General features: G+C 28.5%; 4 protein-coding genes across 8 annotated transcripts; 2 read left to right on the top strand and 2 right to left on the bottom strand.

Annotated features, from left to right (window-relative positions):
- Positions 1–12,977: 12,977 nt before the first annotated feature.
- LOC111290250 (small ribosomal subunit protein eS1-like) lies at positions 12,978–13,513 on the bottom strand. Its single transcript, XM_089768810.1, has 2 exons — positions 13,327–13,513; positions 12,978–13,204 (listed from the first exon to the last, which is right to left on the bottom strand). Exons 1-2 carry the CDS (start codon positions 13,505–13,507, stop codon positions 13,110–13,112), a joined length of 276 nt encoding a protein of 91 aa, XP_089624936.1. The 5' UTR covers positions 13,508–13,513; the 3' UTR covers positions 12,978–13,109.
- Positions 13,514–16,784: 3,271 nt separating this feature from the next.
- LOC111290923 (D111/G-patch domain-containing protein) lies at positions 16,785–20,815 on the top strand. Of its 5 annotated transcripts, none has more exons than XM_089768304.1 (10): positions 16,785–17,040; positions 17,268–17,382; positions 17,511–17,658; positions 17,899–17,956; positions 18,048–18,169; positions 18,284–18,376; positions 18,540–18,812; positions 18,989–19,212; positions 19,782–19,985; positions 20,277–20,815. In XM_089768304.1, the coding sequence occupies exons 1-10, from the start codon at positions 16,952–16,954 to the stop codon at positions 20,379–20,381; spliced, it is 1,431 nt and encodes a 476-aa protein (XP_089624430.1). In that variant the 5' UTR covers positions 16,785–16,951; the 3' UTR covers positions 20,382–20,815. The 5 variants fall into 5 exon arrangements, with proteins under 5 accessions (XP_089624430.1, XP_089624429.1, XP_089624428.1 ...); XM_089768303.1 differs by having other exon boundaries at positions 19,779–19,985; XM_089768302.1 differs by having other exon boundaries at positions 18,251–18,376; positions 19,779–19,985.
- A 17,370-nt stretch (positions 20,816–38,185) lies between these two features.
- Positions 38,186–44,900, bottom strand: LOC111290789 (FKBP12-interacting protein of 37 kDa). The gene is made up of 14 exons (XM_022882262.2): positions 44,742–44,900; positions 44,599–44,650; positions 44,429–44,490; positions 44,086–44,153; positions 43,921–43,957; positions 43,289–43,376; positions 43,059–43,123; positions 42,881–42,958; positions 42,120–42,167; positions 41,099–41,152; positions 40,394–40,555; positions 40,042–40,111; positions 39,815–39,870; positions 38,186–38,623 (listed from the first exon to the last, which is right to left on the bottom strand). Exons 1-14 carry the CDS (start codon positions 44,766–44,768, stop codon positions 38,450–38,452), a joined length of 1,041 nt encoding a protein of 346 aa, XP_022737997.1. The 5' UTR covers positions 44,769–44,900; the 3' UTR covers positions 38,186–38,449.
- Positions 44,901–61,727: 16,827 nt separating this feature from the next.
- Positions 61,728–65,333, top strand: LOC111289924 (NAD(P)-binding Rossmann-fold superfamily protein). Its single transcript, XM_022881287.2, has 8 exons — positions 61,728–61,956; positions 62,646–62,877; positions 63,178–63,257; positions 63,981–64,134; positions 64,259–64,337; positions 64,537–64,624; positions 64,744–64,790; positions 64,924–65,333. Exons 1-8 carry the CDS (start codon positions 61,743–61,745, stop codon positions 65,107–65,109), a joined length of 1,080 nt encoding a protein of 359 aa, XP_022737022.1. The 5' UTR covers positions 61,728–61,742; the 3' UTR covers positions 65,110–65,333.
- Positions 65,334–72,089: the final 6,756 nt, after the last annotated feature.

Here is a 72,089-nt window from a genome sequence, read left to right as displayed (position 1 = left end):
TTACACCTCTTGGTGAAATTACTCACATGCTTCAATGAAATGGCCTATTGCCCCATTATGATACTTACAACTAGTACCAGCTATATATGCTCCATGATAGCTATGTAAATTTACTAGTTGTATCATGTCAGCTCTCTGTAAAACATCAAACAGTTGGCTAAGAGGTGTCTTAATATCTGTCACTTCTTTTTTCAAATGATGCTCCTGTTCTTCACTTAGAGCATTCACATTATGGTTCGACAAAGGATTGCCACTAACATTCGGTGCAGTCACTCTTCTCATATCAAAGCAAATCATTCCATCCTTGATCAACTGTTACACTTTGTGTTTCAAGATGGTGTAATTTTTGATAGAATGGTCAGTAATCCCATAATGGTAGTCACAGTGGGCTGTAGGATCGTACCATTTGGGGTAAGATGGCTTGAAGGGTTCCAATTTACTAAGAGTAATCAAATGACTGTTGTAAAGCTCCTTATATAATTCTGTATAAGTCATTAGAATTAGGTCAAATACAGGTTTCTCATGGGTAGTTCGTTGCTTCCGTGAACCACCAATGGGGTTAGTTAGATAATTTTGAAATCTTGGGGTAGGCTGAGTGTTTGGACTGTACATGATGTTTTGAGGCCTATGAGGGGTTTCATATGTTTGGGGGTATGGTGACTGTACAAATGGTTGATATGGGTAAGGAGAAGTATTATTTACAGTAGGGTAATATGATAGGTATCCTGGTGGTAAGTAGGGTTGATAGCCCCTAAATTGCTGTTTATCAAAGCTCACGACCTGAGCTTCAGTTTCTTTTTTCTTTGAGATTCTCTTACTAGATGCTTCATTTCCTTTCAGCTTACCATTCTTGATGGCACTCTCAATAATTTCTTCTGAGATTATCATATCAGTAAAGTTTTTTATTGCATTCTCTATCATCTTTTCATAATAGAGAGGTTTCAAAGTACTAACAAATAGCATTGTGATCTCTTTCTCAGTCAGTGGAGGTTGTACCTGAGAAGCTATATCCCTCCATCTCTGGGTGTATTCTTTAAAAGACTTATTTGCCTCTTTTTTCAGATTTTGTAAAGATAAACGATCAGGAGTCAAATTGATAATGTGTCGATATTGACCGATGAAATCATGAGCCATATCGCTCCAAGAGCGAATGCGGGTCTTGTCCAACTGAACATACCATTTGGCAGCGGAGCCAGTAAGGTTATCTTGGAAAATATGCATCAAGAGTTTTTCATCATGAGCATAAGCTGTTATCTTCTTACAATACATGGTGATGTGGGTTTGGGGTACTTCGTACCATTATTTTGGTACTTTAAACTTATGAGGAATGACCACATCAAGGACTATGCAAAGCCCAGTAGCATCAACTGAACCATAAAAACTAAATCTTTCTACAGCCCATAGCTTTTGTTTTAGTATACTAATCTTGGAGCTTTCTTGAGTTTCCACTCTTATCTTTTCTTTCTTTTTCTCTTTCAAATCATCTAGATTAAGAATTGGTTCTATTGCCTTTTCAATAAAAACAAGATTTACATAACTACTATAATGTCCTGGGTTGAAAGCTTATGGTATTTCAGGATATGTTGGATATGTGAAGTGTTACGGTGGAATCTCTTGAGCAGACTGGGCTTGAGGTGGGCCAAAACTTGAAGGATACAAAGGATCAGCCACTTCTTACAATGAGGGAACTTGTTGGCTTGTATTTTCTTTAACTTCTTTTTTCTTATTTAACTTATTGAGAGCATCTAAAATTTTGCTCAACTTACTTTCCATCTTCTCCTGTGCTTTTTCTATCTTTTCAAATCTGTGAGAATTTTTTTGCTTCATTTATCTAGCTCTGATCTTGTGTTGTATCAATGGGCAGGGTTCTCGTTAGATGGAGCTATCCTTGAACCTTGAGTACCATGTCTTAGAATTAGTAAATTTGTATGACTATCATATGGTTACTTTATGAATGAGAATGCAATGAATGAAAAATACATGTATGCAAAGAACATTTACCTCAAAAATGTTATTCAACTAAAAGATTTCATTTATTCCAAAAAACTTTTATCTACAATAAGTTTATCATCCTAGAATTATAACCATAAAATTGTTTGATCTGTTCATATTGGGCCTTGGCTTCCTCAATGAAGTTCAACAGACGCTGTCCATGTTCTCCTACTAGGGTCACTACTCGTTTCAATGCCTCTGTCTCTTCCACCATCTCTTTTGCCTTGCATACACCTTTATAGATTTGGGTCGTTAGGTGCTCAATGTATTTTTGTTTTTCTAAGTTCTCTCTCTTACTATACCAGACTTGGTATGATAATTCTCTATGTTCTCTAACCAATGCAGCAATGTGGTCTCCTTGTTCATTTAACTTTTGCCTTAACCTGCTTAAGTAACTATTTAGCATGTTATTCTCTGTCTGTACTTTGGTACTTTCTTCTTTCAATTCAGCATACTCTTGCTTTAATCTTGTATTTTTCTCAGTCAGCTCAACAATGGTTATCTCTTTGGCCTTTTTTCTCACACATAACCTTTTATGCTCTTGGTGTAGCTTTGCTAGGTCTTCAATAGCTGTATCACGTTCTCTAGCAATCTTGTGAACTTTAACTTCATGACTTTCAACTCTATTTTTCCATTGATCTTTTTTTTCTTGAAGCTTCTGGATTTTTTGCTTTAACTTACCCTTTTCATACTCAAATTCTTTTGTTGCAAGCTCTAATTCTGATAGTGTCTCTTTGAGTTTTTTTTCTGTTGGTGGTTGAGAGATTTCATAAGTGAATACCATTTCTTGTCTTCTTTTTATTCTCCAAACCAAGTATCCAGGAGTGACTTTATTAGTAAACAGTTTAGGACTCACTCTTCGGGGATTTTTCCATACTTTAATCATCTCATTCATCCTCTGAAATGCTTTAGGCTCATTGTAAGAGAAATATAACTGATGAAGCCTATAAGTCATAGGAATGAATTGTTCTCTCTTAAATTACCTTCTCACTAGGAGTGGTGAATAATTTGTCGCTCTTCATAAACCCAGAAGTGAGACCACTGTATTATCCCCACATTGATACAACATAGGCTCACGATTTATCCATGGGGCCAACCATCTCGCCTTGGCATTGGTCAACCTTTGTAGGAAAGCTATCCATTTTTTTTTAGACTTTCATTCTGACCATCCACTTTCGTAGAATTTCTTGATCGGATATAGATATAAAACTTCGAGAAAGCACCAGTTCCCTGTTTAAAATGGCTTTTCATCCATAAGTGCAATAACTATATGCAACCTATAAAACGCCCTCAATTTCGATAACAATAACTCAAAGATCTGATAGTCTCTGCTAATATTATCATTGAAGGATTACAGTCATTGATCATACTCTCGAAGAAGTCCACCACCGTTATCTCAATATAACCCAAAACCTTTGAGAAGATCACCATTCCGTATACAGCCAAGGCAAATATATCTAACTCCCGTTCTTCATTGGCATGTTGCACTAGAAACTCATGAAAGAACTTCCAGGGTAAGCAAACCTGTTCTTATTTCTTCTTTGTATGAGAATCCATAACTTTCTTGTCTATCCCCATGAGTTGAGCCAGACCTTTACAAAATCTTGACTTGTGTTTTTTAACATATATCTTGTCAGAAGCCTTGAGGTGCAAACCTAGTAAAATAGAATATTCTTCAATAGTGGAAGTTATATCAGCTTCATTAAAGATGAAACACTTATATGCAAGATCTCAGAATTATACTGCAGCTCTGATTAGTTGATCATCCACTGCTACTGCTAGAGGGTGTGCTATATGACCGTGTCTTTGGCAAAATTACTCTTGTCTTAACAGGCTCATCTTTTTTCAGATATCAATCAAATCCTCTAGATTATTCTGTTTGAAAAGGATAGACGTTTCTTGAGACAGAGTAGAATCATACCTAATTAGCAAGCAGTCTCTCATCTTCAATTAAATCTTTTCTGACTAGGCCCTTACTTCGTTGGGCGTCTCACAAGGTGCTAATATGGATGAAGAGCAAACTAGTCGTTCATTGGAATCCATGAAAAAATTTATTGAAGATCATTTTTTAAGCAAATGTTTTTTATGCAACTGTATGATATGAGCACGAACTAATGCAGAAGAAAGGGAAAAAAGATTAGTACACCCAAAAAAAGAAATAAATAAATAACTAAGTAAATTTAAACATCACATAGAAAAAGAAGAATGAACCCTATGCTTCTGGTCAAATCTAAAAGGGAAGAATAGTGGCTCTATCTATAGGTTAGGCACTTCTAAGGTTCACTATATGTGGTTTAAGGTCAAAGTCTAAAGGTTCCCAAATTGCTCCTTACATCCTTGTCCATCACAGACTAGTAAGATACCCTAATCCTCACCCATTACAGGCTATAAGCGAAAAAGGTTCAATTTGAGTGGGAGTATTTCGCTAGCCACTACGGAGGCATTAGACCTCACGAAAGCAATAGGTACTTTACTTCCTCCTAGAGGGACGGAGCTCGGGTATAGAGCTCATGTTATGCACATGTATATGAATGGCATAATTAATAAAATAAATAAACATGAATGAATAATAACACATATATACAAAAATGTTCAATTTTATTAGGCTTTTGGATAACACAAATTTATTTGTTGGCCTGACTCTCAGTTTCTCCAGTGGAGTCGCCAAGCTGTCATAACGTCTAGATCCGGGGATCTATCGCTAGACATTGACTTTTAGGAGTCGCCACCAATCTTTTTTATTTAGGTATGATTAGCCACCTAAGGAATCTGTCCTTTCAGAAAATACCTAAATTTAAGGGTCCCTAAAAGAATAGGTTCGAGTCTACTAACCAGAACAAGATTCGAAAGTTTGATTACGTGTGAGGAAGGTTATAGCACCCTCACAACGCCCATCAAAAGATGGTACCAGCTTAAATTTATGTTATCCAATGAACCTTAAAATTTTACCAAGTAATTAATTATTGAAAATTATTCTCAATTGACTTTAATACTTTTAGCAAAAAATTAAAAAAATTTCCTCACCTCAAGAGTATGCAAGAAAACTACTGTTTCATTTACAGAGACTCCATTGTCGGATTATTTAACATTAAAAAAAATTCAAAAGAAATAAAAGAGGAAAAAATGATCGCTTTTGTACAAGAAAAAATTGATACTTTCAACTTTTCCTAAAAAAAAATCCTTTTTTTTTTGAAATTTTATCTTTAAGGAAAATTGATACTTTCAACTTTTCACTAAAAATATTTTTTTGAAACTTTAATTTCGAGAAAAATTGATACTTTCAACTTTTCCTTAAAAAAACCTTTTTTGAAAATTTATTCTTAAGGAAAATTGATACTTTCAACTTTTCCCTAAAAATATATATATTTTTTGAATTCTTAATTTCGAGAAAAATTGATACTTTCAACTTTTCCTCAAAAATGTTTTTTTATTTTTTTTAATCTTATTTAAAGAAAATGAAATAAATAAAATAAATAAAATAAATAAATAAAATAAATAAAATAAAAATAAATAAAAAATAGAAAAAAATATTAAACAATCATAATATAATAATAATAAATAAATAAATAAAATAAAATAAAATAATAAAATAATAAAAAAAAGAAAAAAAAAAACCTGAAGCGGCTCGGCTTGGCTTGAGGAAGAAAAATGACTCGGAGCAGCGGCTCAGAGGTGTCGGCTCGGCTTGGCTAATGGCTCGGAGGGGCTAGTCACGCGTAGATCGAAAAGTGGGTCGACGCTCGGGTCGGGTCGGATCTTGACAAAACGCATGAATCCTCTGGGTTACTTAACGCAGAAACGATGTTGTTTTGGAAGGGTATATAAGGTTGATTTCTTCATTTTTTTAGTAGAACCCTTCTTCTCTTCTCTCTCTTCCCTTCTTTCTTCTCTTTTTTTTCTCTAGAATCCGAAGAACTTCAGTTGAATATTGATCGGATTCTGAAAATTTTCATCGAAATTTGGGTTTTCGTCGGAAGTTAATCGAAAAACTGATTCATTTTTGGAAATGTTACCGAAAACTGAGAAGTTGGTCAAAAACTTCAAACTTGACCGGAATAGTCACCGAAAAATTCAACCTTCGTCGAAAAATTCAATCGAAATATGGAATTTTCTAGAAATTCCCAGAAAAAAATCGCAAAAATTCTTCAAAAATTCTTGTTGATTCCTAGAGCTGTTCTAAAAGCCCAAGAACCTTTTTCAACTTTCAAACCTCTTCTGTCTGCTTTTTTTTTTCAGTCAATAACTCTTTTTCTCTCTGTTTTCTGTGTGTTTTTCCTTTGATCTTGATGGTCCTTTTATAGGGATTGATTGGATCGGATTCAATCATTGAATCCAATATGGATTCTGATTGAATCCCAATCCAATCTTCAGCTGAATAAATAAAAAAAATAAAAAATCAAATAAAAATATTAATAAAAATAAATTAGATAAACCAAAAAATTAACAGATAAATTAAAATTAAATAATAGATAAATTATAACATATAATCAGATAAATATATATAAATATTAACAGAAAAAAAATAAGGATATATATATATATTAATAAATAGTAGTAATAAATAAATAAATAATAAATACATAAGATAAAAATAAAAGAAAAATATATATAAAAAAACAATAACAATAATAAAAATGTAAATGTAAATAAAATAAAAATAAAACAAAAAAAGAAAATGGGCTTACCCATTTGGACCAGGCCCAATTGATCCGGGCCTGGACCAAATTGGGTGTCTATAACAAGCATAAGATAATTTAAATTAAATTTTAACAATATCATGAAAGAAAAATCCTTTAATTTTAAAATAAATAAATAAATGTTTTGTTTATGAAATTTTCTCTTAAATTTTTTGTTGTAATACATACCCTCATATGTTATAATTTTAGGTAATTTCTACAAAAAGGATTGACTTAGCTTTTGCCTAGGATTGGCTCTTTATGGCTTATTATATGCTTAGTTTGAATTGACACGCATCTAAAGGTTCATAAATTATATCTTTTTTCTTTTTTTTTGTCTTTGTCAGATTAGTAAGGCGCTTCAATTCTCAACCATTACAAGCTAGGAACAAAAAAAATTTAATTTGAGTGAAAGTATTTCACCTGTCATTGCAGAAGTTATCACCTTTTGAGAGTATAGATACTTTACTTCCTCTTATAAGGGATAAGCTCGGGTATAAAGCTCATGTATGAAATGCAATGTGTCATCATGAGTGTGAGAGAAAATAACACCGCAATCTCTATCTTAAATGCCCCACAATTTATTGAGAATAATATATATAGAAATATAAAATAAATAATGAACAAATGACATAGTTAAAATGGAATGTAAGTGATTTTATTATTATTATTATTATTTAAGAAATAAAATCTAAATTAAAGAAATTAAAGTTAAATACCAATTAAAATCATTAAATCAAAATTAAGGATAATACATAATTAACTTTTGGCTTGACTCTAAAAAAAATGTGTCTCAGTGGAGTCGTTAAATTGTTATAACAGTTTTAGGGACCACTGGATGAATTAAAAAAAAAAAAAAAGTCGTCATTAATATTTTTTTGGCCAGATTTGATTGGTCACCTATTAAAACTTCTATTTTTAATAAAATCTTAAAATTAAGTAACGTTTATTAAAAAGATAATTTTTGAGTTTACAAAAACAGTTTGGGTTTAAAAGTGCAATTATCTGTGGATAAGGATTAGCACCACATGACGCTCGTTTTGAAAACGGTATCAATTAATTATATCTTATCGTTTAATCTTGACACAAAGGTCTCAATTTTGGAATTTAAAAAATTATTTCTTTAACTTCTTTTTTTTTTCATAATTTGGTTTTTTTTATTCTTTTTCTACAAAATTTCTCTTTTTTAATTTTTTAAATATTATTGCATTTTTATTTGGAAAAAATAAATTTGAACATTATTATTAAAAAACTCTTAAAATGTTTTAGTATATTTATAACATTAAAAGAAATTTTCTCATTTAGAGATTTTTTATAAATCATTACCCGAATTTTCTTAAAATCTCATCCTAAGAGGCTCGCATTTTGTTTTTTAATTATAAAGTGATTTACATGTAATGCAAATGATGAAAAATAACATTCATGCATTGGTGTGCCTACTTTATTTGTGTATTCATATTATATTATATTATATTTTCATTTATTATTTTTTTATAAATCGTTTGTCATTTTTTAGAAAAAAATTTATTTATTAATTTTCTCCTTTTTTCACATTTTTCACATCTTTTAATAAAAGAAAAAAGATTTTTTTTATTGAACACTTTTATATGAATACTCAAATACACTAGTAGTATTTAAACAAATCTTTTTACCTATAGAATTCATAGGAATCATTACAGGAATTTTCTTATAATCTTATAATCAGATTTAAATTTTCTACTCCTCATTTTTTATTTATTAGGAACATTTTTTAAAAACAAATACATTAAACTTTATCATCATTTCTTAAGAATCTAATTTTTATTTCTATTAGCACTATTTATTTAACTAAATATTTATTATAGGGATCTAGGATTTTAAACATGCATAACTAAGAAATAAATAACTTGGAAAAAATTAAAAAATAATTGAAAAATAATATATATAAAAAATAAAATAAAGAAATAAAAGAAATACTTAAACCAATCAATTTGGTAGTGGTACAATTTGATTTAGTTGACTCACTGGCGATTCAAAAGGTTTGACGGTAGTTTAGTTTGGTTCAGTTCAGTGTCAGTTTATAATAATTTATTCTGATTTTTAGAATGATTTAATCAAACCGGTTAATGGATGCCAACAGAAGTCAAATCGAGTAGAGTGCACGGACCCTTGAATCTTTGTCGAGTTCATGCATGGATCCTTAGGTAAATTTTTTTTCTATAAACAAAAATTTTTTTAAAACATTTCAAGCCCACTTCTAAAAATAAAATGTTCTTCTCTTTTAAAAACACAAAAGTCAGCCAACTCAAACCCATAAATCAACTGGTCACCTTTCAACCCCAAATTTTTACCTTAGACTCGTCCTAACCTTTTAAATATCATTTTGGTCTTTTTTTTTTTTTTTTTTTTTTTTTTTCAGAAACAACACGTAGAAGCTTAGATATGACTTTAAAGATTCGGCTAAAGTTTTGTTTTGCTGATTCTCGCTTCTCTAATGGCCCTTATATTTTACTATGTTGTTTCTCTCTTCAAAGCTTTTCTACTCTCTAAAAATTTAGCTTAAAAACTATCATAAACATCCAAACCTGAAATCTCAGTTTTGATGTTTTTTTTTTTTTGTTTTATTCGGTTGCTATTCCCCAAAAGGGAATGTGTTTTTTTTTTTGTTTATTTCTTTAGTGGCTTTTGGTGGTTGATAATGGTTTTTATAAGTGGGTTGTTGTTTGATGGTGGAGATTTGGTCTTTTAGGGTCACAATAGGATGAGTTTTTGTTTGCTATAGGTAGTTTTAGCTTGAGATAATGTTTTGTTTTTTCAAGTGGTTGATAGTGATTGGTTTGGTTTGAAGCAAGGGTGGTGTAATAGTAATGGTGAAGGGAATTTTTTTTTGTTTTTTTGGTTGAGTCTTTTTTGTGAAAATTGGCCCCCCTTCTCTATTGATTTTTAGATCATTTTTATAAGTGTTGTAAGATCGTTGGAAGGACTAGGGAGAGAATGGAGTTTTGGGTATGAAGGTGGGTTGATGGCAGCTAAATTTCAACTATAAAAGATGGTAGTAGGAGTTGAGAAATGCAAGTTAGGGTGGCATTGGGGTGGCTGGACAGCTCATGGTGCTGTTCATGGCACTTGCTGCCCCTGTCTAGTTTGATTATAATTTTTTTTTTCAATTTCAGATTAATTAAAATTTAAAAAGTTTGGGCCTCAATGCAATTTGGATTTACTTTGGACTTTCATCTCTAACCCACCTCCGAATTGGAGTGGACATTGTTTTGATTCAACCTAATATGAAATAAACAAGTTAAATATAATTAAAATGCTCAAATAGACTTGAATTAGACACGTTAAAATCACAAATATAACTCGAGACTCATTTTAATTTATGCGGATAAAAATTGATGTTTAGACTTACTTGATGGGAATTTAGCGTTGATAGATTTGTTTGAGTATAAATGGTTGAGAACTAAAGCTTCATGCTTGATTTCCTTACTAGATTGCAGATAATGGTTTGAGATAGTTTTTCATCATGAGTATTTTGTGAGTTCAAAGATTTGGTTAAACATGTTTGCTTATTTTATATTTTTGATGTTAGAATGATGCATGAATTTAATGTCTCTAGGAAAATAAATGATTAAGCATCGATACACCAAAATTAAAGCGGATTTTTTTCTAAATTGATTTTGATAGACCATTCTAATTTTGTGTTTTTTTCCATGGAATTTTTGCTTAACGATTGTAAAACTGTTTAAACAGCTAAAAAATGAAAACTATAAAACTATCTATCAAGCAGTTTTGTTATGATTGTCTTATATATATATATATACATATATATATATATATATATAACCTTCTGGCTAAGATCTTGTATTCAATTTTTATCTCTAATGCAATTGGTTTCTGTTGAATTTGGCTATGAGCAAACCCCCTAGAAGAATCTGTAAAGAAATCCTTGGATTTTTGTTGTAACAAGTACTAGAGCTAGTAAAAGTTTAAGGGTTATATGATTTAACGAGTTGGATAACAAAATGTGCTCACACTTTGGAAAAGGACAACTTCAGTGACAAAAAATAACAGATTCTCCTTTTTGCCAAGGCAGATTATGGTGCATTTGACAGTTTCAGCAACAAATTTCCAATCCAGTGTACTATGTTCATAGATTTTGCATTTTTTTAGATAAAAGTTTTTTATTTTACTTATTATATGAAAGCAAATTTGATTGGCCTGGTGTATATTGAGTTTGCTGGATTGGTTGGAAGTTTTGTAGATGACATAATCATTTTTGGGCTAATGCGTGCTATAAATATTCAAACAAATGGATGTGACTCTAAATCAAGTTATTTCGTTTAATTATCATCCTAATAGATTTTTCGCTATTTGTTGAACTTTTGAATTTATAGGAAGTATTTTCCTTTTTGCAACTGTAGTATATCAGTTTTTATAAATTATTTATTTACTTTGATGATAATTATTACTATATATATAGGTGATATAATTGGTTATTGTATCTTTTAAAAATATTATTATTGTAAATATCAAGTTCATAGGTTCTTAGGGATGGAAACGGATCATTTTGTTCATCTTGACGTTGATATAACTTCATAAAATTTACATTCGACTTTGAAATCAAAATATTATTTTTCAAATCTAATTTGACCTTATTTGCATATTTATAATATTGTAATCGACCTGACTTGAAATTAATTTAATAATTTTAAGTTAATATAATATTTAAAAAATATTATTTTTTAAATATAAAATATATCTTAATTATATATAAATATAATATTTTTGTTAATTTAATTTTTTAAATAAAATGTTAAATAATAATTTTATTAATATAATACATATTTAAATATAAAATTAAATAAATAATAAAAAAAATATTTTTATATATATCAGCCTAAAATCCTACTCTAATATAACCCCAATTTAAAAAGAAAAAATCCAATCTAACCCAAAACTCAATTTAAAAAAAAAAACCTTATAGAGTTGTCGAGAATGTTGCAAATAATCGAAAAATATGACTAAAATTTATTATCGATGACTTAAAATGTTGTGGCCACTGCAAGCCATATAATCTTAAAATTAATGATATCTTCTGTATATATAATTTATAGTATCAACTAATTTCTTATATTAATAAAATTTAGAATAAATTATATAAAATCATCTTATGATTTGAAGTAGATTTAAAGTAATTCTGAGATTTAATATATCACTTAATTATCCTATTATTTATTTTATTAGTTTTGTCCAAAACCGTCACTTTTTTCCGTTATTTTAAAATATTTTTATTCTTTTGCTTTTTTTTTTTTCCTTTTTCTTCTCCAACAATGCACTTTTTGTTGAAAGCTTTCCAAACAATGTTAAGTCCACCGTTTGCAGATCTTTGAGCACCTTCCTCTGATATTTCCAGGTACCATTTCACCTTTTCTTAGACTAGTAGGGCGATCCTTATACTAAGATTCGTTCAAGTGGTTAAGTCTTCACCATTTTGCATGCTGCCATTTGGTTACAGTGGGAAGCTTGCAGGATCTTTTTCCCATTCTGTTAGGTCATCTCCTTAGTTATGCACCACCCAAGAATATGGCTCATCATCCGATTCTTCCTCATGTCAGCCCAAGTTCGATTCACATCTTCAAGCAATTCCAGAAGATGAAACTCCTGAGGTGTTGAAACATAAATGCTTACCTCTTGTTCGGAAACCAAGCTTTCCATACTGTAAAAGGGTTTCACCTCTCACATCATAGTGCAGTTCATCCGCCGCATGGGGTAGTAGGAAGTTGATACTGAGATCTGTCCCTCTTCCATCATTCTCTCCACCATGAAAGTTGTGACTTTCCAGAAGAACACTTGTAAAAGTTATCGTTTTCTTCATGGTGCTTGTTCAGCAATGTACTTCCACTCTGCGTAGTGCTTAAGACTCTCTAGCTCTGGAACTTTGAAATTTCGTACCTTCAGAATAGGTTCTGTTTATTAAAGTGGAATCCTTGTAATACTATCTTTGTATTTCTTCTTGTCTCCATAAATTGTAGCCAACAATCATAATGATTTTATTGTTTGAGTGTAATATTTATTATGGTATGTTGCTTAAATTTTATCCTGAAAAATTGGTTAAAGTTTCTGCAGAATTTTTAAGTATCTTGGTATAGACAAAAAGATTGACAACTAATTCAGTGTAAAATGCGCATGTACCACTTTCCAACAGTTAAATGGGGGAGGCAAACCAAAAATATAATGAGGTTTCAGTGTTGCATTAAGGATAATATAAGAACAAAAAGCCCCCTTCTAGTCAAAATCATAAAAAAAAATTTTGCCAAATACAAACTTTCTAGGTTTTGTCGCCAAGCTAGTTCTTCCCATCAATCATAATAATGAAATATAGGGGCAAATCTTTCAGATACTGTATACTTAACCAAGCTAAAAATGGAAGTATACCACTATACTAATAAAACAAAGCTCTCTTCAGGCTCCAACAACCTTACTTTCCCCCTCTGCCATTGTCTCGTCAATTGGCCTCTCCAACATCACACTAAAATCCTCTGAATAATCACCGTAAACTTGCAAATATTAACGTTGCATCAAAAAAGAGTTAATGAATCCTACTCATGACGCCAAGAATTTAAAACCAAAATTTGCACATGATACAACCGTTGAAGCCAAGTTTACAAAAAACCAGAACATACTTCCATCAACTTACCAAGATCAAACTTGGGAGCCTTCAGGATCTTGACGTTACGAATGAAAACATTCTGTAGGGGATAGATGCTTGAGGTAGCCTTCTCAATCTTTCTGCCAATCACCTCAGGGATGAACTTTGCATCGGGTTCTTTCAGATCACAGGATGATGCCTGGTTAACCATAATCTCCCTCACCTACCAGCGAATCTGACAAAAGAACAGCTAGTACGAAATATTGAAGTTATGTGAAACTACTGCTTAATTAAACAAGTCCAGAATGAGAAATTTGAACCTGACGGATCTGACTGGACTGAGCATAACAGGTTCGCTTGACTGGATCTGATTGGACTGAGTAAAAGAAAAAAGAGTGAATTGTTGGAAAAAAAAGAGAAAAAAGAAATAACAAAAGAAAAAATTTACGGTTTTAAATAAAAAAATCATAAAATAACTAAATATCACAATTTAAATTTCAAAAACCACTTTAAATCCGCCTTAAATTACAAAATGAGTTATGTAATTTATCCTAAAATTTAATATGAATGTTGAGTATTACTAGTATAGATGATAGCTTATAAATGGTGAGTATTATTAGAATGGATGTAGTATATCTTCAAGTAAAATGCATTGATCATCCACGATTTTTTAAAATATTTCAATTTTGTTTTTATTGGTGATTTTAAAACATAATTTTTAAATTCATAATATTTTTAAAATGTCAAATATTTCATTTCATACTTTATTGTAAAAATTTAACAAAATATAACACGTAAAATGTAAATATTTAAATTTAAATTCAAAAATTAAATAATCACATTAAATAATCACGTTTCTGATTTTATTAAGTTCACACATGAATGTTTACAAAATGATTGAATGACTAATTTTGTTATATTTTAACATTATGGAGGATATTTGAAATATTTTTAAAAGGTAATAAATCCAAAATTTAAATTTTAAAAATAAAAAATCATCAATATGTAATGTAATTTTCTCTATATCTTTTCTTTTGAAAAGTGAAGGCCTTATTAATGCAAAATTAAAAAAAAAAAGTTAATAGCACTTCTAATCCTTAGAATTTAGCATGAATTATATTTTGGTTCTTAATTTTTAAAAAATTTTAATTAGATTTTTAATTATCTAAAGTTATTTTACTATAATCCTTTCATTTATTAAACTGTTTAAATTGACTATAAATATCAGTGAACACCATTTGATGATGTTAATTGACACTCAAATGATAAGGAAGGACTAAAATAAAATTCTCTCAAAGTTTAGAGACAAAACATAAAATTATCTTAAAATTTTATATATTTTATATATTTTTTATAAAAATATTAAATTCAAAATCATATTTTTATATTTTTTGTTGTAATATAACTTATTAGTAAGATTTTTTTTTAAAAAATAGCAAATAGATATTCAAAATTTAAAATTAAGTTGAAAATTTCAAATTCTTTTTTTTAGAAAAGTCAATACATTTAAAAAAAAAATTTTCTATTAAAAATATTATTTTACTCATAAATCATAAGAAAAAAAATATTATTTTCTATCTAAAAATATTTATTTTCTTAAAATATTAAATATCGTTTATTTTTACTTTTTAAATATATTTTAAAAAATATTTTATAAAAAAATAAAAATGTTTTAAATTATATTTTTTATTTTATACAAATATAAAGATTTTAACAAAAAAAAGGTTCAAGTTAGATTTTTTGGATAGAAAATAAATTTTTAAATAGATTAATAAATTTATTTTTTGAAATAATATGAAATTTTTTACATAATATTTTAAAATGATATGAAGTTTTTATTTAATTTTTTAAATCAATATAGGATTTTTTACTTAATGTTTTTAAATTGATATGTAATTTAAAAAAAAATATTTTCAAACTTTTAACTTAATTTTAATTTTTTAAAATTCTATTTTCTATTAAAAATATTATTTTATTTATAAATCATATCTTTAAAAAATAAAAAAATTTATAAATTATAATATTTAAAAAAATATTTGAAATATATAAAAATAAAATTTTCTTTAATTATTTTTATTTTTTTATTTTTATTTTTTGTAACATACATTTGAAAAAAGAAAGTAAAAATATATTTTTGATAGAAAATAATATTTTTTATTATAATTTATGAGTAAAATAATATTTTTAATAGAAAATAATTTTTTTGTTTTAAGATGATTTTGATTTTTTTTAAAAAAATGAAATTTTAACTTAATTTTAATTTTTAAAAATCTATTTGTTATTCAAAACAAAAATATAACTAATAAATTATGTTATGACAAAAAATATAAAAATATAATTTTAAATTTAATATTTTATAAAATATATATAATATATAAAATTTTAAGATAGTTTCATTTTTAATTTCTAAATTTTGAAATAATTCTATTTTGGTCTTTTTTCTGTCATGGGAGTGCTAGCTAACGGTATTACATGGTGCCAGCTAGCATTTATTGTCATTTAGATGGATTTATAAACGAAATAATCAAAATATGACAATTTTTCGTAATTGAAAATCTGATAACTTTTTAAATATTAAAAATTAAAATAAAATTTGAGTCAAATTTAGATATTAAATGTGCTATTAACTTAAAAAAAAAAAAGAATTCTATTTACACCAAAATTTTTACTTTATACACCCCATTGCTAAATACACGTCAAATTCAAATTTAAATTTCTTATTTCTACTAAATATACCTTATCCTTCAATAATTGACTTTCCCTTTAAACCCTAAACATTTTTTCTTTTTTTTCTCCTTTTCTCTATTTAATCTTAAACCCAAATTAACCTTAAATCCATCAAATTAACCCAAAAATTATTTTTTTTGTCTTTCATTGATTAAAAGTAAGATTTAAAATTTTATTTCATTTTATTTGATTTAAATGCATATGAAAATAAGTTAGAGTTTAAGAAATGAATTTCATAGAATTCAACCTTTTCGAAATGGATTTTTAAGAATCTTTAACATTTTCAAAAATCCATTTATAAGAAACCTCATTTTCGAAAATACAATATAAATTTTGAAAATTCATTTTCAAAAATAGATTTTCAAAAATTATATTGTATTCTTGGAATGGGTTTTCGAAAACATTAAAAAAAATCAAATTCGATTGGGTATATGAAAAAAAATGATGAAAAAAGAAGAAAAAAGAAGAAAAGGAAAAGAAGAGGAAGGTAAAATTATAATTTATTAAAAAATAAATTTGATATTTGTTATCTAGATAATTTTGAAAAAAAATTGACGGGGTGTAAAGAAAATTTTGGATGATATGTTTAGAAGCCCAAAAAAAAAATCCCTAGCTGCTCTAACATAAGAGAGGAGATTGGCCGGAAAATAGAAGAGAAGGGACGGTGGGCTCAGTCCATAAAGTTGAGTGGCTGGCATTGAACCCAGGCTTTGTGGGTCCACTTATTCAAAAGCCCACAATAATTATGAAATTTTTACAGATTCTTGCGGAAACGCGCAAAAAAAAAAAAAAAAAACTCATCTTCTTTATTTGGGGGTGGCTGAGACTAGCAATAAAATCCGTGAATTTTGATGCTTTGTATAAACTAAATTTCTTTAGCATTCCTTTCTACAAACAACTTGGAAAGGACAAACAAAGTGGTAAAAGAATGGCGGAGGAACCAGATTCCACTGAGTTGCAGAACAGCGATTGCTCTTTTGTGTGGGATCCTCATACTCGTCTCTACTTCCATGCCAGGTTTCCCCCTTCCCTTTTTTTTTTTTTCTAATTTTTTACCATCTTTTTTTTTTTTTTATATTACTACTACTTTTTTTTTTCTATTAATATATTACTCGTATTCATCCTTCCGAATATCTTGCTGATTGGAATGAAATTAATTTTAGATTTTTTCTGCATAATTTTATCCAAATTGCACTTTGCTACATTTTTTTTTCTCTCTCAAGAATCTGTTCTATTTGTTGCAGTAGTGGATTTTACCATGACACTGATGCTGGTTGGTACTATAGCAGTAGAGATGGCCTTTATTACACATTTGAGAATGGAGATTATGTGCTTTTGGACCTCCACAAGGACAACGTGGTTAGCTCTTCCCTTCTTTTCCTACTTTCTTTGACCCTCTTCTTTCTTCTCTACTTCGATCAGCTTGATTGATCCTAAGTTCGCAATGCTATCTGCTTTAGATTAGTGATTGTGAAATGCTTTCGCAGGAAGGAACCGTGGCTGATAATTCTGTTCTAAATGAGCCTTGTGCCAATGTGCCTTATAACGGTCAGGAGTATTGCTCTTCATCTCAGGGTAATGAAGTTGATGCTCGTGATACTGCAATAAATGTTACTGATGAATCTACTATTGCATGTAAGTTTGTTTACTCAATATTATGCAGTGGAATGGTTGTAGGAGAGTTGAGTAAACTTTGCCGCAGAGGGACTGTACAAGTTCTTCTTTGAGCAGAGCAATTTATGAATCTTGCTCAAATATTTATTGTTATAAATTTCATCTCGAGAATACGTTTTACTTTTGTAAATAATGTTCTATTTATAGGATTTTCTTTCACTCCAGTGTTTTAAATCAATTTACTGGACTTCTAATTACCAGATCAGATAGAGGACACCAGTACTCAAGTGCCTGAAAATCCGCCACCACCATCAGAATGGTATGCTGCTTCTGACATTTTGCATCCTATATTTTGATGCTACCAGTTGGTTGAGTATGTATTTTCTTACTAAAGTTTCATATATATTCAGGTTAGAAGACACACTCATCGACCTTTATCTCTCTGGTTATAACTTTGTTGTCAATTCTGATGCTAATGCAACTATTTCGTTGGAAACAGACAACAGCGAGAACATTAATTTTCCTTCCGATGGTCTGTCACAACTTTGTTTGTTTAATTTTTGTAAAAGTTTGCTTTCTTCGAAAGATGAATTAAAAAGTTTGTTATGTTCAGAAGATGATCTAATGGTGTTTTGTCGAGGGGCAGGAATTGATGAAATGTATGAGATGGAAGAGGGTGAATGGATTCCAGAGGAAAACCATGGTTTAGCTGATTCAAGTGAATTTGTCCCATATGAAGGTCTTGTGACTATGTTGCTATTGTTAATCGTTTGACTGATATCCTATTTATTTGAAACAATCAACATCTGCTTCAGTTTTGCCTACAAAATTGACCACTTGAGGGATCCTTGTGGGACCAATTTCACAAGTCTAAATCAACACACTGGAAAATTTTTGTTTAGGTGATACATGGGATGAAAAAAACTGGCGAGCACAATATGGTCAAGTCACGCAATCCAGGGAAGAGCCCGTGCCAGAATTCCCAGTCGTGGATTTATGGGATTGGATTATGGTGATGACACCAAGGAAGGATGGAAAAGGCCAGGTGGCTAGACTGATAGGTCGGCTGGTAAAGCGTTCTGCTAAGGTTCATCCCTCCGTGCCTTCTGGTGGCGGTCTATTTAAAACTGCTCCTATATGTGAGGCACATCTTGATCTGGTACGAGTTAGAACAGGTTTGCATTTGCCTCTTTTATAGAAGAACTTTTGCTAAACAAGCAAAGGGTGATTGTTGGTTTTGATTAAAAAGGAAGTAAGGAAAATATATGGTTTTCTTTTACAACTCTCTGTTTGCAATTTACTGTTAATGATTCTAATTTGTAAGGTTATCCCCCTCCATTAATTGTTACAGGACAAGTGTACAAATTGCGAAGTCCAAGTCCAAGGTACTTAGCTTCCTTGTCAAAATATGATTCTTCTCATCCAACAAAAGACTGGGGCTTCCCTGATTTATCTGTCATTAAGAAAGCTTCCCTCCAGTTTAAATCAAGGCAAAAGCATAAATCAGAAGCAACTGGAGAGAAAGGCTTAAAAGATTTATCTATATCGTCAGATCAGCCCTTTGCATCTGTGAAGGTAGTGTTTGCTTTCAAGAAGTTAAACTCCCAAGTTCTTTTGCCGTAGTTATGTACGTGAAGTATACCATTAACAGCAAGAAGCACTTAGGAAGTATAAAAATCTATGAATAGTGACAAGAATTAGTGACCCCATTGAAGTAGAAGAGAGTATGATGACACCAAGTAAACATTGAAAAGTTTCATGGGAAAATATCTAACACTTCATAAGTAGGCCCTTTTGTTTAATCAGGCCTGTTGAAAATTCATAACTTTTTTATTCAAAATACCCTTTATGTTGCCAAGGGAATTGCCTTTGGTAATCAAACACTAACATCTTTGCGTCCAAATTGGAGGGTTCAGTTCATCTACTCATTCCCCAACTTAACTGTCCATTTCTTTCTTGTTTCACTGTGTCACAAAAAAAAAAAAAATTTCTTTCTAAAAGAAAAATCCTATTTAGACTGGAGGTAATTTTTGTTAGTATCTTAGAACTCAAGTATATTGGTTGCCATTTTTACACAGTTTGTAGGCTATGCTTATTCCTTTCGCAATCTTCCTTTTCCCTTGTCTTTTGATACAATTTAGCAGAGAAGCCATGTCTATCGGGATAGAGCTGCTGAGAGAAGAACTTTGCATGGTGGCTTTGGTCTGGGTCCAGGGCAAAAAAATGAGGCAATTGGTCATGATAGTGATCCTATCTGTATAGAAGATGCCAAAACTGAAGCCTTGAACATGTCATTTGGGGCCGGTAGTTATGCCAGACGAATTCTAGAAGGCATGGGCTGGAAGGAGGTGAGTTGCAATCTTATTAAGGTTTCATATTATATTTGTTGTGTTATTTAAATCACAAACACTTATATCTACAATAGATCTAAGGAGTGTGAAACCCTATGTCCTAAATAATTTTTATCAGTATGACTCTGCCACCCATTACTTATGTTGATTGGGTGAAAGGGTTATCTTTTAAAAGTAAACCTTAGAGAAAACTGTTTCTTCAATCATTTTACACTGTGGTCATGCACTCATGTATATAAAGCCATATAACCACCATTTTCCACTCTTTCACATTTAAATTGTATGCAGGGGGAGGCACTTGGTAGCACCACAAAGGGCTTGACAGAACCATTACAGCCGATCGGGAACATTGGTAATGCTGGACTGGGATGGCCTCAAAGAAGGCGCTGCTAGGATTGCTAGCCACCATCAACTTTCTGAAATTTGAATATTCTTTTTCGGCTTGTGCCTTTGGTGGTAGATATGATAATTTATCGTAATTCTTGTGGGGACAATAAAAGCACCATCACCAAAAGCTACGAAAATGGAAGAACATCATAGTGGTGTTTGTGGTTTAAATTCCTCTATGCTGTTTTCTTTTGGGTACATAAATTCCTCTATCTTCTTTAAGGTAAGAAAAAACAAGACTATAATTAATCCTCTACTTTTTAAAATTTATATCCGTCTTGCAATAGTTTGCAGGCTATCAGTGGCTATCCGTCTTTTGTTACACTTTTGTAACTTTTTGGATATTATAGAATTTGGGATAAATTTCCGGCTTTTCTTTTGTTTGTAGATTATCATAGGCCAAGTAATGGTAATTTTTCCGTCTTGATTGGATGGTGTCATGTGTTTATCTTCCATTTAAATACAACTTTTTTGTTTGCTTTTCTTTTTTTTTGGCGTAAATTAAAACAAAAATAATGTGGTTTGAGGGGAAAATGCTTTTTGAGATTTAAAATTTGATATTTAACTATCTTATCTTATATTTCCGTTAGCACCCAAATTATTTTTGTTAATTTTTGCACTAATACCATTAATTTTTTTTCTTTTGTTTATAAGTCTTTTTCCCTTCTTTTTCTTCAGGTATTTGGCTTTTGTTTTTTACAGGCATGTTCTGATCAATCTTTATATCTTTTTTCTTTGTTAAAAGAGGCTTACGCCCATGTAAAACAATCTCTTAAACAAGTTCTTTTGCGAATAATGTCATGTTTATATGAGTGGTTAATACAAGGTCTACAAAAATAAAAGAGCTTTTGTGCATGTCAAAAGTAAGGGAAGAAATCTATTCAAAGGAATGCATCAAAAAATGATGCCGGTATTTAAAGGCTACCCCGGCATGATATGGTTTAACCTATAAAAACCCTGTCAGCACGATCCAAATTGTTATATGGGCTGGGCAGGTTGTCTTTGGCATAATTTTTAAGGTAAATTACATAAATATATTTTGAGATTTAACGCGATTTGAATTTATCTCTTGAGATATAAAAAGTGATATTTAATTATTTTATAATTTATTTTATTATATTTTAATCCAAAAATATTACTTTTTTTATTTTTTTTATGAATTTTATTTTCGATTCATCTTTTTTCTTTAAAATTAGATGAATTCTCTTTTTAAACAATTAAATCCAAAACCGTCGAAAAACTCTTCTCCACAAACCCAGAAAAGCAATATCAAATCAAGACCTAAAATTTTGATTTTGCTCTTGGATGTATGGTGTTATATGGCTGTGTTGATTATTCTTAATTGAGACTTCAATTTTTTTATTTATTTGTTTGTATGCAAATTTTAAGTTATGTCTTTTTGAGAATAAAAATTTTGTTTTTAGGAATTGTATCAAGCATCAAACAAATAAAACTACCAGCAAACCCAAAAACCTAAAAACTCAGAAAAAAAACTCAACATCCACTAGAAAAACATGTAAAATCCAAAAATAACCTAAATTACTCACACATAATAAACTCACAAAATAACCACAAATCCACATAATAGCCACAACTTATCAACAATGATTTTTTTTCTATGAGTTTGATTTGAATTTTTTGAGAATTTTTGAATTTTTAAAACTGAGATGAAAAGAGGAAAAGGTAGAAGATCAACTGGTGACACATACCAAAATAATATACTTTTCTAACATTTGATCCCCCACTTGCTGAATATTGTAAAGAATTCATGTTTCTAATCCAATTTTTTTTTTTTGAAAAGTTTGAATATGAGAAAAAGCAAACAAAAAAACTTTGAAAAAAAAGTTAGGGTTTATTGATTAGGTGTTAATGGCGTTAATGAAAACTAACGGAATATTACGGATACTTAGCTCAGGATTGTTAAATGTCACTTTTTAAACCTCAGGAAGCAAACTCAAATCACGTTAAACTTTATGGTATATTTATGTAATTTATCCTAATTTTTATTATAATGGACGATTAAGTTAAAATTATTTGACCCATTAATTGATAGATCATAATGGATCATAAGTTAACTAGTAACATAAATTAGTACAATAATACCCATTTTTTTTCTCTCATTTGATTTTTGTTCATCATGTTTTTATTTTTCAATTGATTAATGAGTAACAAATAATGATTTTATTATTTTTTTTCGCATGGAAAAGGTTATATACACAAAACATATACACTTAAATTTACACTTAATTGATTTTTTCTCACATCATCTTTTCTAACTTTTTTTAAACATAGCTTTTCTAAATAATAAAAGTCATGTTATTTTTTTATTTATAAAAATACCATAATAAAATAGTTGTGTAGTTATGTGTCTATATATATATATATATCATTATCTTTTCCACATGATATATTCATTAAAGGTAACATTAGAAAGAAGCAGGCAAGGGCCGCGGCTTTTTCAAAATTTTTTTACCTTTTATGTTATATAAGGATCAATCCCACCTAATTACCATTTTGATCCTTTATTTCTCTTTAAAATTATTGTTTGTTTCCTCTTTTATTAATTTTTTGCTTTTACTTTGACATTCATTGATATTTTTTTTAAAGTTATGAAATCCCACATTATTTGACCTAAAACCCATTATATCTCAAAAACTCTCTTAACCAAAACAAAAAATGAAACTCTTTTAACTAAAAGATTAAAAAACTTTAGTCGAATCATGTGGACATAAGCATTTTAAGTCTGATCACATAAATTAAGTGTTTATTTTTTATATATTTTTTTTGTAATTATAACACTAAAATAATAAATACATAAAAAATTAACAGTTGAAGAAAACATTATATATGAGAAAACAAAAAAAAAAATACTACTAGATCGATCATAGTCTAATTTTCTAATACAACCCATAACATACCCGAACCATGGATCGTGTTGCACTAAAGATTCAAAATCTGAGTCATATTAGAGACGGGACATATTATAACTGAGTTGGACCAACATGGCTTGATTTGAACCAAATCCAATCCTAAGACATGTCCATCTAACCCAACCCACCTATTTGCCAACTCTAGTTGTATTAAAATATCTTGATGAGACAATTCTTTCAAACTCATTAATAAGGCAACATAAAAACTTTATCAAACACAAATGACATGTTTCCATAGTGGGTGTAAATATCTAAATTTCATCAAATTAGTTTTCAAACTAATTACTAGCAATAATATTATGATATCATATTCTGTCATAACTTTTGATATTTGTGAAAGGAATTCAAAATTGGCTCTTAAATAGTTGTTTAATCCATAACATAAATTCAAAGAATCTTCTAAGGATTATTTGTTTGATACTTGTCCAATTTAAAAAATGACTATTTTGTTCCTTTAATAAAACAAAAGGAAAGAGAGAAAGAAGTAAGTAGGCCTCCTGCTTTAGGCCTTATTCAAATGTCATTCAACTTAATCAGTCAAATTCAAGTCCAAAAAATTATACATGAAAAAAAATACTATTAGGTCAAGCCTAGTCTAGCTTTTTAGAACCACATATCATATCAGACTAAGGGGTTTAAAAATCTAGATCATGTCATACATAAGAAGTGTCAGGTTGATCTTAACCACCAATTTGCCAATTGTAGCTGTATTAAAATATCTTGATAAGATATGCTTTTTTTGAACTCATTAGTAAGATAAAATTAAGGCGATATTTGGTTTGAGAAAATTCATAAATTTTCTTTCAAAAATTTGATGGTAGGTATTTGATTTTCATGTTTCATTCAAGATAATCCGATTATAGGAGAAAGTGATAGATTCCTAACAGTATCCAAAGTTCCAAAATCAGAAACTTATCTTTTCCTATGGTATTCTAGGATTCCAAAAATTTGACTTAAAAAAATTATGAAATAATTATTACCCTTTTGAAAAGCATGTTTAGAAATGACTGAACATCAGTTATAGATTTTTGTACGAATTTTTTTTTTATATTGCAAACAAGGAGTTTGGCATAAAGAAACGCCTTAAATAATCTTTTTCTGTTTTTATAAATGGATTATATAATGTATTTTTATACAAACGCCTTAAATAATCTTTTTATATTTTTATAAAAAGATTATTTATATAAAATGATTATTTAATGCATTTTTATATAAAAAACGCCTTAAATAATCCTTTTATATTTTTGTAAATAAATTATTTAAAGTGTTTCTATATAGAAAATGCCTTAAATAATACCTTTATAATATAAAATGATTATTATTTAAAGAATTTTTTGTATAGAAATACCTTAAATAATCTTTTTTATATTTTAGGGTTAATATTTTTATAAAAGGATTATTTAAGGTGTTTTTGTAAAGAAAATGCCTTTAATAATATTTTTATATTTTTTAAAGAGATTGTTTAAGGCATTAACGCCTTAAATTATCTATTTATATTTTTATAAATGGATTATTTAAGACATTTCTGTATAGAAAATGCCTTAAATAATCTTTTTATATTTTAGGGTTTATGATTAATATTTTTATAAAAAGATTATTTAAGGTATTTTTTGTACAAAAATATCTTAAACAATCTTTTTATATTTTAAAAGAACCTTATTAAATGGTCCACGATATAAAAAAAATAAAAAAATTATTTAAAGCATTTTTATATAAAAAATGCATTAAATAATCATTTTATATGCACATAAAAGGATTATTTAAGGCTTTTTTTGTATAGAAATGCCTTAAATGATCCTTTTATAAATAAATTAAAAGAATATTCTTAAATTTTTTTATGATATAAAAAAAATGGTAAATGTATTAATTGATTTTTTTTTTTAATTTCCTATCAATTTTTGTTACTTAAAAAAGTTTCAAATGCCTCAATTGATGATATTTTATAAATAAAAACAACAATCAAATAAAATATTTATCTTTTTTTACTGCTAAAAATATCATTTATCATTTGAGTATGTATTATTAATAAAATAAAATAAAAAAGTTACCGTTATATATGACAAAAAGATTATGGTAATTATATAGAAATTAATATACGTGGATTCTCTTAACCAAACGAATGAATCTGAACACAAGATGTCTTAAAAATGGAAGAAAACTTTGGATATTGCACTTTTCTAGGACTTACATTTTCTCCCGAAATCCAAGATTCTGCGAACCACACACCCCTTAGATCTATTTCAAACACAAATGACATGTTTCCATAGTTGGTGCAAATATCTAAATCTGATGAAATTAGTTTTGCAATCCAATTGCCAACAATAACAGTATGATGTCATATGTTGCCATGTCTATTGATAGTTGTGAAAGAAATTTAAAGTTGGTTCTTGAATGATTGTTGTTTAATCTATAATCATAAATTAAAAGAATCCATGTTTGATACCTGTCTAATATAGAAAACGATTATTTTGTTCATTAGATAAACCATCCAGTTGCTATTCAACCCAATAACTAAGGCTGAGCAATCGGTTGGTTCGGTTGTAAAAATAAAAAAATTGATTTAACTAACTTAGTTTTAAGATAAACCTAAACCGATCGAATAACAACATAAAACTGAGAAAACTAAATTGATTTAATCCATTCAGTTTTGGTCGATTTTTTTTGGTATAATCGATTTTTATTTCCTATTTCCTATGTTGAACAGTCAATGTAATTCATATAGTTTTTACAACAACTCTAAATCAGTGAGCAATCAAATAAAATCTAAACACAAGCTTTATAAAGTCAAAGTTTAAGTAGTCAATGTAATTCATATAGTTTTTACAACAACTCTAAATCAGTGAGCAATCAAATAAAATCTAAACACAAGCTTCATAAAGTCAAAGTTTAAGTCTCAGACAATATAAACACAAGTTTCATAAAGTCGAAGTCTCAAACAACATTCAACAAGCAACAAAAACCATTATTCTAACTGAACTTGTATCCTCTTTAATTAATTTTAGTTGATTTGCACTAGAATCCATTATTCTAACTAAACTGTTTATGATTCAATTATTTTGAATTCTTTTGGATTTGGTGGACACAACTCTGTAGTGGCATTTTCTAAATTTAGAAGCCATGAAAGTGTTTTCACTTATTCTGCATTTATTAAGAAAGATAATTCTTGGTTGTTAGAGAGTTAGCTATTTATTAGATTATTAAGACTGCTTCAATCTTGTTCTTGAGCCAATGTGGTGGCCCCTGCCCAAGGAACCTGAACCAACTCTATTATTCAAGCATTAAGTATAGTAAAACCTACTTCATTACACACTTTTATTAGAATTCCACTTTTTTCCCCTTTTTCTTTCCCATGAAAATAAAAGAAAGCATTATAGGTATTATCATGGCAACAATAGCAATAACTACAATCCCATATATATCATAGTTGTTCCCAAATAATGATAAATAATCATTGATATAAAGAGTAAAACCTATAATATTCCTTTACAAAGCAAATCAGCAAACTTGATAATTAGTTAAAATACACAAAAAAAAGTTAGTAACTTGATGAACCATTCAACTAGTAGTAAATTAAGTTTTGGAAACAAAACTTTTGCCAAAAATAAAAAGTCTTGGTACTTAACTATTCATAACCACAAATGATATAATCATAACTAAATCAAAAGTCTAATATTCTAAATACCTCAATACTTGATTATAATTTGAAAATGATAAACCAAAAAATCAATTTATAGATTTGTAGTGAGAATAACTATCTCTCAGTGAAGAAGACATATAGCTAATCTAAAACATATAATTAATTCTTGAATGGACTCTAATGCTTTATCATTGAAGAATAAAAAGAAATTGGTTTAAAACACAAAAAATATCTTTAAAACCTGAGCAAGAATTTAGTAAAAAGAAAACAAGGTCTCTCCCAAACACGTTAAAAGCATAAAGATGGATCTTAACTTGACTTGAGTTGTTTTGTAGAGAAAAACAGATTGAGGCTCGAACGAAAAAAACTTAAATAATCGATTCAAGCTTGTGGTGATTGATGGTGGTCAGTGGTCCTTGTTGAAGCATACGGCATTAAGATCGACTGAAAAATGGCAGTAACGATATGTAAAGATGACTAGGTGAGGGTTGATCGATTATCTGATAGAGAAAGTAACAAGCAAAAAAAATGTAAGGATTTTTTTTAATATATAAATTATAAAAAGTAAAAAACTATAAAAAAAATTAAATTAATAAAAATATAAAATATTTTAATAACATTTCATCAGGTATTTCGATCGATTCGATTTCTTAATCTTAAACTGAAAATCGATTGACTAATCCAATTAAACTAAATCTCAAACCAATTTAATATGTTTAACCAAAAAAATCGAAACTAATTTAACTTATAGATCGATTTTTGATCAATTTTTTTGGTCATAATTGATTTTTGCTCAGCCCTACCAATTACTCAAGTTCAAATTCAAAAGATATATATGAAAAAAAATACTATTAAGTTGAGCCTGGTCTAGGCCTTTAGTATGCCAATAGCATACCTGGAGCACAGACCATGCTGGATTAAGAGATTTGTAATTTGATTTGTATCAAACACATATTAGAAGTGAACTAGGCCACCATAAGCCGGCTAGAATTACACCCAATCTTGATACTTGTTAAGTTGACCCAACCCACACATTTGCTAACTTTAGCAATATTAAAACTTCTTGATGAGACATGCTGTTTTATACTTATTAATAAGGTAAAACGAAATCTATTACAAACACGAATGACATGTTTTCATAGTTAGTGCAATATATAAATTTGATAAAATTAATTTTGCAAACCAATTGCCAAAAATAACATTATAATCGCATATATTGTCATGTCTAATGATATTTGTGAAAAGACTTCAAAGTTGGTTCTTAAATAGTTGTTGTTTGATCTATAATTATAGGTTAAAAGAATTCCCTAATGATTATTTGTTTAACACTTATCTAATATAGAAAATGATCATTTTTGTTCCTTAACATAAAAACAAATGGCAAAGAGAGAAAAAAGTAAATGTGCCTTAAGCTTTTAGCCTCATCCAAGTGCCATTCAACCCAATCAGTCAAATCCAAGTCCAAAATAAGGTCCAAATAATTCATCAAAAAAAATATTTTTTAAAAATTTAAATTATATTTATTTACATTTTTTGTATTTTTAATTATCTTTTTTATTTTACTTTTTGTTAATTTATTGAATTATATTTTGAAAATCAAGTTCCTAAAATATATTAAAATGCAGAATTAGTTAATTATCTAAACATCCAATGCTGAAAGTTTGATTAGAAATAGGAGTAATTTTTTAAAATGTAATTTTAAGATTAGTAGATTTTTATTAACTCTACCAAATATTAAGAAAGTTTTAAAATTTTTCAATATGAAAATTAGTTAAATTCATATAGAATAAAATAAATAAATAAATAAAATTAAAGTAAAAAAAATTCCTAAAAAGGAAATATGATAAATAATTAACAATGAATGAAAATATATATAATAAAAAAAAAATTTTATTCTACTCACAAAATCTCTCGTATTCTTTTATGCATGTCATTTATAGAGTATAAAAATAGGGATTAAAATTTTCAAATAATGAAATATATATATAATGACATCAATAAATAAAAAATTAATTTTCTTAAATTTGATTAGAGAATTTTTTAGACAAATTATTCGTAAAAAATTTATTTTTGGATAATTTATTTATAATAAAATTTAAATTTTATGAATTTTTTTTAACTTTTTAGTTAAAATTATTTAAAAAATACTGCTATAAAATGTAGGCATGCATTACAATTAATACAAACGGTTGGGTTAATGAAACCATAAAGCATCATGTGGGCTATATCATTGGAGAGAAATAATAGTGATTATTCAGCTATCAAACTCATCAATATCAAATCCTTCAATCCTAAGATATGAAGACACAAAAAGCTCGTGCGAACAATCAATTCAATAGCCACAACCTATATTGGTCTAAAAAACATAGAAATACCAATTTTTCCTACTAATCTTTGTAGAAATTCCATTTCCTCTACAACATTTTGAAAGAGAAGACATAGAAATAGCAATCATGATTGAAATAAAAATTGGTAATGATGAAATTATTACATTTTCAAACAATTAGTCAAAAGGCATTACATTTATATATATGTATATTTTAATTTTAAGGGATATAAACCATATTCCTTCAATGCGTTGATAGATAAAGAGCAACAATTAGTAGTTGTCAATAGAATGCCCTACCACATGAGAAATGGGAAGCAATCAAATACACAATATCAGTAATAGGTATTGATGGAAAGGAAATCAAAATAGAGTATAAGACAAAAATGCTCCCATGTGCCTCAATAAAAAAAAATTATCATATCCAAAATGCTATGTTTCCTTTTTATACATGGAGAAATACTTTTAAGAAACAATTTTATTTAAAAAAATATTTATCATTTTGTTTAGGTGTTGAGAGTATAATATTTACTTTAAACAATCAACTGATAAAAATATCATTATTAAAAATACATAAACACTTGCAATAATGGCTTTAAATAAAACATTAATAATATGATTATAAAAGCTATTAGTGAAAAACACTAACTATAACAAGTTTTAAATGAAATTTTTCAATGAAGAAACATTAAAGCTATGGTTTGGAAAACCTAGATTTTGTAGCCAGCAAATCACATCATAAATTTTATAAAAAATATTTGAGTCAAATCTATTATTTGTATCAAATAGGATATAGATAAATCTGATATACAAATAAAAGAATTATTTGATAAAGATTTAATAAAGGAAATTATTAGTCCTCGTTCTAATCCAACCATTATGCTAAAGAACCATGTAAAAAAAAAAAAAGATAAAACTTACATAGTTATAAATTATAAAAGATTAAATCAAAATTGAATTTTTGATAGATATTTCATCCCTAGAAAACATGTTCTTGTTAATTTAGGTAAAACAAGCTAAATATTATAGTAAAATTGACTGCAAATCAAGATTTTGACAAATTATCCTAACAAATGTGTCAAAACTTTTAATTGCATTCAACACTCCAAAAAGAAACTATTGATGGAATGTAATGTTGTTTGGATTACTTATCATTCCATAGGTGTTTCAAATATAGATGTTTCAAAGATAGATAAGTTCTATCTTTGAAAGTATATAGATTTTTGTGTTTTTACATTAATATGACATTTTAATTTTTTTTCCTAAACTTTAAATGAGCACTAGAAACATTTGATTCTTATAGTCCAAGAATATATTGAAAATGGTATTATTTTTATAACTAAAAAAATAGAGTTAGAAAAACAAAGATAGAATTGTTAGGATTAAATCAATCTTTGGAAGGAATTAGATTATAATATTGCCTTATAGTAAAAATTAAAAAAAAAAATTCTAAACAAATTAGAAGATAAAAAATAACTTTAGTGTTTTTAGGACTTGTCAATTATGGTAGACAATTTATATAAAAAAAAATTTTTAAAAGGAAAAGGTTTTATTAGAAAATCTTAAAAAAGATATTCCCTTCGAATCGACAAAAAAAAAAAAAAACTTTAATATTATCAATAAGATAAAGTCAAAACTAAAAAAAGTTTTTAAAATTTATCTTTTTAAATCAAGAAAAAAGCTAATATTAGAAACCGACGCTTCATGAATATTGGGCACGTGTTTTGAAAGCAAAACTCAAGATAAAGAATTAATATGTAGTTATAATTTGAAAAAATTTAAACTAAATGAAATGAATTATATATTACTTTTGAAAAAGAATTACATGTCATAAAAAATGGAATAAGTAGATTTCATATTTATCTTGCATAGACCTATTTATGGGTCAAGTCAGGCTAGGTTCGAGTCAGTCCTAACATGATATTTTGGCATTTTAAGTAAGTTCAAGCCCAACTCGATTTTTCAGACCTTATTTTTTTGTCCAAACCTATTCTTACAAGTAATAATAAAGTCAAAATATGTCCAAAGTATTGGTATTTAAAATTGAAAAAAAAAAGAGTTTTTTTTTAATTATTAATTTAACTAATTTAATTAATTTTAATTGAATTTATGAGTCATTTGGGCTTAGGTCCAATTTAATTTTATTGAATACAATTTAAAATTAGATCATTATTTTGTAGAAAGAAAAAATTAGCTTTATCATATTATAAATAATAAAGCAAATGGGCCTTGACCATTATAAAAAAAATAAAAATAAGTTTTATCCTATTATGATGAAAAATATTTTTTAATTTTTGAACTAAGTTGGGCTAAGCCTAAGCCTTAAATGGTAAAACCCAAACCTAACCCTATTTTTTTAGCGGATCCCATTTATTTTTCAAGATATATTTAATGGACTTAATATTTACATTCAAGTCCTTCAAAATTTTGGGCGAGCTTTCGGATTCGGACAGATTGCTCAATTCATGAGCAGGTCTATTCTTGCACCTAAACAATTTATTATTAAAAATTATAATCAAACAGTAAGAGATTTTTTAAAAAACAAAAACCAGAAACTAATCCAAAAAAGATTTTATATATAGGATAATTTTTATGTTAATATAATTTTTTTTATTGAACATATTAAAGATACTAATAATATTCTTGTTGATAATTTAAGTAAATATAATTAACGATTTGCCTAAAGGCAAATGGAAACAAGAAGAAGATTAGATCACTAAAAAAAGAAGTAATCTAAATATAGTTCTTCATCTTCTTTATAAGGACATCCCATAATTCTTATCCAAATAATAAAGATTCAAACACCAATACCAGCTTTTTAATATCCTAACAAAAGATTTTATTTTTATCCCTAACTAGTGCGAGTGGCCCGACTTTGCTTGGTTTGTTAGAGTAATTAAGTTTGCACTGAGAATGATATATGTTGTTAATATGAATTAAATAATTAACACTAATTTAATTAGAAAAGTTGCATAGAAAAGCTAAAGAAATAGTACCATAGATGAGCTGTGAAAGTAAGTAAAGAATATTAAGTAAACATTTTGAAAGTAATAACTGTGAAAAAGAATAGTTGCTAAAAAAAAATGTTTAAAACATTCAATACTTATAAGCTAAAAAATTAGCCTAATCACAAATTGTTCCAGGCAATTACCAATTATCATTGTATGCAATCACTTTAAATTTTCTTGAATCAATTTTCATAAAAATACGATGGTCGCTTGAGTTTAGATTATTGTTAATTGCAAATTGGCACCAATATCAATTGTCAATTTAACACAATCAATCTCTGTTGTACTGAAAACAATCACCTAAAAATTCATAAATAAGAGAATGAAACTTCTAACATGACCACTATTTAATCAATGAATTGTAGAAACAATATTGAATATGATTAAATATTCTTAGAAATATGACATTAATAGGTTTGGATATAGCAAACAAAAACCCAGAAATCCCACAAAATCAACATAATCAAATCTAGGTTTCATAACAATCAAAATAACAGAAAGTATGCATTCGTATTTTAAAAACATTTTCCATTTTCATCACTATCTATTTTCATTTTCTAAAAGACAGTTTTCATGCTCTCTATTCATTTTTAAGAAAAGGTATTTGAAAAAAAATAATTTTAGAAATTGTAATCCATTGAATTGTGTTTGATGTTACTATTAATATTTTTAAAAGATAAGGACAATAGTGAAATATACTATTGATATGTTCTTAACCTGTTTTAGGGCATACTTATTCCTTACCATTTTTACACATCACTAAATTTTACATGTTTTCTACTGTAGGTGTTTTTATACTTTGCAGTTGTGATGTTTTTGCTATTCTCTTTCTATATTTTTTATTTTTCATCTTGTTACTATTTGCATAAGACTCTTTGGTTAATAGTTCTTCCACTATAGGTGTTTTTGTAATCTTAATAAACATATACGATAATTTTCATGGCATCAGTAACTTATCAATCTGTTATATTCTCATAAGTCATGACATTTGAAACTATAAGCTTAATAAGTAACTTTCTTATCCATCAACTTGTCCAATAGATTTACTTGTCAAACTATAAGAAACCTAGTAAGTAATAATGTAATGACTTATTTGTTAGCTTGTCCATTATGTTGCATATCTTTTTTGCAAAGGAAGTAATTAGTTATATCAAGTTCTTCTGAACAATAGATAGCAAGTGCGTATCTAACTGATATGAAAGTTGTTAAAACTGATAAATAAGTATGAATTCATTTGTCTTGAAGTTCAATTAATTTTTGCTTTATTTTTTTTTCTTTGATCAAATAAAATGTGCATGACATACTTTAGTGTAAATCTACATGTCTGCAACTTTAATCCAATAACTTATGTAAAAGAGTCTTATTTTTTAACTTGGTTGATGATCTTTGATTGCACTAATATTGTGGTTCATAATAATATTTCAACCTATTAATACATGATACAGCTAGAATTTTACATGTGAACTATGCTAATCCTTGTACATTATGGTTTGGAATGTTTTCACCATTTGATTGTGTTGTTTGGTTTGAAATGTTTATTGAAATTATGGTGAAAACATAAACTGTGGTTTCATTTCTCAAACAAAACATTGAACTCCTAAAGGCTCTATTATTTTATACTTTCATTATAGTTGCAATAAACATTCCAATATTGATCAAATAATCTATTAAATCATTATAAACTTCAACCAAAACACTATAAATTTAGTTAATCTTCTTTTTTGCATAACCTGCATATTACATTGATATACCTTTTAAACTTTGTAATACATATCCTAAAATCAAAAAGTGAAATAAGAGACAGTCAAAGGTACCTCATAAGTTACCTTGTTACACCATTTGTTCTGAATCAACCAATCCAACTTTAACATATTCACCATTATTGAATGAATAGCACTTTCTTCTCAACAAAAGGCTATAATAGAATAGTGTATTCAAATACCAAATCAAATTTTTTTTACATATAGCAAAAAAAATGAAGTATAAAGCACTAAATAGCAATATGGACTCTTACCTATTGAATAGTTTAACATTGATGAATATTTGTGTAAACACCTTATGAACTAAGAATGGAAATACTTGTAAAGGAATCAAACAACATTAATTTTTAAGTAAAAGGTGTCTAAAACATACATAATGAATGATAGCATTTTTACTCTTTCCCCTCTTTCCAACTTATTTAAACCTAACCTGAAGATGGATCAAAAGAACTAAGTTCGATTTGGAATACAAGAGTAAGCGTTATGCATAAACATAAAAAGAATAAATATAAAACAAAATGGGAAAAGTAAAATATTTAACTAACATAATTTGCTTTCAGCATGTTCAAGAAGTTTTTAAGGCTCTTCATAATTCGTTGTGAGTGAGCAATCAAAGCCTATTTTACTGCAATGTTAGGAACTTCTCGTGATGCTTTTTTGACTAAGCTTATTTTGAATGGTCTTGGTGCCTATATCATTGTATCTATATAAGAGTTATAAAATAAACTTAATGAAAAAATATAATCCAAAAACTCCACGATTCCTTTTCATAGTTCTAGTTTTTTCTTCTAATTACTATATTTATGCAACATGCAAATTGAACTTAAAAAAATATATATGCAAACTTCACAACAAACATTTTAAACAAATTAAAGACCAAAAGAACATAACATCGATTAAAAAATTTCTTCAATAACAAAATCGACCCAAAAAATCAAAGTCTGTAATGCAAAATCATCTTAAAATAAAAAAAAGAAACAAAATAAAACCCATATTTAACTAAAGAACCAAAAAAAAATCTAAAAAAACATAAAAAATGAAAACAAAAACCAAAAGAAAAGAAGCAAAATGCATACAAACTCTTTGAGTTTTGCACCACCATCACTCTCTCTAAGCAAAATACATACAATTTCCTACTACACTCTTCTTTGTCTGCTTATTAACTGTTCTCCACAACACTGCCTTCACCTACAGCAAACAACAATAAATCATTATTCTCTCAAATGATTCATTCTTTCTTAAGAAAATAAGGAAAAGGTAAAATATGAAAAAGAGAAACTTTTGGTGAATGAAAAAGAAAATGGGAGAACGTCAGTAAAGGAATAGGTGAGTGAGATTTTGTTGGTAACAATTTGTCTCCATTTTTGCTCAATCATCAAAATCGTGGAAAGGAAAAAACCTATGGAAAGAAAAGAAAAACCGAACTGGTGTAAATTTGATAATCCTTGAAAATTCTTTTTATATAGGTTAGTATAAATCTTACCTCAAGCAATAATGGAACCGTATTAATTCTCACAATGATATCAAGATATTGTTTTTATTCTAATTTCTTACAATAAGATTATTAAAAAAAAACATAATTATTATTGAAGTCACAACAAATCGAAACTATAAAAGATTTTTAGAATCTATGATTATCTTCTTGATTGTATTTTCACGTTAATGAATTTTGAAAATTTTACATGTTAGCATTTAGAAGAAAATCTGATAAATTTTTTGAATCATTGGGTAAACAAGCTCATTATAAAAAGAAATTTCAAAATCTTATTTTAAAAGGTTTTATTTTTCGAAAGTGAGATGAGCAAAAAAATTTTAAAATCGAGAAAATAATCAATTTTTTTTAATATTTACAAATTCTTAGATGAAAAACATATTGTCCTATTTAGTTAAAGTACAACAAAATTAATTATTTGACAAAACTCATAAAGTTTTGCTTATTGAAATTTTTTAAAATATTTCAAAAATACTAATATGCAAAATGAAGTTTTTTTTTAAATACATTTTAGTAATATTTTCATCGAGCCTATCTTATTGAAAATGATATTTAAAAAAATATATTAAAATTTAAATTTAAATTTAATCATGAACTATTCAATATAATTATAATTGAATAAGATTATATTAACGAAATTGTGGTTGAAAATATTTCCTTTGAATTATTAAAAAAAGTTTTTGTTTTTATCCGATAAAAAATGTTTGATATGGTAAAACAAGATGAATATTATGTTTATATTCAAATTATTATTACTAGCAATAAGGCTATCAATAAAAAAAAATCAACAATATTGAATTTGGGAAGTTAAGAAAAACATTTTAGTGGACCTGACATTCTTTCAGCAAATGAAGATAAAGAAGAATCGTAATACGCAATTGAAATATATAAAAACAAGCCTTTATGACTTTTTCGCCAGACTTGACCTCTGAAGGTGAGGAAGGATTTCATCTGAAAAAGCAGATTCCTTTGAGGGTCATCTGAAAAAATAGACCTCTGTAAAAAATGTATACTTTTTGTGATAAGAAGTTTCCTGCAAACAGCAAAAGATAAAGATGATTTGAACTAAAAAAAGCAGATCCGAAAGAGATAAGTAAGAATCTGAATGAGCAACAAGCTGTAAACTTTGCAATAAAGGGCATCGATCTTCTTAGACTCTCTTTCTATATCTCTCTTCTTGTTTTTCCTTATGATAGTATGTCAATACTAGGAGTTGCATCATTTTCCTGGTATCAAGTGGCATGTGAGTCAGAGGACTATAGTTGGTAGGTCATGATAGAAGGCATCAGTAATTGTCGCATTACTTTTGGACCATAATGGGGTGCTAATCCCTTTTTATGAGAACCAATGTGTCTCAGTGCAGGATTCCAGTTAGCAAGCTATTTTATTCTGCACAAAGTAGAAGCCTTGACGGACTCATTATATTGCCGATGCCTGATTGTCGTCTCATTTCTTCTAATTAAAGAGTGTTAGTTGATTAAGTGTTTGTACGTTAATAAAACGTGCTAAGTTAACACATAATGATGCTAGATGGGCGATTAGTTGGCATATACCAGGGAATTGAGATTTTAACTCTGCCCTACAGCACTTTTTGACATTATTAAACTTTTAATTCCAGTGTTTAATATTCAAATCCTAGCAGCCTAAAAAATATTTAGAGATAAGAGTAAGCCTATCAAAAGCGTTGGACTATCTTGCAAGCTTAAAGATTCGTCTAACACCTGTGAAGACTTAACAAAAATTTTATGTTTGTTAACGTGCTTAAACAAATATGATATGGGTTTTTACACAAATTGAATATGGGCTCAACATTTAAGGTCCGATCCGATCCAATGATTATATAATATATATTATTTTTATATTTATATATATTACATAATTTATAACATAAAAATAAATAAATATTATTATAATCTAAACATTAGAAAATATATTAAATTATTTATGTTTTGAACTATAAGAACAGAAAAATTAAATATTAAAAATTAAATTAAAAAATCCATTTTTAATTTTTGAAAAAAAATTATTTAAACAAGTTTGAATAAACTTGGACTATATCATTTATTAATTAAATAAACCTGAATAAATATATAAATTATCAATATCATACCTATTACTTAATAATTCAAATCCATCTCAATTCAATATAACTGGAACTTAGTTTGATCCATAAATAAATTTCACCCAATTTAAATCCAATTCAACTCATCTGATATTAAATAACTAATAACCGAAACTCAAGTCAAATTCAATCCAACTCATCCCACTCAAACTTAGCTTGACCCATAAACAACATCCTAACGTAATCCAACTCTGACCCAACTCATCCGACCTGAAATACCTAATAACCTAAACCCCACTCAAATTCAATCCAACTCATCCAACACGAACTTAACTTGACCCATAAACAACAATCCAATCCAAATCCAATCCGACTTGAACTGGATTTGGCTTGGGCTATGTTCCAATTCCTTCTATCAAAAAATAAATAAATAAATAAAGTTCACTTAATTCATACTATAGCTGTATATCTTTTAACTTTTGCCCTTTATAAATTTTTGCCAAAAAAGTAAAATACAAATAGCTAAATTATTAAACAAAAGATACTATATTTTCTCCCATATGTGAGGCCAAAGCAAGAATAAACTGGACAGCAGTTGTCAGAAGTACCAAATTTTCCTAAACAATTATCAAGGCCACACATGAAAAAAATTGACAAAGCAACAACATGATGCTCTCTACATCACAGAGAGGGTTGAGTTTTACCTCATCCTTGGTCCACTATGGACTTGCACTATAGTGCAATTCCACAAGACTAATGTGTTTCAAAATTTATTAACAATTAAAAAAAATCTACTTAATGTACAATGTACAAACAAAAATTGGGGTGAAAATAATGACATCCTACAAAACTTCTCAATCTACTCGTTCGTTGTTGCGGTTTCATCAGTTATCATCTCATCTTTAACCTTACTCGTATCAAGGGCTAAATCTGCCTTGTTATCCTCTTCCATCCGAGTCTTCTGGTGCAGCTCCAGCTTCAGCCTTTTAATCTCATTGTCTTTCGCTTCTAGTTTCTCTTGCAAGATATATACCTGCAATACAATCTGACCTAATTAATGACTTGCCTAAGTAATTATAACTGCTATGAAGTGATAAGGCTATGTAATTATAACTGATATGAAATGATTAGGCTATCATGGCAAAATACTAGTAGTAATATTCGCACTGGTCTAATTGAACATGATCTGCCAACTAAAAGGCAGATGTAATAAAGCCTTTTAGCATTTTCTAAAATATAATAGACCATGAAACATCTAACCTCATGTACCTATGCCTCCATCAGTTAAAAAGGGATGAGAATCAGTTGACTCATCATCTTGCTAGGTAGTTTGAGTTTTGTAGATATATATATATATATATATATATATATTATATAAATTATATATTCACATACCAGAACTTGCAGCAATTCATAATATCTATATGCAGCTGCAATTTTGTTGTCCAGATTTGGATACATACAAGCTTGCATTTGGCCTTCAAGAAAGGGATTTCCTCCAACATTGTAATTTAATTATGTTACAGATAACTAAATATTATAAAGATTATAATTTGAATAATGATATACTCAAAGTAGAATTCTTATAAATCAAATGAGTCAGTAGATGCCATCTGCTTGGTGACAATTATCAAAGCCAAGACTTCAATTTTGTAGACAGACAGTTTTTGGGGGATCCAGAAAAGTGTGGCTACTTAAGAGAACATAGCCTATTTATGCATTCTCAATAAGGAAAGAATTTCCAAAAGCCAAAACCCAAGATGATGTACAGTGAACCATGGTATGTTAAAAGTTCATTTTCCTTCCATAAATTCTTTTTCTTTCCCACTCCACGGCAGAGTTAGTAAAATATCGAAGACACAGGCTATAGAAGTGATCCTATTCCACACATGTTTAGCTTCTTCAATGCAAATGTCAATTATCACGAGTAGCCAGATAGGATCCACGTTCATGTAAATGAGACTAATTTGTGTTAAAAGAAAAAGTGTGGAAATAGAGCACATAGAACTCAGCATGATGGTTATGTGGGAGTCTTCTGACATAGAAATGGCAGTTCCACTACAACAAGGGCAAAATAGAACGGATAATCCTAATATTGCAGATATTACTCAAAATACCCTCTAAGGACACCAAATCTCTAAAGTCAAATTTCCATCTGTTCCTCATTTCATGGTATATGATGATTCACTTTAAAAAGAAAAGATTAAAGATGAGAGATAAAAACCGTTTCATTTGATCTTTCTGCATCATTGGTTAGCCCCTCCATTTGTTTGTATAGTGCTGCAAGCAACACAACAATATTGATCAAGATGACATGAACCAAAAATTTTCAACCATGGAATAACAACTTCGTTTTAAAAATGGCAAAGAACATATTCAAGTTCTCACTAAAGTTAGACATCCATAATCTGATTCATTCAACCTTAAATTCATAAACTTATTAACACGGACCTTCAAATTGACTTCTTAGTTCTGCATTTTGAGATTTTTGTAATGCAAGTTTCATGGCCAATTCATGCATCTGCAAAGAAGAGTCCAACAAAATATCAGTAAAATCAGCATAAATAACAGTTCAAAATCTCAACATAATTGAATCACATTCAGCATTGAAAGACATTTCTTTCTATTTCAGGATTCTTTCATGTTTAAAGCACAAAGATGCTTTATAATGCTGCCAAAAATTTTCAAAATCCATCCATGCCCCACTGCCTAATTTTCGGTAGCGAGCTAGCATCATACATGCTTAAACACATAAAATAGCATGCACCCAAAAAAAAAAACAATGCATATATAACTGTGATACCTTTCCTTCCTCTGCTTGATTACCAATCTCCTCATTTTCCTCTTGCAAGGTTCTACACTTTGCCATCAGCATCTTTCCCATTTTGCTTTGTGGAGTAAAACTAACAGCAGCAATATTTTCCTGCAGCTCCTTAACCTTCTTGTCCTTTTCCTCAACCAAATTCTATCATCATAACATTAGAACTATAAATAACTGATCTACAAGCACAATGGATTACTTAACAGCATATATCTCCACATCCAAATTGTAGCATAATAACATTAAAATAACCCTGAATGGCTAATCAATAAGCACAGGGCAGAATCTAACAGCAGATTAAACTTATTGGCCTCAACTTTTTAACTCTTAAACTTGTAATACAATTACCACCCTGAAATGACGAACAAGAAAATTTGGATATGCATGAAGTTTAAAAGGAAAAAACAGAAACCAAACTAGTTTCAGGCCTAATCAATTATAACACCTACTTAGTAAAGTTGTCCAGACCACCATAATTCCCCCCAAAGCCCTAAGATTCATTACAAAGAGTAACATTACTATAGTCCTTCCATGACTTATAATACAATGCCCACTAGATTAATATGTCACTCCCTTTATGCTTCCTCTCTCACCAAATTCATCTCATCTCATTTAGAGAATAATACAAATCCTTGCACTGCATATAATTAATAACAAAATAAGCAATAAGGAAATTTGAGCACAAACCTTCAAACGTGTAAATTCCTCATGAATGGCAGGGTCTAGTAGTAACCTTCTGGCCTGTAAAATAAACCCGAAAGAAAACTAAACAGGTAGCAAGGTGCAACTACTATTTAGTTCTAGGCCATATAACAAAAATGTTATTAAATCATGTTTGACAAATTTCCAATTAACTGACCAAAAAATTTGGAGTACGAGAAGCAGATATTTGATGAAATCAGGCCCAAAAATTAGAGAACAAATTCTGCATCGCAGAAATTATTAGCAACAAGAATTCACCTAATTACTGAGGGAGGGGTTAGATTGGAAATTTGGAATCATTAAGACAAATGATAGTCAAAAGTCATACTCCCTTTTTCCTAAAAACAGACTTGTTTCGATAGCTATAATCGTATTCCTACCAAATTAGTCACATTTGAAAAGTAAGTAAAATTATTACCCAATATTTTCCAGATTACCCTTCACTGCTTTTTATACCTTTTTCCCAGTCAAATCAAGAAAAGTGTGCAAAGTTGAGCACTCGATACAAGTTGAAAACAGTTTTTTCAAACAGTCCACAAAATCAAACTCAAACTCGATTTATGGGGCAAAGGGAGTGTTTAGTGAAAATCAGAGCACCCACTGTAAACAAATTTAAGAAGAAAATAATATTAGTGCAAAGAAAGGCATTTATGACATTATCTATATGGAAGCATTTATTTTACTTCTTGGAAAGATTCAATTTTCTTCAACAATAGAGTACCAAACATATGTCTTGAACCACCATGAACACAGTGCCATCAAACTTTTTCTTTTTTGATAAGTTACAGTACCATCTATCGACTCAGCTAGATATAATGAGAACATCAGATTATTGGGACACATAAAATATGGGAAAATGGTATATCTGGTCTATAGTGCTTAAGAAACACATTTTATGCAATTTTCTTTTTGATGTCATCAACAAACAGAAACAAAACAAGAGAAGCTAAGAAATTTATAATATCTAGCAATAGAAATTCATTTAAAAATAAACACAATATAATACCTGCATTGATGGTGGCTTCAGTTGAACTTTCAAGTCACGAACTGCTGACTGGAAATTAAAAGAGATTTTGGTCTTAGATGGCCATGCTATTAGACAATCATGTCCATGTAATCAATGCACTAAGTGGTATAATCCTTTATACAAATAAATAACCAAATAAAGGGTCAAGATGTTTGTATAAAAGTAAGAAAAAATGGTGAAGGTGCCCTCATAAGTTATTCCAGAATTGTGAACTAGAAAAGACATATTAGGTCATGATAATCTTCACCCCAAGCTACGGCAACAAAAACTCCCACAAGGGTGATCTTAAACAATTATATATAAATGAGCCAAGATGAATTGTCACTCCACTTGGGTTAATGGAGCAAGAGTAGAAGCTCTCAAAGTTGACAATCAACAGAAACTACAAGCCATGGTGAAAAATCAACAGTGGCAAAATTAGAAACCATGCAGTTTCCACAAGGAAGCAGTGCAGGGAACACTTGGGATCACGATTCACCAGTAAGTCCTGAAGGTGCAGATTTTGAAGCTAAAAGATGAGCCACTTCAATACCAAGCAATACTTGTAGTAAAATGCAACTCAAGCCTTTTACAACCATCATGACAGCACATTCATAGACTTTTTTATTATCTTTCTATCCTTCAAAATTTTATTACATTCTCACATATTCAACCACATAGAACAGAAAATTGCATGCTAAACAATGCGAGATATAGATATGTGCTCAAAGGAGGGAAAACACAAAAGAAAAAGATGTCACCTTCAACTCAGCTATCTCCTGCTCACGCTTTGCAAATGTTACAATATATGCAGCTTCTTTTTTCTTTGCTTTTTCTAGCTGAAAATAAGAACAAAACATGTATGAAATTCTGCATGGCAGATCAAAGCAGTTAATGCAGAAAAATATAGCGGGAAAATAAGCAACATCAAGCTATTACCTGTTCTTTCAGCACCTCCTCAGAGGACTTCAGAGTTTGAAGATAACTTATAACTAACTTGGGTTCTACAGAAAATGGTACAAAACAATTGCCTCATAAAGAAAGAACACATAAAGTGCTCATAAATGAAAAATCAAAATAAAAAAAAAAATGACTTGAACAGGAAAAGCAATCAACCGGTCTAAATATATGATACATAAATATGGAAAACACTCTAAGAAAAGACTAACCAGGAGTTGTTCCAGCTGGTATGAAGGGCTCATTCTGAAAAACAGAATGCCATTTATGGATCTCTGATTTTGCAGCCTCAAGATCAGTCTAAAAAAGAAAATATCATTACCATATAATCCAAACAATTTGAAATAAGAAAAGGAAAAGGATAGAAAAGAAAAAAAAAAAAAAACACATTTTATGAATAATACTGTGAAATCTCAGGAAAATGGCATTAAATGCCTCAACCATGAAATTTATGGACTTTGCTAATACCAAATGCCTATATAATATCAATTGAAATTTGAAACCAACAGAAAGCAGTAATATGGACATGATAGCTACTGTCCTAAAGACACCTTCAAAGTCTATTAAAGAAACCTTATAGCAAAAACAATAAAGGAACACAGCAAAGCATCCACAAACATTCCTTGTTGAAAATTTGTGGAACCAAAAAGATAAATCCTTGCAAAACCTATGGATAGACCACCTTCCATATAAAACTTTGTTTTTTATTAGTTAAGAAGAATTTTTATGCTTACACTCATATTATCTGAAGTATGAAGGTGATTGTACAACATGTTATATATTACACATATAAAGATTAAACAAAGAAGCAACCGGATGATATCAAATAATAGATGACACATACTTGGCATGTTGCAAGGGTATCCTTACAATTCTGAAGACTGCAAAAGGTGGAAGAAAAAAAAATCACAACAAAAGGTGAAGCTAAGTCACGTAGAAAATTGAAAGCAAACAAGCAGGTACATAAACATAATAATCTGTTAGCTATATGTCATTCTATGCTTTATACCTCTCACGAAGTGACAAAATCATCCCCGTTGCAACACCAGGGGCAGTTTCTTCTACTTTAGAATTGCTCTGTAATTCAAACAGACAAAATTCCTCAGATATATATAAAAAGAAAAAGGTTCAGAATGGTGACTAATAAATTTTGTTTCTCCACAAAAGGCTTCTCAAGCTTAAGTAATAATTGAGTAGCAATTAGATGGGATAAGGATGTCAAATTACAGCACTAGGGTTCCAAGTTCCAAAATTTCCTTGAACTCCATTGATTTTAACAGAAAAAAAAAAAAAAAAAAAAACAAACATAATATTGCAGAGATTAGTTAGAATGGTGAAATAAATATTACTACCTTTTTTGATCCAAAAATATCATCCTCATCGTCCTCAAGATCACCAAAGCTTCTTTTATTATCTGAATAAGTATTTCAACGAAAAAAAATTGACATAATTGATCATTTAAACAAATAATTAAAAAACAAAAAAAAAATCAAATGATTTGTTACAGAGAAACTGGGTTAACCTGAGCGCCTGGTACTATGACTCCCAGGAAAATCACCGCCAAAATCGTCATCCTATTCTCCAAAAGACTCCAATTTATCAGTGGAAAAAGAAAAGAAATTATAAACCCTAAAAATGGAATACATTTAGAAAGAAGAAACTTACATCGTCCAGATGCGGATGAGAAGCCATGGAAAGCAGGGAATTTGGGACAAAACCCTAGAAATTTTGATTTTGAGTGAGAAAAAGGAGGGAGAAGCTAAAATCTTTACTGTGGGATCAGATGCAGCGACAAGGCAACCAATTCGAAAGAAAGGAGCTGAGATCTCGTGTGAGCGGTCGCACCATTTTGAGTCCGAGGAAGCCAATCTAAAATGACTGTTTAACATTATGGACATCTTATTGGGCTTCATTCCATGGGACCCGTTGGACCCAATCAGTCGTGGGTTCAACACTAACCTGGAAACTTAAGTCCATAAAAGAAATGCAAATTCTTTTGTTATTTTTTTTATTTTTTTTATTTAAAAAAAATAGCAACCAATCACTAAGTACTAAAAACGCACTCCCATTACGCGGGATCGATAATTATTAAAAAATATATATTTTCTTGAATTAGTATTAAAAATGTTTTTAATATTATTATTATAGCAACGGTTTTTAGTTAAAAGCTTAATAAATGTATATTTTAAAATTTTAATTAGTTTATAAAAGAAGTAACAATATTAATATCTTAATAGTTTTCTTTATTTTCTTAATATATGTAAATTGAAAATACGTGTTCAGGTGTAGATTTTTTATCTCAACTTTTAATAAATTTTGCAATAAAAAAGATACACTTCAAAAAATAAATAAATAAACAACAAAACACAAAAATGGGTTTGAAGCCATTATTCAAATGGGCTTCCGCTCAAAGATAATCAATTGGGTCCATTAGATTTAAGTTGGGTGTGCCTTTTTTTTTTTAATTAAATTTCCTTTCTTTCGTAAGAAAATCCTCTCCGTATTTTCATATTCTAACCGTACCAAACATTTGGCCTAGCAGCATGAGAGCGTTTCGACACTGTAGGGTTATTTAATTTTGAGGCATAATTTTCTCTTTAGCCAAAATAAATTCTTGTAATTATTGAGACCAAACAAAATCCAAGGGAGAGTAGAGTAGAATAAAAACTTTTAAAAAATGTGGCTAACTACTTGCAAGTCGCCAATTGCAAAAGTTGTTTTTCTCCAAAAAAATTTTCCTTCTTCCTCTCAGTATCCTCTTTTCAATCATCACCTTACTGTTTTCCAAAATCTCATTCATCTCACAAAAAAAAAAAAAAAAAAAGCTCTAACGGTACATTTAATTCTTAGAATGGTTATTTCATGAGAGTAATATAAGAGAGTAATAACTATTTTATAGTTTGGTTCATAAAATAAAATGAAAGTATAATGGCATTAAGATGTTTGTTTATTAAAAAATTAAGGGGTGTTTTAAATACACCACAAAATTTTTTTATACACCTTCTAATTTTTTTTAAAAAAATATTCACATAACAAATATTAATTTTAGTTTTCAATAAATAACAAAAATAACCTTAATCCTTTCTACACTCAGCTCTTTTTATTTTTTTCTGAATTCAACAATGAGAAGAATTATATTACATTCTCATAAATGAATTTTTGAGAATGCAATTTAATTCTCAAAAATAGATTTTTAAGAATGATATTGCATTCTTAAAAATTCATTTTAAAAAATATATAAATATATTTAATTTTAAAATAAATAATACATTAAATTTAAATTTAAATAAAATAATTTTATTCGAGATAATAAAATAAATATATTTAATCTTAAAATAAATAATACAATGTGGGAATATTGGAGACAAGTTCTCAAGCAAGCATAGGTGGGAAGGTTAGAGTTATCGATGTGCTCATTCTTATTTGATTATTTGTGCAAATGAAAAAGATATGTTAGTTTTCAAGTATGTATGGGTATAAAGATATTCTTGTCTTACAACCAGAAAACTAAAAATATAATTTAGCTAATGCAAAACCAAAAAAACATGTTCCCAATTTTTTGGAGTCTTAAAAGAAATAATAAGTTTGTACCATGCATACTTGAGAGCATCAATTTTAGTTTTATTCGCACATATAATTAAATAAATGGATCCATAAACACATATATTTTCAATTAAGTCATTCTTGAATAGCTCTTAGGACATGGATTTACATAATTAAAGTTTCTAATGATTAAAGATAAGAAATCCACTTCCGAAAGTGAAATCGAATTTCTCAGAAATGGATATCTAAAAAGCTCGATTTCACTTATTTCCAAAAAGTGAAGAAAAAAGAAGAAAGAACGAGTAAGAATGAAAAATAGAAAGTGAGGGGTGGGAGTGTATTTGGCGAAAATAAGAAATTGAGTTTTAAATTTAAGGTGTATTTAGAAGTTATATTCATAGAGTAATAAATGGGATGCAAATAGAGTTCTCTAAAATTTAATCAACAAATAGACAAAGAATAAGTGTCAAAATACTATTTTACCTTTTAATTAAAGTAATATTAATAATTAATTTTAAAAAAAGTTAATTATATATTTCATTATTGTACTAAAATATATTTTATTTAATTATTTCCATAACTGTTTTTCTCTTTTTTTTTCTTTGTAACATTTTTCTCTTTTTTCTTCTTTTCTTATTTTTTGGTTTTTCCCTTTCTACGACTTTAAACAATCATCAACAATGAAATTCAACCATGCTTATGCCTCAAGCAAGTCCCTAGAGCTTTTAATTGGCACTATCAAACATTAAATCTCATTGTTAAGAGTGAGAAAAAATAACAAAAAATAAAAAATCGATTCAAAATTATAATGTTTGATTCGATTTAGATCGATTTTTTCTTATTTGATTTAGATTAAATTCAAATATTAAATGTATATATTAGTCTTAAATTAGATTTTGAATCAAAAAGTAAAAAATAAAAAAAAATTGAACTGAGCAGAATTATATACTTTTATTAGCTTTTATATATAGTTTAAATTTTTATAAAATAAAAATTATTATTTTATACCTAAATATATTTAAATATATTATAAATCATATTAAAATAATATATAAAAATAAAAATTTTAAATTTTAAAAATCGATTAACTGAATCAATATAATTCGATTTGATTCAAATCTAATAATATAAAAGTTCAATTCAAATTCGGATCAAATTTAAAAATTCATAATTCTATATATTATTCAAACAATTGAACTAAATCCAATTTAATTCAAATGATTATCACCCTTACTCAACATCAATTAGCCTATCTATTGTTGCTAGCAATTATATATGCTACAAGCAACCTATTTAGATCCCTTGACAATCAGATCTGGTGGCATTCTTGTTGATTCAGTGTTGCAAAGATCTAACTTTTGGGGGATTTGATCTAACGATTTGAACCTTTTTTGCCATTGTTGATGAGAACTAGCAGTTGCCACTTAACCATTTGCCAACCTTTTCATGTTATGAACCATAGGATCTTATTAGAAATAAAGTGGTTAGGAGAAAATTATGGCTATTTCTAATCATCAATAATTTTTTGATTGCTGGGTTGAAAACTTTCTCACTTTTGGCTAGATTTTAAAAATTATGCTAGAATAAAATAGTCAAAAAAATCATGACTCTATTCTATCGAAAGAGCAAATTTACTCGAAATAGTTTTTTTTTAAGTGATATTTGATGCATAAGATGAAGGATAAAATCGAATGATAATTATCTTATATTATGTTTAGTTTATATCTAAAGAAAATGATAGGATTATAAAGAAGATTAATCATCCTCTTAATATAGAATGATTCAATTCTCTCAAAGTGAAGAGGATTATTTTTAATCCATAGAATTGAACTTATATATCTTATTATACTCTTAAAAATTACATCATTAATTTAAATTGCATAAATTTTAAGGAATAATAACTTTGTCTAATAAATAAATTATCCTATCCAAATATTTGCACACGTCAAGCACAATAAAGAATGTCATTATTTAATCTAATCATATTCATAATATCATCTTATTTTATCCTATCATAATCTTGTGTATCAAATATATTCTTAAACTCTTAGTGAAAAATAGCTATTATGGGATAACTATGAATGAAAGGGAGTCGATATTCCTTGGAATCGCCATTTTACCAAACAAATTGTTGAATCATTGTTGAGCAAAAAAATAGAAAGGGAATGGAATGGCCATTCCCCCTGTTAAAGGTTTATTTGGATAAGCAATAAAATTGATTTCAGTGAGAATAAAATAGTGATGAGGTAAGTATAGACACCCTATTTAGTTCGAGTCTAAATAGATAAGGCTCGGTCTAGTTTCAAGTCCGAATGTCTATTTTTTTATTTTTTCTTTTGTCATTGTATTTATCATTATTTTATGCTACATTTTTTCCTACTTTATATATCTTTATGTTATCTTTATTTTTATTATTTATTTATCTTTATGTTATCTTTACTTTACTTTTATTTTATTTATCTTTATCTTTATTTTTATTATTTTATCTTTCCTTATTAATTTTTTTCTATGATAAAAAGTAAAATAAACGAAAATTAAAATAAATAGAATGTTTGATTAATGTTGAAAACTTTATTAGTAGTGATAATTTACAAGTTGAATTTAGGTTAGGATTCTTAAAGATAATTTTTTGTTTTTCTAAGTAAATGTTTTAGGATTATATATGAATTTTGGTTGATAATGAAGGTTTTTTTAGAGATTTAATCCTTTATGACCTTATTGTAATCAAGACTCTTCTCTTATAAATACCAAATCATTAATCAACACATGACACGATAATTACAGAGAAGAATTTGAGAGTAAAAAATTTTTAGATAGTTCAAGTTCAAAATTTAGGTTTTTTTTAGTTCTCGATGATTTTAAGGTGACATTCTTAAGTTCTGGTAAGATTTTCAAATTGCGATGACATTTTTCATCGAACGTTGAAGTTCTCGATGAGGATCCTAACAATACTTCCAAAATTTGATGATGATTCTCAATTTTCCTAAGCATCAACTGACCTGATCCATAGCATATGACCTGAAACCCATCGCTTGTTGAGCTACTGTTAAGCCGAGCGGTTGAACCAAACCAAGTCGCTACACTAGTCATGAGTTAAGCCGTTTTCTAAGTTGAACCAAACAAAAAATTTTAGGTATATTTTTAATTTTTATTTAAAAATCAAAAATAGTTTTAAGAAAAATAATTTTTGAAAATAAAAAAAAAACTTTATCAATATATTAAAAGGTTTGGTAATTTTAAAACAATTTTTGAAAAATAAAAAACAAAACATTGCCAACATATTGAGGGTTTTGAAATTTAAAAAAATTAATTTTTGAAAAATAAAAATAAACCTTATTAATATATTGGAATGTTATAGAATTAAAAAAAATATAATCTTATGAAAAATAAGGTTTTTTTAGAAAATAAAATATTAACAACATAATGGAAGCTTTGAGATTTTAAAAACAATTTTTGAAAAGTGAAAAAATCAAACTTACTAACAAATTGGCAGGTTTGAAATTTAAAAAAGAATTTTGTAAATTTAATAGAACTTTATCAACATATTGAAAGGTTTGAAATTTAGAAAAAAACTTAGAAAAAAAAATTACCAACATATTTGAAGGTTTTATGATTTTAAAGATTTAAAATAAGATTTTATCAACGTATTAAAAAATCTTATTGATAAAAAAATATGTTTTAAAAAGAAATAATTCTTTTAAATCTTACCAATATATCAGAGGATATTGGTCAGATGCTTAGATGAAAAATTTTATCAACATATTGAAAGGTATTTCTTAAAAATCAATCGTAACTAACCAAAAAAAAATTAGTGGTGTCTCCTTGTACTTTATAAATTTGTCTAGCGATTTCCAAAATTATTACGACATATTTGAAACAAATTATTATTATTTTTTTAATGTTGTGGAAAATTTTCAAGACATAAGATTAGTTTCCTTAATTGAATTTTTGAATATAGGGTTTAGGGTTTTTTAAGTTTAAATAATATATCAAAAACGTATATTTGGTAAGTCAAATAACTTATCAGATACATATATCCAATTACTTATCAAATAAGGATATCCAAAATCTTTTAAAAATGAAAAGGATAATTAAATAATTTTACTTAAAGATGATTTAAAAAAATAAAATAGGTGTAAAGAGAAAAACATGTGCATTTAGAAGCTCTAACATACTGTATAAATTGAGTTATGTAGCTTAAATTAGTTGGTAAGGAGTGAAGTTGCCTCTTTTTAACCAAAAGTAAAATTTTGTATGCATTAAGTAAATTCGAAAAAAAAAAAAACTAACTTAAAAAAGGTTATATCAGGAAAAAATATGAGATACCCATGACTATATATTTAAAAAAAAGGGGTTATTTATATTTAAAATCTAACAAAATTGAAAGACTTCAAATATATGCCTAGTCTGGTCCAATAAATGAAGAGTTTGTTTAGTATGTCACTCCATAAATCCAAGTCAAATTATATATAGGTTTCCAATCTATGTCTGACCCATCATAACTTTAGAGCTAAAAATAACTAGTGAATTCATCCCAATATTCTACAGCTTTTTATCTTTTTTATCTTTTGTTTTTTTTTTTTTAAAGGAGGACAGATCATGTGGTTTGATTTGACTTTTTTAGTCTACAAATAAAATTAAAATTTAGTTGTATTTTCACTAGTAAGTAGGCCAAAGCAAATGCCGAAATGCATGTGTAGAGTAATTTTAATTTGGTATGTATATGATTAGCTATTTATGAAAATTTAATTACAATTATTGTGAACTAATAATGAAGAGGTAACTAAGTATTATTTGTTTTAGTGATTAATTTATCAAATTAACACTAAGTTGACCTTACTTTTAAATGCCAAACCTTGATGAACATGACAATGGTAGTTGACAAGTTTATAACTAATTTTTATGAAGTTACAAAGCAAGAACCATAGACAAACACAATAAGTAAGGAATTGTCTTATTTCATTACAGAAGTTATTAATTATAATGTTGAAAAGAATAATCTTAAAAGGGATAAAAGAAGTTAAAAAATTATAAAAAATAATTTTTGATTTAAAGAAGGTTAAAGTTTTGTAAAAATTAAAAAATCGCAACAATTCAATATGAGACAAACTTGTTGAAATTAACTTTTATTCTTTTGAAAACCTTAAAAACAATCATTCATATAAATAATTTCCTTTAATCATTTTGTCTAAAAAAAAAAAATACAAACAATGAGACACACTAAAATGTAAAGCCATGAGTCCCCCTGAAAATAAAAATGAAAACAAAAAACATGATCATGTTGTATAGATAACATGAGGTAAATTATATAATTTTCCTTATACAGATAAGTGGTTTTATGGTTTACATGAAATTACTTATATAATTTTTTTTGTTTCTTATTATTTATTGTTGGTGTTTTTTTTTTTTTTTTTCTTTCTAATTAAAACTCAACCGAATTGGTGTCATTTGACCAGTAAGTTGTGACACCAAACTCAGTGACATTTTAATAAAATTATAGATGAAACTACTTATCTAATTTTTTTTCATTTGTTTCTTATTATTTTTGTTGATTTTTTTTTCAAATTTTCAATTGAATTAATATTATTTGACTCATGACAACAAACTCATAACTTCATTTGTGCCTATTCTCATATACTTCATTTTTGCTTCCACGCTTTAATTTGTTTTAGGTTTCTCTTCCCATGTTCAAGATTCATCTTTTATATTAATACTCATAACTTCCTAAATCTTCATTCATTTTTTTCCAAAAGCTTAATGGCTGGGATTTAATAAGAAAATTTACAACTAATTTTAATTATCTTTGATGAAACTAACTATAATAGGTGGACTATGGCTATGCTTAGTTATTTAAAGCGAATGAAATTATGACTTATTGTTATTGGAGAATGCAAAGCACCAGAAAGAAAAAAAAATTAGATGATAAATTTATAGATTGGCTAGAGGAATGAGAAAGTAAAAATCATTGAATTCTGATATAGTTCACTAACACCATTGTTTTTTTTATCAATGTACATTTTGGGTGATTTGAACTTATTAAATATGCTTAGAATTTTCTTGCCAGACAGTACAATTTTATTACTTTTGCTCATCAATATCATATTTTGACCACTTTATCTCACCTTAATCAAGAATCAAGTCAATCGATTGATGATTTTCATTCTAAAATACAACATTTATTAGACATACTTGAAAATTCTAAATTGAAATTCAAAGATGAAAGTGATGATGGTAATTTTATTACTTATTAAAATCAAATTTGTCTTATTCAATTTCTAATGGCACTTCGAGATAAATTTGAAAATATCAGGTCTTCACTTTTATGTCGATATCTCTTACTAATTATGGATAATGCTCTTATGAAATTGATATTTAAGAAAACTCAGTTGGGTATGAGTCAGACTCATAGATTAATATTATTATTGTTGCTGCTCCTTAGAAAAGTATTAACTTTACTTTTCATAAGTCTTGTTTACGATGTGAGAGGACTAATCATCCCGTTCAGAAATGTAGAGTTAAATATCATTATAACGGTAGTCTAATTCATAATCCTCATACTAACAAGACTGCTATAGCAATAACCATTGAATCAAACACTTTTGAGTCTTCTTTTGAAACTATTACAATCTCCACCATTGATTTTCAAACTTTATTCAATCAAGTATTATCTCAACTCATGTTCTTACCATGTCTACTACCACATCAGGTAATGTTTGGTTATTTGATACTATTTGTGAAAATCATATGACTGCTAATCTTTCTTTGTTCAAAAGTAAGATACATGTACCTAATGGTCCAATCATTAAAACAATAAATAGATTTGTCTTAAAAGCTAACAGCATTGGTAATATTGAAACTTCAAAACTATGTATATCTGACACTTACCTTTTTCCTAATCTTGCTTGAAATTTATTTTCTATTGGCCAACTTTGTGACCTTGGTCTTGATTTGTATTTTTCATAACGATATGGCTGTATTGTGCAGAATCCTTAAACAAGTAGAAAGTTGGGACAAGGTGTAAGGTTGGAACACTATTTAAGCTTGAAACTTTAAAAATTTCATAGCACTTGCTTACTGTATTTAGAAAGTAAAGTGTTTTACCTTTTAATAAAATTGATTCTATCCCATCTACTCCTTTTAATTTAGTCTATTTTGATATTTGAGGTCCAGCTCCCACACCAACCTTAAGATGTTTATGTTATTTTATTATATTTATTGATGATTTCTCTTGTTATACTTGGATATATTATTCAAACAAAGAATTAAGCTTTTATCCATTTTTTGTGAATTCAATAACATGGTACAAACTTAATTTTCTAGAAAAATAAAAATTTTCGGGTCTGATAATGCTGCTAAATATACAAAAATTAAGTTTTATAACTTGTTAAAGGATGATGAAATTTTTTCTTATAGTCCTTACCCTATATACTTCACAATAAAATGATTAAGCTGAAAGAAAACATCATTATATTCTTGATACAGTTTGTGCCATTCTCATTTCCTTTTTCTTTCCAAAACATTTTTGGGGTGAAACTGTTCTCATTGCTATTTACACGATTAATCATATTTTTACACCAATATTAGGCACATGGTCTCCCTTATGAGTGTCTATACAATAAAGTACCTGATTACCATTGTTTCAAAAGTTTTAGATGTGCTTGTTTTGTTCTACTTCCTACTCATGAAAAGACTAAACTTGAACTTATAACTAGATTGTATTTTTTTTTTTTTGTTATGGTATAAAACACAAGGGGTATAGGTGTTGTGATCCAATGTCTAAACATCTTCGCATTTCAAGACATGTAATTTTTTGAGAACATAAAAAGTTCACTAGTGTGTTCTTGTTACATTCACCATGTTCTTCTGTATGTATTTTTATAAATTAATTTTTTTATTTTTTTCAAATTAAAAGACTATTATAGGTATTGCTGACTTAAACAGTGATTCATCTTCTTTCACTCATACTATCTCTGATCTGACTGAGGCTCTTATTAATACAGTTGTCTTTTCACCATATATATCGCCTCCACTTCATCATTCCACCCAGGTAAGGAAACCCAATACTTAACTGCATGATTTTCACTATTATTATGCTTTAGCCATATTATATAAACCTCACAATTTTTGTGAAGCTATCTTTAATCCTATATGACAACAAATAATGGCAGAAGAGATTCAGGCTTTTGAGAAAACTCATATTTGAGATATTGTTGAATAACCTTTAGATAAGTCAATGATTGATTATAAGTGGGTGTACAAGATCAAGACTAGATTTGATGGGTCAGTGAAACATTACAAAACTCATCTTGTTGCTTAAGAATTTACATAAGAATATGGCATTGACTATGAAGAGACTTTTACCTCAATTGTATGTTTCATATTTGTTCGTTCACTATTAGCTATTGCTGTAGCTAGAAAGTGGTTAACCTTTCAAATGGATGTTAAAAATGTCTTTTTATATGGTGATCTCATCGAAAAGTCTATATAAAGCCATCTCCTAGTTCATCTATACTTTTCAATATGGTTTGTTATCTTCAATGTACTCTAGATGGTCTGAAGCAAGCTCTTCGAGCTTGGTTCTCTAAGTTTAGTACCACTGTTACACAACTTGATTTTACATTTAGTAATCATGATTCTGTCCTTTTTACTTGAACTACTGAAAATGGTACTACTTTTCTCTTACTTTATGTGGATGACATAATCATTACAGGTAATGACGTAAATGATATTCAAGATCTGAAGACTTTTTTTCATTCTAAGTTTGAGATGAAATATCTTGATCTTTTGAGTTATTTTCTGGGCTTTGAAGTTATTAGTGACTCTACTAGCTTATATTTATCTTAAACAAAGTATGCTTCAATCTTATTGCTCGAGTAGGTTTAACTGATAGCAATATTGCATCATCACCACTTGAATGGAATTTGAAGCTTTCTCTTTATGATGGTACACCACTTTCAAACCCTTTTTGGTATTGAACTCTAGTGGGTAGTCTCGTATACTTAACAGTTACTCGTCCCGATATTACCTATGCTGTTTATTTAGTTAGTCAATTTCTGTTTGCTCTTCGATCTACTCATTTTATTGCTGTCTTTCATATCCTATGATATATCAAGGGTACTATGTTTCATGGTTTGTATTTTTCTTCTTATTCCTCTTCGGACTTGTATTATTATTATGATGTTGATTGGGCAATAAATCCTACTTATCGTCGTTCTACCACAGTCGACTGTTTTTTTCTTGGTTTTTTACTTATTTCTTAGTGAAGTAAAAAACAAACTATGGTGTCCCGCTCTAGCATTAAAGCTAAGTATCAAACTCTTGTAGATGCCACATCAGAACTTCTATTGTTACAATGGCTACTTCAGGATATGACTGTTTCTCATCACTTTAGTACTCCTATATTTTGTGATAATCAAAGTGCCATTCAGATAGCTCACAATGATATTTTTCATGAGCATACTAAACATATTAAAATTGACTATCACTTCATTCGTCACAATTTATTTGCTCAAACTCCTTGACTTATTCTTGTTACCAGCTAATCAAAAAGTAGATATCTTCACTAAATCACATCCATTTGGTCAATTTCTTGTTTAAGTTTTCAAACTCAAGTGGGCCTCTACATTAGCATCTTGAGTTTGCAAGAGGTGTTAATAATATTTTAGTAATATTTTAGATTAATAATATTATTTTAGTAATATTTTAGATTAATAATATTATTTTAGTAATATTTCAGATTGATTTGACATTGATTTAAAGAATATTAGATATTGATTTAGCTTATTATAAGAATTGATTTAGTTATTGTTTTTATTTATTATATTTTTTATAATATTTTATCTCTGTATAAATAGGCTTTAAGTTTCATTGTAATACATAAGTCATTATAATAAAATTTTCATCATTTTCTTCTTTTTCACTAATAATATAGATAATTGTATGTCGCATCACTGATGGAAAAACTTATACTATGACAAGGGGCGTGCATAACATTTCATATGATTTTAGTGACATATATGATCCTTTAAAATAACTATTTTGTATGAAAATATGCAGATGATAATGAAATTTCAAACCCCTTCTTTAACATTTTGTTTGGCAAGAAAAAAAAAGTTTTAATTTAATGGTATAGGTATATAATAATAATAATAATAATAATAATAATAATAATAATAATAATAATATAATTTTATAGCTCAACCATTATATCAAAATATATTTTTTTATCAAACGGAATCTAAGATTTAACATAAGAATCGCCAAATGGAATAGAATTAAAAAATAATAATAATAATAAAAAAGCAATATCCCTTTATATTCTGCTTCTAAAGTGTTTTTTAGACTAATTTATTTATTTATCCAGCAATGAAAACCACAGTTGAAACCAAAGTCCGAAACAATGTTTAATTGTTTGAAGCTCAATTTTGACATTTGAACCATGTAAACCAAGTTTGGTTGCCTTTTGGCTTCGTCCAATTAATGTACACTTTCCACAGCAATAGGCAATAGCATTATATCCACTGATCACACCAAGCTGAAATGGCAAACACATTATACTGTCTTTGAATTATTGTACGCTCTCGGGAGAATTTCTCAATTCTCTCCCTTTTCAACACCTCCCAACTTTTCCTTAAAACAATTCAACTAATCACACAAAGTTAACACAATTTTTTTTCTATGTTTTTCATGAACATTAGTGTCGGTAATGGGGAGGTAAGTGTCCATGGTCTCAATCAAGTTTCCTAATCCTTAAGCATTTCTCTTTAAACTAGGTTAATGCTCAATTCTTTTTCTTGGGTTTTGTTTTTTTAATTCATTGTAAAAAAAAAAAAAAATCTTTCTTTTGGGCTAGATTTTGTGCATGAAGATAAAGACAAGCAACCTTTTCTTGCTTACCATAGAAAGGGCCCTCAAGCAAAAGAAATCATGGTAATAATTTGGAGCTAATTATCTATGCTAAGAGGAATTATTAAAAAGTGGACAACTGAGGCTCAGCCGTGTCCCACCCTCCGTCCTCCGCCGTGATTGGCTCGTGTGGTTGAGCCCGACTGAAGCCACATGTCGTCTCACAATTGGCAGATGGCACGTGAGGTGCGGGCTTACTGCACTCATGAAAAATGATCACCTTTTATTAATTTTCATGGATAGAAAAGATAGGCCACTATGATGGATATATATGGGAATTAGGAGGGAATTTAAGGGTTTGTCGGCAATGCCTTTTTTTTTTTTTTTGGGGGGGGGGGGGGGGTGGTTTAGCTTCGTTGAATGCATCAATTCAGGTTGGAAAACTTTGTTCATGAATAAAGACAGCTGTCACACTAGTTAGCTACAAATTTTTTTTTATAAATTTAATAATTTAATATTTTTTTATATTAAATATGTATAAAATATAAAAAATAATTATGTTATAATTTATATTGATACGTTAAATATAAAATATATTTTTTAATTTTTATTAAATTTATTTATAATTTTTATTAAAATTTTAAATTATATCATTTTTGTTATATTTAAAATTATCATATCTAAATCTTGAAATACAATTTTATGCTGTTTGGTGTTTTTCTTGGTTCTTCCTTTTTCCCCTTCTTGTTTTCCTCAAAAATTTGCATCTTAATTTACTAATTCTAATTTTTGGGGTTTGGTGAGATATTATTAGGAGCAAAAGGCAGATGGGGTCCTTTTATTTGGTTAGTTGTTATGACATTTGGTTAAGCTCTCAAATATGTTATTTACACTAATTTGGTGGAGTTGTTGGCGATTTGATTGAGATAATTAGGAGTTTGATTATTTGCCCAAGTGAGGGATTAAAAAGTCAACCTATTTATGGCTAAAGCTAGCTTTGAACATCGATGCCTTCCTTTCCACTTTCCCGTAGTATTTCCATTACAAATTCATAACTATTCTCATAACAGTGCGTGTTTGGTTGGGTTCAAATTTTATAAAAAAAAAAAATTGTTGACGTAAAGTTGTTTTAAAATTATTGTAAAAAAAAAGGTTAAAATAGTTTTTGATAAATTTAATATAAAAATATTGTAAAATATTAAAAAATTATTTGATAACATTTTGTATATTTTTAATAAATAAAAATAAATAGTCAATTTTATTAAATTAAATTACAAGTTTTAAGTGAAAAATAAATAAAATAAAAATATTTTGTTAATTATAATAAAAAAATGAATTCAATAAAAAATGAACACAATAAAAATGTAAAACAATATAATTTTTCTTATAATTTTGTGAATTATAAATAAGTAAAATGAAAGTATAAAAAATTTTCATTAATATTATATATGATTTTATAATTTTCTCTCTCTAATATTTGGTTATGCGCATGACCTTAATTTACCCAAAACGGATAAAAAGGATTATATATATATAAATCAATAAACGATCAGACATGAACAGAAATGAAGCTAAAAAAGATTAAAAAGGTAAGGCAAATAATAAATTCAAAAAAAAAAAAAGAGATGACTAAATATAATATTTAATAAAATTAATTACAATTTTATAAGACGGTTAAATATTGAGACGAGGGCGCCGTGGCCTTGTCTGCCTCCTTGGTTACGCCTGTGGACATGAACACGAGGAACTGACTTTAGGGACTTTGGCCGCATCCTATGTCTAATTGTGAAAGGAACTATTGTTACTTCTCAGACATGGATCGATGACAAGAGCGATGCCCTCTTCTCACCTAACTCCTGCCGAGTCAAATCAACACAATCCAACACAATCCAACTACATATTTAAACACTGTCGTCTGTGGCTTAACTAACCTTTTATTCTGCCCTTTCTTGAAAGCATTTGGAGCGGTTCATTTGATTGAAATATGAGTCAAAGTTACATGCTCCATGCATATAATAGAATTGTAAATTATAGAGATATGAAGAAAGCCTGGCGTCATAGAATCCGCAGTTGTTAAACTGGAGTCAGGATTAGTGTCTTTTTTTGTTTTGTTTGTTTCAAGGTTTTTTTTGGATGTGATATGGGTAATAACAAGTACTCATGATTATCAAAAAGCAATCAATTAAAAATTCAAAAAATATGTTTATAATCAGTATAATCAGTTGTAATTATTAATATCTCTTATTATTATTTTTATATATTATTTATATTGTTTATATCATTTATATGAATAAAAATTATGTATTTTTTTATACAAATCAAAATATTAACAATGTAGCTCTCCAGATTATTATTTTTTTAAAATTATCATGGCAAAATCACATATGTGTTTATGTTTTTATCTTATTGATTTTTCTCTTGCTCATTTGTATTGAGACAAACATTTTTATTTAAAACTACTAAAATAAAACCTCAGTAGCTACAAATATCTCGAATGAAACATTGCCTTTGAATTTGTTTGTAGCAAGCATATGTAAAAAGTAAAATAGCGATGCCATGGGCTGAGGGCAGTGCAAAAGTAGCCTTCCCCTAATCAAACTTTATTTTTCGCCTGCCGCCCTGCCCTGCTTGCCTGATTTCAGTGATCCCTTTTTCCTTTTAACACTTTATTTTTAGGCATGGCATGTCTGAACGAATGAAGCCAAGGAATGGCATGTGAAGCTACAAAGATAGCTGCTGCTCAAACGAGCGGCAATGTGATGAGAAGTGTACGCAGGTTGGGAAACCAATGGGTCCCTTTTGCATTGCAATTTTACAACCTCCATTGTTGAGGAGTCAACTTCATTGCTCTCTTTCACTCCATCAACTTCCCAACATTGGCCATCATTTCTCAAAGTGAAGGATAGAAAATTTTGCCCATTGGAGACCAAAAGGAGACGTGAGTGACACGGTCTCACAGGAGAAAAAAACAACCACTTTTGTCTGAAATTTATTCTTTTTCTTTATTCTTGCCTTTCGTTGTAGTAAAATTTTGAATTCATTGCTCAAGATTATTACTTATTATGAATTGAATATTTTCAAGATGTGCACGTGTAAGTCAGTAACATGCAAACCGATCGTGCTGGATCAATCTTTGGCAAGAATTTGAAGGCAAAAACTTTAACCTATCCAATCAAAACCACTAGCTTTTTAAATGGTGTTTATTTCCACGGTAATGAACACGGATTTAGCTTTTCTTTCAACGTTGAAATCATATATATATATATATATATATATATATATGAACCTCTTTTTTGCCTTAGTGGAAACATGGGATATTATTCCCTTTTGTTTTTCTCTAGAGCAAAGGAAGCTAATTGGTAGTTTATATTACATTATTTTCCAAGTTTAAATATATTACATATATTAAAAAATATATAAATCTCAAATTTTAATTTAATTGATTTATATAATTATGTTTAAACAATATAATTTAATAATTTTAAAATTTAAATTGTAATATATATTATCTCATTTCACATATCAAATTACTGACTTTTTTATATCTAAAAAAATAAAGATATGATTTCATTGTGTTCCACTTATCTTGCTTTTTTTTTTTTCCTTCTCTCTCTTTAATTAAATGGTAGTATTTTAATCACCCGCATATTGTCATTTGTTAGTGATGTGTCACAGAATCCAAGATATCCTGACTTAATAGGCAGATTGTGGTTTTGTCACTTAAATACAAAGAATTAAAAAAAGAAAAAAGAAAAAAAAGGAAAGGCCAAAACTACTATTTGCAAGTAAAAAATTTGCTTCTTCACTAAATTGTTTACACCTCACAAGTCACAAGCCACAAGCCACAGCAAAGTTTACCATGATCATATATTATAAATGTCACTTGCTTTGTTTTTCAGCAAATTAAAAAGGCCCTCCGATTGTGAAAAAAAAAAAAAAAAACTACCCATCATCGACAAATGGAAGCCACCTATTAAGGGCGAAGAGACAAATAATTATGAGTAGATAAGACAGTAGGCCATGGTGGGTTTTCACGATTACAGCACATGTACGTTTCCTATTCTCAAACGATCAGCTACGGAATGGAGCACCCAATCCTAGGTGATCTCGAGCCTCAAGTTCAACAAAACCAATCATTCAAATGAAAATTGTCAGTAAATTCAGCAGAGAGTAGGAAACTTTGACAACTCAACTTAATTTAATTGGTTCAGACCACACAATAAGTGTAGTCCGTGGGCTAGGAAGAAAAACCCAAAGGTCCATTACGTGGCACAAACAATGTGTGCTATATATTTCTTCCTTCTAGCTATACTGCTGCCTTGCTGCTTTGAGATTCTAAGCTTAAGCTGCTGCACCATCATGAAGGAAACACTAAGGTACTTGGCTGGCATTGCAGGTCCAAGTGGTTATGGCTCAAAATCAACTGCTGAACAAGTTGCAGAGAATTGTTCTTGCTTGGTAGACCCTCAGCATCTAACTGCTATAATCACAGGTTAGTCTTGAAATATAAATCAACTTTTATGGGAGGAGGGTGATGGAAACATTTCATCTTTAAAATCACCTTTTCTTCACTGATTCTAGCGTGCATGGAAAACAGGTTTTGTTTTCTTGTCTGATACGGATACCGAGTTCATATATGTCTGCTTGTTTCCTCAGGTTCTTTTGGTAGTCTAGCTGTTTAAGCCACCCCTTTGCTTTCTAATTTTTCCAAGCATCCTCTCTGTTTTTTTCCCATTTTCTTTCCCAGATTGTGAAAAAAATATTTCGATGTATTTGCCTGAAAATTCTTCAGCCTGTGATTTCTACGGGGTTTAGCTGTAGTATGTGAGAATATTACTTACACATACTTAAGCTATTTCGAGCCCTTCGGGATAAACTCCTCAGGATAAACTCTGAAGCAAATATTTCTGTGTCATTCCATTAACTCGGCCCACGCTCTGATCTGTAATATTAATTAATACATCTTTGTTTTTTTTTTCAACCAGTTGTTCTTTTTGTTTGCACAAAGATATGGTTTTGTCTCTTCTAGAGATATTAGTAAATAGGAATTCTTTCATTGGTTCAGAGCAGATCTCTTTTATCATAAACTTTCCATCTTGGGTTTTCAATTTTTATTTTATATATGTGGTATTTTCTATTTTAATATGTACAATATTAAATGAGTTGGATCATGTGTTGAAGGGGCCACGTCGGGCATTGGAGCCGAGACAGCGAGAGTGCTGGCAAAGAGAGGAGTGAGAGTTGTGATACCAGCCAGAGATCTGAAGAAGGCAGCTGAATTGAAGGAGGGAATTCAAAGGGAGAATCCAAATGCTGAGATTATTTTATCTGAGATTGATCTCAGCTCTTTGGCCTCTGTGAAGAGATTCTGTACTGAGTTCCTGGCCCTAGGACTCCCCCTTAACATCCTCATGTGGGTACAAAAACACCCTTTACATCATTACTAGCAATTACATTCTTCTTTTCTGTTCTTTTCAAAAAATTTAAGGGATAAAATTAAATTAGCTTTTGTTATTTTTAATTATTTCTCTCAATCTATTGAAATTAATAATTAAAAAAATATGTAATATTTTTTAATTTTACACTTATATCTCATTCATATATATATATATATATATAGAGAGAGAGAGAGAGAGTGAGAGAGAGAGAGAGAAAGAAAGAGAGAGAGAGGGTGAGATCATGAAATGCTAACAAATTTAAGATCATTTTGCAGAAACAATGCTGGCATATTCTCTCAGAATTTGGAGTTCTCTGAGGACAAAATTGAGATGACATTTGCAACAAATTACTTGGGTAAAGTAATCTTAACTTAACTATACGTAGCACCCTTTTTTTTTTCGTTAGTAAATTTTTTGTTTGTTTTATTTTTGAAATAAAGAATTTAATAAGCTAGCTTCAATTTTTTGTTTGTATTTGAATATGTGAATTTGATAGCCTTTTTCCAGGATATAAAACATACAGTCCTTTTTGGGTCCCCTCCAAAGAAAGCACCTATTGAGGCCCAAGTCTCTTCAGTTGAAGAGTTTTTATCCGCCCGCATAAGACCCGATTCTTGAAAACTAAAATTTGAAGCATTACCCAAAAAGTTACTTGATTTGGTCCATAAGTCCAGTTTATGGGTTTTTTTCTTTTTCTTTTTCTTTTTTAATAAGAATTAGTTATATTAGTGTAAAAGTCAAATACATTTTTTAATTTTTTAGATTAAAATTAAATCCAAAACACTTACTTTTAACCATTTTGATCAAAGGGTAAAAAAATTTGTAACTTTTACACTAATGTAAATGATGCCTCCTATTTGTTTTTTTTTTTTTTTCCCTAAATTTATAAGAGTTAGCACTTCCAATTTCCATGCATCAAAACGCATGCATGGAATGAGAGGCAATCCGATTAGCATCAAATTGTTCATCAAATTGGATAGTCAATGTTATGAGTTAGATGCATGTTTCAGTTGATCTTGTTATAAAGAGCCCGAAAGAAAAGAGTTTGGTTCGTAACCTTTGTTTTTGGTTTTGGCAGGACATTATTTATTGACAGAAATGTTGCTAGAAAGAATGATAGAAACAGCAGAGCAGACAGGCATCCAAGGAAGAATCATAAACCTTTCTTCTGTAATTCACAGCTGGGTGAAAAGGGAGTGTTTCAGCTTCACACAAATGCTGAACCCCAACAAGTAATTAGATCACTCACTTTCTTCTCAATTCGTGTTATAGCGAGTAGCTGAAAAGCAGGTTGCATCTTGCATGACTTACAAGAAAACACTCACTATTTCTTGTTCATGATTCATGTTCATGCAGCTATAATGGCACACGTGCTTATGCTCAATCCAAACTGGCAAACATATTGCATGCCAAAGAAATAGCCAGACAGCTAAAGGTGACAAACTTGATTCAAGTCCATTATCTTGTCAAAGTTTCTTCTCATGGTCTACAAATTTTCCTTTGTTTCCTACAAAAATACTATTATTGTTTTTTCTTTTTGGGTATTTGGGATTTGAACCCTAGTCATTGAAACTAAGAGTCCCATACCCCACAACCACTCTAACATGACAATCGCTACTATTGCTGTTTTGCAGGCGAAACATGCAAAAGTAACAATCAATGCAGTACATCCAGGAATTGTAAAGACTGGAATTATCAGAGCTCACAAGGGCTTTATTACAGGCAAGAGTCTCCTGTATCCATTGTAAACAAAATGCTTCACAGTTGCGTTTTAAAAAATTCTTCTTCATTTCAATGATGATCAAAGCTGACCAATCATCTTATAATCTATATGCATGCAGATTCTATTTTCTTTATTGCATCCAAGTTGCTGAAATCTACCTCTCAGGTTTGTCTTTGTCTGCATATCTAGCTGCCTATCAGTTTTAATATACTAAACATAAATATATTTATTTGTAGCATAATGTTAAAGTAGCAGGAGTTGTGTTGATGTTGCAATTGGAAATTGTGAATTAATACAGGGTGCATCAACTAGCTGCTATGTAGCACTAAGCCCACAAGCACAAGGGATAAGTGGGAAATACTTTGCAGACTGCAATGAGACCAACTGCTCAGCCTTAGCCAATGATGAATCTGAGGCACAGAGACTGTGGAGGCAGACCCGAGCTCTGATCCAAAGAAGATTGCAACATCAAATACCATGTTAGAATATTCTAACTCATGTTTACCCAAAATAAACTTAGCTTAGGAAGATTGTACATATAAGCATTCTGTCTTGTAAATGCACAAGACATTTTACAGGTTTATTTGGGTACCTAATAAAGGGGGCTTTTGAATCAACCCCCTATTTGCCCAATTATATGCTATTTGGGTTGTATTATTTCAGCTTATATTTACTTAATCACTATTAATAAAATGTGACAATCTTTTACATGGCTTTCTTCCTGCTATGGGTTGAAAGAGTATTCTTATTGTTTTGGACTTTTTATGCTGACTAATATAATAAACATAATGTTGTTAAAAGTTTCTAACTGTTAATGCTTTAAAAATGCTAAAAGCTAATTTATCATGTACAATTGTTGATGCTGGATTAATGGGGATCAGTTTATCATGCTGCACCACTTTATTAAAACATCAAACCATTACTTTCTTCGATATGTGCATTATTGATATTGTCAAGATTTAAACTTTAATCATTAAAATTAGAAATCCAAAATTCCTAAAAAACTGTACAGATGTTGGGCGATATTTGCACTTTGATGCTTAAATGTTGTTGGAGTAATTTAGAATTTGTTTTTACAAACAAAGGTCTCAAATTGTTACCCCCGGCCTTATTCTTTTTATTTGTCTATTCAAAATATTAGAAATTAAAAGAAATAATGTCCTCCATAATTGTGCAATGTTGAAAAAAATCTAATGTGATACTTGTATTAAAAAATTTATTAAGTACAAGAATTTTTCAATCTGAATATTAATTTATGTTATTGTCTAACACGATTAACAAAATTTGATAAGGTAGTGATTAGTCAGTAAAACTTCTACTAGTTTACAAACATTGCACGCGTGGATAACACGTGGTTATTACGTGAAACTTACGTGATTGGCATGTCATTTTAAAAATTAAAAATAAAAGAGAAAATTAAAAAATATTTTTAACAATTCCAAAAAAAAAATACAAAAAACTAAATAATTTTAAGAAAAATAATTTGAAATTTTCTTTTTAAAAAATAAAATCTTAAAAAAATTTAAAAAAAGAAATAGAGAAGGAAATCGTGGAGAAAAAAAAGGAAAAGAAAAGGGAAATAAAAAATGAGTTGGGACTAGTGTCAGTCGGTCTGCCTGAGGCAAATCTAGGTCAATTTGCTTGGTTTAGGGAAGATTAATCTTGATCATTCCCGAATCGATTGATCGACATTGATCCCACTCCTTCATCTTTCCCTTATCCTTTCCCTTTGATCTATCTACTAGTAATAAACCATTTGTTTTAGTTGAGTAAAGTCAACAATTGTATTATAATACTTATCCATATAAAAAAAAAGATCGTTGTTAGTGGATTGTGTTCAAAACAAAGGTTAGAAGTAAATTTGACTTTGTACTTGTGATGATGACATAATTGCTTGAATAAAGGGATTTATTAAGAAATGGAAGTGTCTAACTTGAGAAATATTACACATTCAGAATACCTTGACAATTTTAGAGTTCTTATTCATGGTGATTACGAAGAGAAAAATTTTGAAAAATAAAAAAATTTAAAGAAAAAAAGATGATGGTGATGAAGAATATAAAGACGAAGAAGGAAAAAAGAGCAAGAATATGAAAATGAAAAAGATGATAAAGAAGAACAAGAAAATGAAGAGGATAAAGAAGATGATATTGATGATGATGATTAGAAACCTAATTTATTTTCATCCTTTGCATTCTATTTATGTCCATTTAACTTATTTATTTTTTACTTTTGTTGAGATAATAAATAGTGTAATGATATATTATTGACACACTTTTATATTGATATTTTCTATTGATATATTTTGTTTAACTTAATTTGACTATTATTGATATATTTTATTTATTGTATATTGTAGTTATACTATATAACGAGAATGTTTTTAATAAATCTAAATATGTATATGGATTTACAACTAGATGGAAAACATTATTCCAAGGTGCTCATCAACCTGAGCCTCCATCCATTGATTCTTCATCCATTTAGCATCCAAGGGTCAGGTCTTCATCCATTGAACCTTTAGCCATAAAACACGCACCATTGAATCTGTGCCAATCCTCCATTGATACCCATTGATTCCACTATAGCTAATATCTTAAGAAAACAAATTAAAAGACTTGATCAAAACTTACCCATGTCCACAAGTCTAGACAACAAGGTGTCAGTTATATGCTACAAGACAAGTCTGGTGTTTATAATTTGTTTACTTTTTTTTTGTTAAATTCATTGAATAATTAATATATTATAAATGATAATTATTTTATTAGAATTTAACAGCATTTTCTTGGAATCTACAATCGTCTAAACAATGATAAGGTTGATGAAAGGTTACCACTTTGCTATATGGTTGACATGGAGAAAAATTCTAAGTAATGTGAAAGAGAGTATGTGTGGGACATTCCAAGCATGAAATTAAGTATATATAATAACTATCCCTTTTAAGTTGTAACTTTGATAAGTCAACAATGTTATTAAAAAAGATTGGCGGGTTAATTTGGGAATGGGTGTTCTTTTAACCAAGTTAGGCAATCATGCTTTTATTTGTTTTCAGACTTTTCTTCTTAGGTTTCACTATTTCTCTGCTTCTTTTTCTTTGGTTCTTAGAGGTATGTTTCTTCTTTTTTTCTCATTTCTTTTCATTTTTTTGGTATGTTCGTTTTTTTTCTTCTCATGTCTTTGTTTTTCATTTTTTTTGTTTTTTTTCGTTGATGGTGAATTCAAGACTATTGAATAGATAATTTTAGTTGTTTTAGTTTTTTTTTTTTTATGCATTGTTCAAATTGTTGTTTTTGTGGTTTATGGAATTCATTTTTGTGTTTTGATTTTTTTGGTATGTTGATTGTTTTCTATTAACTATTTTTTTAATAGTAATTGGAGATTTTTTTATTGGATGGTCGATTCTTTCTTTTTTTCATGTTTTTTCTTTTATTTTTATGGGTTTTTCTGGTGGATGAAGAAATTTCGAATGTTTTAACTGTTAATTTGAGTTGTTTGACATTGTTTCTTATGTGTATGTATGTTGTTTGTTTTATTGTTTCATTTTTTCATGCGTTATACAAACTATTGTTTTTGTGGTTTATGGGTTTTTTTTTTGTATTTAGATATTTTTTTTTTCATGCATGGAGTTTTTTTTTTTGGTTAATTTTTGTTTTTTTTATTGTTTTAGGAGAGTAATTGGATTATTATAGGTGTTGGTGAATGCCAGATGAAACTCATGTTAAGGAGTTTAACTTGAAGCAAATGTGCAAGAGTTCTAATGAGACAATTAGGAACATCTTGAATGCTAAATGTTAATGCATTTGTATCTTTCTAGAATATTTTTCTATTATTTGTAATGGGTTATAATTAGTTATTTTGGCTGGCATAATCTTTCAAAAACTATCTTTAAAGAATGGATATCATTTTCAGTCTGACCAAAATCTTATTTACTTATGTTAAAAACCTGTTACTACTTTAAAAAAATATTGCAATGAACCAAATATGAAGTATATCTCTAAAATCAACCATACCTTCATTTTTTTTATAACAATCCTTTACGATGCACCCCCATGCCTTGTCATGCCTAAAATCTACACTTTTACCACTGTTACTAGAGTAAAAAAAATGATGTTAGATGAGGTGATGCCAACATCGATGCCAAAAAGGAAATCATCGTGGAAAGAGAGAAAGAATAACATGAGGAGAGAGAGAAAGAGAGAGACAAAAGAAAAAGAGCTATTGTTGCTAAGATATATATTGGCTTTAAAGCTCAAGGAAATTACAATTTACCTAAGCACTATTATAACAATGAGGTCCTTAAAGCTTTTTTTGTCGAAGGTGGTTGGATTGTTGAAAAAGATGGTACCATTTATCCAAAGGTATCTAATTAATCTTATTCTTATGATTGAATTTTTTGTGCATGATTTATTAGTTGATCTGATTTGCTCTAAAAAAATTGATATTTGTTCACACTTTGTTAAAATTGAATTTGGTGTTTTTTTTTTTTTTTTGTTTTTCAAAGTTCAACTTGGAATTTTTTGCTATGATTTATTGATATATTTGTCCTTGCATGCATGTATGATTTCTAGTTTGTTTGTTTATTTATTAGTTTTAAAAGCATTAAGCATCATTTAAATCAAATTAAATGAAGTTTTACTAATGGATCTCTGTAGATGACCACAACTTTGGAGGGAATCATGATTTTCTATTCTTGTAGGTGGATACAATTTTCCTAAAAATGGTTGTTTTTAGGTAAAGTACTTTGTTTTTGGACTTTTTTTTATAAATATTTATAAATAATGGTTTAATAATAATTATTTTGATAGACATGCCTATCAAATGGCTTTTGAGAAGTCGATTTTTGATTGTTATCAGCATAATGTGATAATACTTTGTTAACTAATTTTGTGTAAGCAAAATTATTCTAGTCTTCATTCAAATTAAAAAAAAAAAGAAAAAGGTTTATTTCAATTCAACTTTAGATTGTTCGTATATAACTTATTTGAAATAGGAATATTAATTACTTAATCAAAGATTATATGTTTCTATAAAAATATGATTGAAATTTTTAGGCTTTTGGTTTCATTAGAGATTATATACATTGTTCATATCCTAACTATATATAATTTATAAATAAATTGTAAGAGAATAGAATCATGATGTGTTTATTTAATCTTAATTCTAATTTAAAGTTTTTTAATTAATATTAATATATATATATAGTATACTTATTTGTGCTTGAATTAAACAGATTTCTATAAATTTAGCCGTGTGCCCCATTTAAAGTCTAATCATTACTTTCTTTAGTAATCTAAACCATATGAACTAATTTGCCTATTTTCTTTCAACCTTTCCACTAATTAATCTTTTGTTTTCATTCAACCTTATGTTATCGGGAAAATGATTATTGATGGCAACTAAAGCATTGAATTTTTTTTCAATTAAACTATATATGTCTACATTACTAAACATCCAATTATTGATTTTTTTTTATCTTTTTTTGTTGTACTTCACTACCTTTGCTCAAATTATCATTTTAATGTCTAATGGCATGCATTATTCTTCTTAGTAATTATACTGATAGCATTTGCTTCAGTAGTGTGACTCCTCTAGAAGAATCATTTACCTTCAGTAATAGCTAGTATCCTCATAAATCATAATCAATAAAAAAAATTCAAGGCATTATGGTAATTAAGCTTTCACTTTCACTAATGTTGCATTAGGCCAAAAGTAGTTATCTAAATGGTTTCTATGGTTGTTTTTTTTTTTTTTTTTTCAGTAGATGCCTCTAAAAGAATTCATTGACCAGCCATTTTACCAAAAAGATCACATGTCTAAAAAGATGATTGAAATTTGCATCGTAGCACATGTAGATCACTACCATGGATTCACTATTCAATAGCTGATATCAAAACTTGATGGAAGACTTACTTCCTTTATTACAAAAAGTCAATGCAAAATTTTTAATCTTACTAAGAAACACAAAAAATGCAACCGAAATTGTATCAAATTCTCTTATCTGTAATAAAGAACCAAAACCCATGTGATCATGTCTAATAAGAACATAATAGTGAAAATAATTAAATAGTGAAGTGTTTTTAGTATTATGCTTATTGCTTCTTTTTTTTTTCTAATCAACCTATGTTTATTACTTCTCTGTTTGATGTTTACTTCAGTTCAAGTGTGAAGAAATTATTCCTATCATGAATGATTTTACTGAACTTAGATCACTTACTCCAACTAGATTGTACCTTGGTGACATAAAATAAATGATGATCCAAGGTGAACCAAGAGCAATTATGCAAGGAAATAAGGTAATATTCTTCATCTGTTATTGGTATTTGTGTTTTTTTATAGCAATGAAAAATCTCATGTGCATATGCAGCCTCTTACAAATGGTTTTGTTTTTTTTTTCTTTTTAGTATATGTTAATTTGCTTTTATCTTTGTTGTGATTTTATTAGTTGTTATATAACATAATTGCATAAACTATTTTAATAGATAGTATGTTAATGGGTTCTTTTGAGATGGGATGTACCATTCAACACTTTTTTTCTAATGATACATGACTTTGTTTGCTTTATGATATTACTTTATTTCATTTAGACATTGTTTCTGTTATTGACAGTTTCATTGTTACTTGGATTCGAAGAGGTTGATTATCCAATTCTAGAATCAGAGGCTCTATTTATTAGGAAGGTAGGAAAGGATATTAAAGATTAGGTTTGCCCTTTTTATTATTAAATTGTGTTTAATTATAGAACATGTTTGATTTGATTATTAGTTAACTTCAAGTAAGTAGATAAAATGAAAGTTAAGGTTCTAATGTGTATCTGACAACAAATATTCTAACTTTTTTTTTTTCCTAAAATAGCTAAATGTGTTTGAGCAGAGGATACTTGCAATTACTTATGAGAATGAGATATGTTCTGTTAACAAAATAATGGTTCTAAAAAAGTAAAAATTTGATGCTAACTTTAATGGTATGAGGGAAGAAGTATTAGAAGTATGCATTTTCTCGTGTTTCATGTATATTTTACTTTGTTTTTGGACAAGGTTTCAATGACTATTAATTTCTAAAAGATTGGTATATTTATAAATAACTCTTAATTTCAGGGATTTAATTCTGTAAACATTATCTATGAGACTTTCAACATTGTGTGAATTGTGAACAAAGAATGTTTCTTTTCTAGCTAACTTTCCCTCTCACATTGTAGGAAAGTGATGATAATGACGATGATAGCTCTGATGAAAGCAATGATGAACAACTTGTAACCAATAATGTCAAATTTTCTTGATCATCTATGTTTCTCTAGATATTTCTCTGGTATCAATTTACTAAGTTGTCTAATTCTATAAACTATATATAAGGTTGCTTTAAATAATGTAAAAGATGTTAAAATTGTTTAAAAAGTAAGCAGTAGTAAAAAGGAAGAATATGAAGAATCATTTGATGATAATGAGGAAAGTGATGAAAAAACTCCAA

The sequence above is a fragment of the Durio zibethinus genome, chromosome 11 (assembly GCF_047325235.1).
Source record: "Durio zibethinus cultivar Kanyao isolate XHJ-2024 chromosome 11, ASM4732523v1, whole genome shotgun sequence".
Taxonomy (NCBI): Eukaryota; Viridiplantae; Streptophyta; class Magnoliopsida; order Malvales; family Malvaceae; genus Durio; species Durio zibethinus.
Note: the sequence above shows the minus strand (reverse complement) of the source record. Positions and strands in the feature narration are given on the sequence as shown.

Coding starts and splice junctions, on each gene's coding strand:
- LOC111290789 (XM_022882262.2), bottom strand. CDS start 44,768: ATGGCTTCTCATCCGCATCTGGACGAT. Junction 44,651..44,741: donor CTCATCCGCATCTGGACGAT/GTAAGTTTCTTC, acceptor TTTGGAGAATAG/GATGACGATTTTGGCGGTGA. Junction 39,871..40,041: donor ACTAAGAAGTCAATTTGAAG/GTCCGTGTTAAT, acceptor TGTTGCTTGCAG/CACTATACAAACAAATGGAG.
- LOC111290923 (XM_022882442.2), top strand. CDS start 16,952: ATGGCGGAGGAACCAGATTCCACTGAGTTGCAGAACAGCGATTGCTCT. Junction 18,377..18,539: donor TGAATTTGTCCCATATGAAG/GTCTTGTGACTA, acceptor ATTTTTGTTTAG/GTGATACATGGGATGAAAAA. Junction 19,213..19,778: donor AGCCCTTTGCATCTGTGAAG/GTAGTGTTTGCT, acceptor GATACAATTTAG/CAGAGAAGCCATGTCTATCG.
- LOC111290250 (XM_089768810.1), bottom strand. CDS start 13,507: ATGGTTAACCAGGCATCATCCTGTGATCTGAAAGAACCCGATGCAAAG. Junction 13,205..13,326: donor TGGTAAGTTGATGGAAGTAT/GTTCTGGTTTTT, acceptor AATATTTGCAAG/TTTACGGTGATTATTCAGAG.
- LOC111289924 (XM_022881287.2), top strand. CDS start 61,743: ATGTGTGCTATATATTTCTTCCTTCTAGCTATACTGCTGCCTTGCTGC. Junction 63,258..63,980: donor ATTTGCAACAAATTACTTGG/GTAAAGTAATCT, acceptor TGGTTTTGGCAG/GACATTATTTATTGACAGAA. Junction 64,338..64,536: donor AAATAGCCAGACAGCTAAAG/GTGACAAACTTG, acceptor GCTGTTTTGCAG/GCGAAACATGCAAAAGTAAC.